Source organism: Rhinatrema bivittatum, chromosome 10 (genome assembly GCF_901001135.1).
Source record: "Rhinatrema bivittatum chromosome 10, aRhiBiv1.1, whole genome shotgun sequence".
NCBI lineage: Eukaryota > Metazoa > Chordata > Amphibia > Gymnophiona > Rhinatrematidae > Rhinatrema > Rhinatrema bivittatum.
In genome coordinates, this window is record NC_042624.1 from 56,060,350 (window position 1) to 56,132,438 (window position 72,089).

Genomic DNA, 72,089 nt, shown 5'->3' on the forward strand with positions numbered 1-72,089 from the left:
GCTGAAGTCAGGGCTTTAAATACTGAAGTTCTCACACGCAATTTGCCGGACTTCTAGGGATGACGCGTTTAAAGGGGGCGGGGCCTCAACCCGAGGCGCGTAGTGTGATGACGTTGCCTGCTGGTGATGCTGCACGCTGGAAACGGCGAGAGCCCGGCATAGCAGCCGGGCTGCTGATGATTGTGAGTGGTAACATATACTTGCATAGATACTGGGGTAGATTTTAAAACCTGCACGTGCAGCGTACATTTGTGCGTGCTACCCGGCACGCACAAATGTACGCCCAATTTTATAACATGCGCGCACAGCCGTGTGCATGTTATAAAATCCAGGGTCAGCGCATGCAAGGAGGTGCACACTAGTGCACCTTGTGCATGCCAAGCCCTAGAGGAGCCCCTATTAGGGATGTGCAGACCAAAAGTTTAAGTTCATAAGTCCATAAGTCGAAAGGGGGGGTCATTTGCGGTCAATATGGACATATGGAGAATTCCATAAGTTGAGTCTATGTCCATATGTGCAAATAAAAATTTAAACCCCTCACCCGCCTTAATCCCCCCCCCCCCCCCCAAGACTTACCAAAACTCCCTGGTGGTCCAGCGGGGTCAGGACGCCATTTCTGAACTCCTTTGCAAGGAGCACGTGACGCCGCGTCACTCCGACGTGGCGCCGACGTCACGTGCTCCTCGCAAAGGAGTTCAGGAATGGCATCCTGACTCCCCGCTGGATCACCAGGGAGTTGTGGTAAGTCTTTGGGGGGGGGGATTAAGGAAGGTGAGGGGTTTAAATTTTTATTTTGGATCAACAATCGCGATTTCCAACGTATTCAACATAGCTATGTTGAATAAGTTGGAAATCCAATCGTTTTCGCCTCATCACTTTTTTAAGTTAAAAAAAAAAAAGTAGCGTTTTACATTTAAGTTCAAAACGAATGCACACCCCTAGCCCCTATGGCTTTTCTCCTTTCCTCCACTCCCCTGCCCGATCTAAATCCTCCCCCACCTTTATTTTGTTATTTACTCCTGCGTAACTTGCACGCGATCCCCCGGCACGGCTGCTATGCTGGAGGCCCTGGGACATACGCGCGTCCTGGGACTTGCGCGCGTCACCGGGCCTATGCAAAATAGGCTCGGCATGCGCAGGAGCAGTTATGTGCATAAATCCTGAGGATTTATGCACGTAACTCTTTTAAAATCCACCCCTTTATGTGCAAAAAATTTAAAAAACTTGCTTTCCTAAAACACAGATTTATATACAAATCAGAATATTTTAAAATATGTGGTTGTCAATACTACCACCAGTTCACCTAGTCCTTCTCCAGATCATCTATAACTTCCTAGTTTTTCACATTGAGCTTTCCCCAGTTCACCCAGATCTCCCATCTAACCAATGGCAGACAAGTCTGATATCAAGTGTTCTAATTAGCTGTTATAAAACTGTGCAAGTTGCCAAATATACTCACTCATTTAAAATAGTAAACTAACATGCATATCTCTTGGCCCTGCCCTGGAATTCTTCTAGATCATGCCTTATTTGTGCATGTAAATGCACATGAAATCAAAATTAGATGCATACTTTTGATGTTAAAAATAAGATATACCCAATGAGGGAACTAAGATATACTAACAGCAAAATTCCAATAAATATTATGGATGTGCATTTGGTTTAATTGAAATACACAATTTCATTGCCATTGTCTATTTCATTTTGTTTAGGGAGCGCCATGAAACAAAAAATGATGACATTTTGTAAAAATTTATATTTTGTGTTAGTACTTTAACTGAAAATGTTACCAATACGTTACAAAGTATCAAGTATTAGGGATGTGAATCGTGTCCTCGATCGTCTTAACGATCGATTTTGGCTGGGAGGGGGAGGGAATCGTATTGTTGCCGTTTGGGGGGGGTAAAATATCGTGAAAAATCGTGAAAAATCTAAAAATCGCAAAACCGGCACATTAAAACCCACCCCCGACCCTTTAAATTAAATCCCCCACCCTCCCGAACCCCCCCCAAATGAGTTAAATAACCTGCGGGTCCAGCGGCGGTCCGGAACGGCAGCGGTCCGGAACGGGCTCCTGCTCCTGAATCTTGTTGTCTTCAGCTGGCGCCATTTTCCAAAATGGCGCCGAAAAATGGCGGCGGCCATAGACGAACACGATTGGACGGCAGGAGGTCCTTCCGGACCCCCGCTGGACTTTTGGCAAGTCTCGTGGGGGTCAGGAGGCCCCCCACAAGCTGGCCAAAAGTTCCTGGAGGTCCAGCGGGGGTCAGGGAGCGATTTCCCGCCGCGAATCGTTTTCGTACGGAAAATGGCGCCGGCAGGAGATCGACTGCAGGAGGTTGTTCAGCGAGGCGCCGGAACCCTCGCTGAACGACCTCCTGCAGTCGATCTCCTGCCGGCGCCATTTTCCGTACGAAAACGATTCGCGGCGGGAAATCGCTCCCTGACCCCCGCTGGACCTCCAGGAACTTTTGGCCAGCTTGTGGGGGGCCTCCTGACCCCCACGAGACTTGCCAAAAGTCCAGCGGGGGTCCGGAAGGACCTCCTGCCGTCCAATCGTGTTCGTCTATGGCCGCCGCCATTTTTCGGCGCCATTTTGGAAAATGGCGCCGGCTGAAGACAACAAGATTCAGGAGCAGGAGCCCGTTCCGGACCGCCGCTGGACCCGCAGGTTATTTAACTCATTTGGGGGGGGTTCGGGAGGGTGGGGGATTTAATTTAAAGGGTCGGGGGTGGGTTTTAGGGGGTTTTAGTGTGCCGGCTCACGATTCTAACGATTTATAACGATAAATCGTTAGAATCTCTATTGTATTGTGTTCCATAACGGTTTAAGACGATATTAAAATTATCGGACGATAATTTTAATCGTCCTAAAACGATTCACATCCCTATCAAGTATGAATGTGCCAAAATGCCAGGGCTCTTTTCCTAAAGTACAAAGGGATTGTCCTCGTTCTCCAGTGTCTTCTGTTCCAGTGGTCCTTGTCTTTATCTTCAATATCTTGGTTCTTCTTCAGTTCCTCACTTACCTTTTCTGCTCCTTTCCTTCCTGCCCTGCCTATCTGTCTCTCCTTCCCTATTGACGGATACTCAGAATTGATCTTGGCCTGACTCCTGGACATCTTTGCCTGTTACTGACCACTGGCCCCTTCTTGGATATTCTCGCTTGCTGCCTGTCACTGGACATTCCCAACCACCGCCTGGCTCCGATCACAGCCTGCCACTGGATATGCCTCATCTACTCCTGCTTTAAGTCAACTACTTCGATGGATCTCTCCATCCGCAGAGAACCCAAAGCTTCAACCTGAGAGGAATGTGGGTTGGTAAAGGCAAAGCTCCAGCAGGGCCTCTGCCTCATCTAGGTCTACCTGCTGATGTTGGGGACCTGCAGGGCTCCTCCCTGCAGGTTGCATCAATCCCACCTCAGTTTAACATTTTAGATCCTGCTCATTGAAGGAATTATTTCCTGATGCCCCTTTTTACATATCTTAGTTAACTAGACCCAAATATGGTATAAATATGATATAAAAAATGTGCAAGTAATTAAAAGTATATGAAAAAATGTTCCACTTGTGGAACGTTGGTACATAAAAGGTTAAGGGTCCATGTCTGCTAGAAATAGAAATACACAGTATTTCATTTGTAATACATTATTTATGATTTCACCATTTATAACATGGTTGGTGTATGAGACACTGTGTGTAGGTCTGGTATGGTACGTGGAAGAATTTAATTGTTAGATCCCTAGCTGGTCCAATATTGTGGAACACAATGCCACTCGAAATAAGATTAATGAAAGATTTAAAACTCTTCAAAAAACGTTTAAAAACATGGCTCTTCAAAAAAGCTTTTCACAGTGAGAGTGGGGGTAAGGAATACTAACGGACAAGAAAAAGAACTCCGACACACAGTTAAAAGTCACCAAATAGCAGTTATCCATCCTTTATTATTTTTTCTCATACCTAAATATTAATTTAAGAGAATACAGTATATCTCATATGGATATTCTATTAGTCATATAAATGGAATTTCCAAGCCATGATCCAGATAGCGTATATTATTTGAATCATGTAACCGAAAATTTATTGGCACCTACTAGCTAATTTATAATCCAAACCATACTTATTTATGTGCCTATCTGTAAACCGTTGATGGTATACCACTAAACGACGGAATAGAAAAGTTTTTAAATAAATAAATAAATCATTTGAGATAATGTTGATATCATGATATTGAGCACTAATAATGCAGTGAGGAACGAGGTGTCTGTGTGTGTAGAGAGAGGAAGCAGTGATTAATGTCCCCTGAAGAAGCCCGTTTGTGAGTGAAATGAGTGACCCTTGTGGATTTTTTGATAGAATTTTCTAATGGAACAAAATAAAGAGTGATGGATAAGTGGCAATGGCAGTGAATAGATGCTCATGGTCAGAGAAGACAAAAATAGAAGACTGGACGCAGAACATTGCACGATTATTATGTCTGATTTATTGTGGAGTGTAATTTATGTTATGGATATTAGGTATGGAAGGTGAAGCTATGTGTGGTTTTATATATCTATTTGTATATGGAGTGAATGAATGTGTGTTTTTAGTATATGATGTATAGATGTGAATAGAGGTATCTTGCTGCTATGTTATAAACCAGGGGTGGGCAATTCCAGTCCTCGAGGGCCACAAACCTGTCGGTTTTAGGATATCCTAATGAATATGCATGACATAGATTTGCATGCAAATCTCTCTCATGCATATTCATTAGGGATATCCTGAAAACAAAACTGGTTTGTGGCCCTCGAGGACCGGAAGTGCCCACCCCTGTTATAACGATGTCTTACAAATGTATTGTATTTATGTTAAGACAAATTGAAGAGTTGCAGTCAGCTACAATTCTTGATGTTACACATTTACACATTTTTTTGCAAATTTGCATATGTATTGGAATATTTTGCTGTTAATATAGCATGGTTCTACATTTGTGAATGTAGTTGATATATAATTGAAGGAAGATATTTGTACCTCCTTGTGTACATCTAAAATAGCATACACAAGTAAAAGCTACTTATGCACATAGGCACAGATTTTAAAAAGCATTTACATGTTTAAAGTTGGGTTTTACACATGTAAATACACTTGTAAGTGGGCTTTTGAAAATTGCTACAATATATGCCATTGAATACTCCATAGGATTTACTCACGTAAGTGCACTTTACTCAGTAAATGGCTTTTGAAAATTGCTATAATTGTATCTTTCAAAATGAAATCATTAAAGAACAGAAATACATGATGGAAATTTGGTTTTTTATTAAATATATAAAGACCAATGACCTTGTTACATACTTATGTTGTAATTTCAGGTGACCTAAACATAAATCTAAGATGGGTAAGGATAAGGACACCTATTGTAAAAACAAAAATAACCATGTATCTCTAAGCTGACATGAGGAACAAGGTAAATCATCAAAAGAAAAATGCAGAATAAAAAAAGAGAAAAAATGCAAAAAATTAAAGGCAAATTTTTTTAAAAGCCTGGCATGTGCCAAAACTGGGAGATACACACACACACAAGTTGGGCCAGTGCTCGCCAAGCAGATTTTAAAAGCAATCCAAGAATGTACGTATTTGCCACTACTTGCACAAATGAAAAGATCCCAAATAGGGGCTGCGTCTGGGCATTGTCTGGGTGGGGGCATGGGTGTTCTTGGATTTTAACTTGAAATTTGTGCATAAATACTTACATGCACAGGCGTGCACCAGCGTCCCCTGCTGCATAACTTTACTTCTGCTATGGATAAGAAGAGACAAAAAAATGGCAGAAATAAATAAACAAATACTTCAGTTCTGTGCTCACTAAAGAAGACCCTGGAGAAGGACCATTGCTAGTTAACAAGAAAATAGAGGGGATGTAACTCCATTTACAGTGGAGAATGTATGGGAAGAGCTGGGGAAACTGAAAGTGGACAAAGCCATGGGGCCTGATGAGGTTCATCCCAGGATACTGAGGGAGCTCAGAGATGTGCTGGCGGGTCCACTGTGTGACCTGTTCAATAGATCCCTAGAAACGGGAGTGGTGCTGAGTGATTGGAGAAGAGTGGTAGTGATCCCGCTTCACAAGAGTGGAAACAGAGAAGAGGCTGGTAACTACAGACCGGTTAGCCTCACCTCGGTGGTGGGAAAAGTAATGGAGTTGTTCTTAAAAGAAGGAATAGTGAACTATCTACAGTCCGGAGAATTGCTGGACCAGAGGCAGCATGGATTCACCAGGGGAAGATATATTTCTTCCCCTGTTTCTGTATTATTAATTTATTGTTTTATGTTAATTTATAGTTTGTAATTTTGTTAACTTATTGTTCAACTACTTAATTCTGTCCTATCTTCCGACATCCATGTTTTTACTCTCCCTGTTTTAATGTAACTTCTCTTTTCCACTTTACGTTAATTGGTTTTCCCCTTGTTCTAATGTAAACCGGTACGATAAGACCTGGTCTTGAGTGTCGGTATAGTAAAAGAAGTTAAATAAAATAAATAAATAAATAAGATCCTGTCAGACAAATCTGATAGACTTTTTTGACTGGGTAACCAAGGAATTGGATCAAGGAAGAGCACTCTGTCATCCACTTGGACTTCAGCAAAGCTTTTGATACGGTTCCGCGCAGGAGACTGGTGAATAAAATAAGAAGCTTAGGAGTGAGTGCCAAGGTGGTGGCCTGGTTTGCAAACTGGTTAATGGACAGAAGACAATGTGTGATGGTAAATGGAACTTACTCTGAAGAGAGCAGTGTTGAGCGGAGTGCCGCAAGGGTCGGTTTGGGACCGGTCCTATTCAATATCTTTGTGAGAGACATTGCGGTTGGGATAGAAGATAAGGTTTGTCTTTTTGTGGATGACACTAAGATCTGCAACAGAGTGGACATGCCGGGATTTAAGGAAGCTGGAAGAGTGGTCAAAGATATGGCAGCTGAGATTCAATGCCAAGAAGTGCAGAGTCATGCATATGGGGAGTGGAAATCCAAAAGAACTGTATTTGATGGGGGGGGGGGGGGGGGGCGGGGAGAAGGGCTGATGTGCACGGGGCAGGAGAGAGACCTTGGGGTGATAGTGTCTAATGATCTGAAGTCGGCGAAACAATGTGACAAGGCGATAGCTAAAGCCAGAATGCTGGGCTGCATAGAGAGAGGAATATCAAGTAAGAAAAGGGAAGTGATTATCCCCTTGTACAGGTCCTTGCTGAGGCCTCACCTGGAGTACCGTGTTCAGTTCTGGAGACCATATCTCTGAAGGGACAGAGACAGGATGGAGGCAGTTCAGAGAAGGGCGACCAAAAAGGTGGAGGGTCTTCATCAAATGACTTATGAGGAGAGATTGAAGAATCTAAATATGTACACCCTGGAGAAAAGGAGGAGCAGGGGTGATATGATACAGACTTTCAGATACTTGAAAGGTTTTAATGATCCAAAGACGACAAACCTTTTCCATTGCGCAAAAATCAGCAGAACCAGGGGTCACGATTTAAAACTACAGGGAGGAAGACTCAGAACCAATGTCTGGAAGTATTTCTTCACGGAGAGGGTGGTGGATGCCTAGAATCCCCTTCTGGTGGAAGTGGTGAAGACCAAAACTGTGAAGGATTTCAAAGGGGTGTGGGATAAATACTGTGGATCAATAAAGTCTAGAGGATGTGAATGAAGAGAAGAGGCATGGGGATGGCTTGCAGGAATGACTGCTACTACCTGGAGATGAATATCCTTATTCAATAAACATACACACGGTTAACGCGACTCCAACATTGCTTTATGCATCAACAGCAAGAGGAAATGTGGAAAAAAGGATTTGCATCCACATAAAAGCAGGGGAGTCGCTTGCTTGTTACGGCAGTTACTACACCAAACCAAAAATGCCTGATACTTCACTTTCAATGCATATCCAGCATAGCTCTCTGCTTCAACGGCAGGAGGAATGAAGAAAAGATGTTTTATATTCAGACATATACCAACAAGGACTGAATTACATAGTCTGGGTAAAACAAATAAGCATGGGTGTAGCTTGCTTGTTACGGTGGTTACTACCCCAAATCAAGCCTGATACATCACTTAGAATACATATCCAGCGCAGCCCACTGCTTCAACGGCAGGGGGAATGAAAGGAGGATTTATATTCAAACAACCAACAAACACTGAATTCACAGGCTGGATAAACAAGCGAGGGAGAAGCTGACTTATTAGAGTGGTTACTACCCCAAACCAACTAGCTGGATACTTCCCTCAGATGCAGCTCCATCACTGCTAACTACGATGGTGGGGGTGGAAGGGAAATAGAACCAAAAAAGTTATTTAAAGGGACAAGAGTAACAGAAAAGTATGAAAAAAAAAGTGTGAAAGCTTGCTGGGCAGACTGGATGGACAATTTGGTCTTCTTCTGTCGTCATTTCTATGTTTCTATAAGAAATTGCCATGCTAGGTCAGACCAAGGGTCCGTCAAGCCCAGCATCCTGCTTCCAACAGAGGCCAAACCAGGCCACAAGAACATGGCAATTACCCAAACACTAAGAAGATCCCATGCTACTGATGCAATTAATAGCAGTGCCTATTCCCTAAGTAAACTTGATTAATAGCCGTTAATGGACTTCTCCTCCAAGAACTTATCCAAACCTTTTTTAAACACAGCTATACTAACTGCACTAACCATATCCTCTGGCAACAAATTCCAGAGCTGTATTGTGCGTTGAATGAAATAATTTTCTCCGATTAGTCTTAAATGTGCTACTTGCTAACTTCATGGAATGCCCCCCTAGTCCTTCTATTATTCGAAAGTGTAAATAACCGATTCATCTAATCGTTCAAGATCTCTCATAATCTTAAAGACCTCTATCATATCCCTCCTCAGCCGTCTCTTCTCCAAGCTGAAAAGCCCTAACGTCTTCAGCCTTTCCTCATGGGGGAGCTCTTCCATCCCCTTTATCATTTTGGTTGCCCTTCTCTGAGCCTTCTCCATCACCACTATATCTTTTTTGAGATGTGGTGACCAGAACTGAACACAGTATTCAAGGTGCGGTCTCACCATGGAGGGATATAGAGGCATTATGACATTTTCCGTTTTATTAACCATTCCCTTTCTAATAATTCCTAACATTCTGTTTGCTTTTTTGGCTGCTGCAGCACACTGAGCCGATGATTTTAAAGTATTATCCACTATGATGCCTAGATCTTTTTCCTGGGTGGTAGCTCCTAATATGGAACCTAACATCGTGTAACTACAGCAAGGATTATTTTTCCCTATATGCAACACCTTGCACTTGTCTACATTAAATTTCATTTGCCATTTGGATGCCCAATTTTCCAGTCTTGCAAGATCCTCCTGCAGTATATCACAATCTGCTTGTGATTTAACTATTCTGAATAATTTTGTATCATCTGCAGATTTGATAACCTCACTCGTTCCTTTCCAAATCATTTATATATATATATATATATATATATATATATATATATATATATATATATATATATATATATATATTGAAAAGCACCTGTCCAAGTACAGATCCCTGATGCACTCCACTGTTTACCCTTTTCCACTGAGAAAATTGACCATTTAATCCTACTCTCTCTATTTCCTGTCTTTTAACCAGTTTATAATCCATGAAAGGACATCGCCTCCTATCCCATGACTTTTTAGTTTTCTTAGAAGCCTCTCATGAGGGACTTTGTCAAATGCCTTCTGAAAATCCAAATACACTATATCTACCGGTTCACCTTTATCCACATGTTTATTAACCCCTTTAAAAAAATGAGGATTTGTTAGGCAAGACTTCCCTTTGGTAAATCCATGTTGACTGTGTTCCATTAAACCATGTCTTTCTATATGCTCTACGATTTTGATCTTGAGAATAGTTTCCACTATTTTTCCCAGCACTGAAGTCAGGCTCACTGATCTATAGTTACCCAGATCGCCCCTGGAGCCTTTTTTAAATATTGGGGTTACATTGGCCACCCTCCAGTCTTCAGGTACAATGGATGATTTGAATGATAGGTTACAAATTTTAACTAATAGATCAGAAATTTCATTTTTAAGTTCTTTCACTATCCTAGGATGTATACCATCCAGTCTAGGTGATTTGCTACTATTTAGTTTTTCAATCTGGTCTACTATATCTTCCAGGTACACAGTGACATATAAATTGTAAAACAAAATATTCTAGATAGCTCTGACCTTTAAATCCCCACTGATCTAACAGGAGAGAAGAGAGGCTATTAAACTGGGGGGGGGGGGGGGGGGCGGTATTGGCTGTCTTATTCCTTACCTGGCATACTGGGAATGAATTGGAAAAACTGGTCATGATGGCGCTTGTCTATTAAAATTATCCCACTTTTATGCTGTAGAAGTAACAATTTATGCATAGGTACACATCCACTTAAAATATTCATACGTATGTATAAAATGGCTGCATCCCTGGGCATGGGCTGAAGAATGCGCCCAATGTGGACATCTGTGCAGCTGTGTAAAGGTTACCATCTAAGTTAATAAATAGAAAATTATAAAAAATACAATTATTAAAGTGGAGTGAAATAAAAATAAGAATTAACAATTGAAAATTAAAACCAAAATAAGAAATATTAAAATGATAAAGAATATGAAGAAGTATGGTATGTATCATAAAAAATGAAAATAGAAAATAATAAAACTGAAAAATTAATAAATAAGTAAATAAAAAAAAAAAGAGAATGGCAACTACCATACCTCAGAGATATCAGTTGCTATAAAGCAAAACAAAAATTCAAAAGTATCTCACATACTAATTCAGAATTTAAAAAAGCAAACAGCTTGAGTACCTGTTACAAATGTTGGTTCCAGTGGCTGCAGCCCATTACATGCCTATAGCTGTTATTTTCTAAATTAAAAAAGAACCAAACAAGGAGCAGTTCCAGAGGACTCCTATCTGAAAATGTTCCATTAAGATGTGCAATTAAACATGGGTTAATTAAAAGATAAATTTAAAAATACAAATAAATAAGAACAATTCTGGTAAGCTGGGGATCAGGACCCTAAAAAATGAAATGCACAAAAGTATGCATATAAATATAGTAAATAACTGGCCAAATTCTAAAAGGCCTGCATGCATAAAACCCAGGGTTTACCATGTGGCTGGACCTTGCATGGGCTGTGCGCATGGCCCGACGACACATGTAAACCCCAGTACACACACAAGTAGTAGGGCGAGCCGGAGGGAGAGGACTGGGCGGGGGTCCGGCCGGGACAGCGCTATTGTACACTGTCCCGATGACTTGCGTGCCAGCAACTGGCCAGTGCGCACAGCTTACTTCAGCTCTGGCCCTGAAGTAAGTTGAAGAACAACAACAACAAAAAAAGGATAGATAGGTAGGGTTTAGGAGGTGGAGATGAGAGGGGAAGAGGGAGGGAGTTTAGGGGGGTAAGGAAGTACACTCCCAGTTCACTCCTTAACTGGAGTAGACTGGGAGGGGACTGGGGAAGGCCCAATTGTGTCACCGTGTGTAATTTGCAAATGTTCGCCCGCACATGCGTGCGCAGATTGTAAAATCTGGCACACGTGTGTGGCCACCTGGTTTTATAACATGCACCAGCATGCGCATGTTATAAAATCAGCACGTCCATGTGTGCTTGCATGCACATCTTTTAAAATCTACCCCTAGAACCGGATTTTAAGAGGTACGCACGGGTGTACATTTGTGCGTGCAACCCAGTGCGCACAAATGTACACCCGCACGCGCATGTTATAAAATCCGGAGTCAGCACGCGCAAGGGGGTGCACACTTGTGCACCTTGCGCATGCTGAGCTCTAGGGGAGCCCCAATGGCTTTCCGAAATCGGAGCGGCCTCGGAGGGAACTTTACACCCGCCCCCCAGCCCTACCTAAAACCTCCCCTCACCTTTGTTTTACAAGTTGCGCGCGCTGGCCAAGTGGCCCTACGAAGGCCTCTGCCCATGCCCCGCCCCTCTTTTCAAGCCCTGGGATATACACGCGTCCCTAGGCTTGCGCGCGTCGCCGGGCCTATGCAAAATAGGCTCGGCGCGCATAAGGCTTTTAAAATCTGCGCCCTATATTTGTGCATTTCTGCTTTAAAGGTTTGTAATAAGAGTAAGGAACTTACCACTGAAAACTTCATACTACAGCTGAAACACCAAAACAAAAACAAAAAAATTCAATGAAATTAAACCATAAACAAAAGAAAAGGTATGAAAGCATAATTATCCTAAACGGAATCCTAAGGCAAAATCTGTTTGTGTAGTGAGTTTGTGACAATGCACCACAAACTCAGTAATGTTACAGAAGTATTTACAGGTGTCTGAAAGTTCAAATTTCAATCAAACTCCTCTAAACTAAGTAAGGGGAGGATATCTGGATAATAAACCAAGTGCCAAGTGCCACTATAGGTCAACAGCTGGCAGATCAAGCACTAGCAGTATGTACAGGTCAGGTAAATTCAAGAACAGACAGGAGACCTCCAGAGCAGCAGCACAGAGGAGGCTTGGCACCTTCCTCTGGTTCTTTTGATTGCAAGTTTTACACATAGGAGACCTCTGGAACTGCGTTTACAATACAAGCATTTCACTGAAACATGGCTATGTTGGGTATTTTGTATGTATTACTCTTATTTTATTATATTTATTTTGAAATCATGTTCTTTTGTTTACTGTTCATCTGTACAGCTGTATTTTCACAAGTGGCCTGTGATCCCTTGCAATCTGAGAAGTTTATATATGTATTAGGGATGTGCATTAAACAACTGAGTTTTCTAAACTGAACCAAGCCCGTTTTGGTTTATTTCATTAAATCTGAAATGAATTGATAATGGCCTGGAAACCCCCCAAATTTTGTTTTGTTTTTTTTTTCTTTCAGAAAATAGTCTGCACTATTTTCCAAACTGAATAAATTAAAACAAATGAAAAAGTAACCTCCCAAAACACAATTCAGCCAAAAAATGGGCAATGAATGTAATGAACCAAACTGAAAACTGTGCCCTGAGTACATCCCTTTAGAAATGACATCACTTTGGCATCTGTGTCAGGGATTGCCAGTGCCATTTTCTTGAATGGCTGTAAACAGATGGGGTAAGTGGGGGCTGGGAGATCCCCCAACCCCAGAAAATGTTTATGGGTGGAAGTGGAGCGGGGGTCATAGGAACCTGGGAAGGCCCTGGCTAAGCCTTGTTTAGCCTAACTGCATAGATTAAATAGGTGAGGGGGGTGGCAGGGCAGTCTACAGAGGCCCTAGCTCTGCCCAGTTCAGCCCAGCTGGGTAGGCCTAGACCCCAGAGTTGCTTTTCCTGGGTGGAAGGAGAGTTTGAAGCCTTTTGCTTTTTTTTTTTTTTTTTGTAAACAAAACCAAAAATACCCAAAACAATTTGGGTGTTTTCATGGAAGGTTGTTTTCATTTCTTTCCATTTGGAACCAAACAAAAATGACCTCATTCATCCCATTTAGAACATTAATTTCAAAAGAATGCACATCCCGATCTCATAATCTGTGGCCCTAAACTGTAGTTTAGGCAGCTTGTGCCTAAATCCAGTACTACGATGATCTTCCAGATTGACTGCCCTCATGCATGGGGCAAAGTGAAACCTTGGGTCACTCATCCCCATTAGGCATTTAGGGACTGGCAAGGCCGTGGTGATTGGCTCTCACTTCTGACCCATGCATCTGAGGCTGAACTCAGGTCTGGGAGGGTCTAGGGAGGCCCTTTTTTTGCAGGGAGGGTTTTGAGTTGGGGCTAGGACTAACAATATTATGAGGTGGTGGGAAATGTGGTGCTGAGGAAAGGGGGATAAGAACTTGGGGATAACTAACTATCCCTTTATGGACTGGGGAGGAAGGGAGGCCAGAATGCGTTGCAGATGCATTAGCCTGCCTATGCTCTCAGGGAGAGTTAACGACATCGCTTGAGATGTAGTTAATGTTCCTTGTCTTAACATGGATTGCGAGATTTATTGCAATCCATATTAATATTAATGAGATGAAATGCAACTCATTCGTACATACTTTAATTCTACCTCGAGTAGATTAATTTAATGTCTTGTACCATGGTTTAGCTTTGGCCCAGACAACATAGTTACAAAAATGTAATGGCTAACGTAATCTATGGGTTGAGAAAGTATGGCATTTCCCTGGTGCTGCAGAAGAATCATTGGCTCCTGGTTTTATGCAGAATTAAATTTAAAATTCTTTGGTTTTTCTCTGAATTCATAGGGGTTTGCTGTTATATTTATCCGATTTGTTAATTCCATATTGCCCTTCAAGATCAGGAGTTGTTGAGGATTCTTCTTCCTCCGACTGCAAAATTAGAAGTGACATGTTAGACTTCTTTTAGTCATCAAGAACCTACCTTACAGAATGCGTAATCTCATGGTATTCATTTGGAAGAAGTACCTGAAATTCAGGAAAGCAGTAAAGACTGACTTGGCTGTTTTTTTCCAGGCTTTTAACAGCTTGTGTTCTCTTGCCAGGTGCTATGGTTGAGATTGAGTGATTGTTTCCAATAATTCCCGCTGTATCTTGAACTATTTAAATTTTTTTTAGTTTTATTTCTATTTCTTTTCCCTATTGCACTGGAAGAGGGTTTGGTTATTGTGTTTTATGTTGTACTTAATCTCCTTACTTGGGGAGATTTATCCTTAAAGTTTTGGTGTATTTCGGGATGAATTATTTTAGTGGGGTTTTTTTTGTGTTTTCATTCCTTGTCCCTGTTGCTTTGGGGGAAGTATTTATTCTTTTCGTTGTATATAATGGAGAATTATTTTAGAAATGATGCTGTTTTTTGGTGTGAACTGTGTTCGGTATGTCGTTTATACTTCCTTTCCCTATTGCATTGCAGGGAAGGGTTCTGTTAGGACTTTTTTTTGTTCTGTGATGAGAATTGTAAAAGCCCAATGCACACATTAATTAGGGAATGCGCAATGAAGTGGGGCTCTAGCACACCGTGCAAATTTTAAAAGCCACTGAGATATGCGCATATTTCCCGCAGCGGGCACATAGAAGTTTTCAAAAAGGGGTGGGCCATGGGCGTGGTATGGGCAGGGCATGGGCATTTTGGGGTGTTAACCCTAAGATGTGACTCAGCAAGTGCCAAGGTCCCCTGATGCGTAACTTTACTTCTGCTATGGATGCCGTGTAAGTTACAATTTAAAGAAAACTAGGCAGATCTGCAGGGTTTTAAGGGTCAGGGCTAACTTGGGGGGAGTGAAGACTGTCAAATCAGGGAGGGCTGGAGGACATATCTCTTAACTGGGGATGAACTGGTAAAACTAGGAATGGCGTCGGCGCACACCTCTTAAAATTACCCAATTTACGCAGTAGAAGTGGGATCTGCTTGCACATGTGGGTACCAACTTAAAATGTGGTGCACTTGTGTGCGCGGCCAGACTATTTTATAATATGCATGCTTATGTTATAAAATGACCGCTTACCTTGGCGCAGGATGACATATAAATGCTAATGGGTGCTGAGCACGCACACTGGTTTGAAAATAGCCATCCCTGTTTTTATTTTCACCTTGTTTTGTTTGAAAATAATGTCTGTTTGTAATTTTAACTGCTTGGTTCGTAGAAACATAAAAACATGATGGCAGAAAAAGACTAATTGGCCTGTCTAGTCTGCCCATCCATCTCAGCTATTCAGCTCTAGAATCCTTTCCGTTCTCACAGTGATCTGCGTTTATCCCATGCTCTCGTGAATTCCATACTGTCCATGTCTCCACAATTTCCATGCATTGCCCCCATTACATGCAAATGGATTTCTTGCATATTCATTATGGATATCCTGAAAACCCAGCTGGCTTGCAGCACTCAAGGACTAGAGTTGCCTTAGTACATAGGCCCCCTTATAGTAGTGTAGACCTTAGCTTTTGCTGGACATAGAAATCCATTTATTTACTTTAGGTCTGATTGAAAAACTGCAAAACTGGAAGGACCAGAGTTGGGAAGGATGAAAAACATCACAGTAGCACTCCCTGGGTGCCAAAATAATGGATCCACCTATTAGCATCTTCACACCTGTTTAAAATTTCTTCTAGTTAAAAAAAAAAAAAATCAGCTAAAATCCTAATTTGAAAACATAACCAAACAAAATCTGTTTGGCAAGGAGTTTATTTTAGCACAATAGGAATCGGTAATGCTAGTTGCCAGAGCCATGCGGTTGGTTATCTAGTGACACATTACAGAAAATTTGTTTCCAATGCTTCCTGATGAAACTGCCTTGCCTTCATCCATTTGCTCATGAACGTAAACCACTGGTTACTGCAGGACTGACATCTAGTGGCTGTTTGCTAGCATTGCTGTTTATGCTAATGTTTGGGGTTTTTTGGTTTGTTTTTTTTTTTGGCATGCAGCACATAATAGGGATATTTTACAAACAAAATGCTGGATATTAAAAGTAAATCGGAATTATTTGCTTGTCATGAACACACACAGACTCGGGCACTTCACAGTCACATAACGACAGCACTAGAAAACGATGTAAAAAGACAACATTTATAAGTGATTGGTACATTGTGCATTAGGAATGAAATGAAGCACTTCAGATTAGAAAATTACAGCCTGTAATACTTTGCTGTAATTATCTCAGTAAAACAGAATTAAAAGGATGTCAAGTTCAGTTGAAGGTTTTATTGCACATCTGTCTCTATTCTTTTTTTGTATTTTAGAACCCTGCTATCCCCCTCTTAGGAGGGCAATTTTCAAAGTGATGGAAGTAGATAAAATGCATTTTACTCATGTAAAGCCGCACTCCTTCAATGTGGCTACATGTCTATGTGCTGTGAAACAACATGTGGACTTAGCTGCCTTGAGAGGATGTGATTTTAGGTGTGTGTGTGTGTGAAGGTCAGGGGAAGGAAATAAAGGGGTATATTTTCAAAGAAGCGCAGGGCTGTCCATGTGTGCACGGTGCCCAGCGCAGTCAGGCTATATTATAACGTGTGTATATACGCATAAATGTTGTAAAAGGGCCAACAAATGCGTGCACATGTGCGCCGCGCATTGGTTTAAATATTACCATCTTAGAATATGAGAAGATGCAGTTAGGACTGTGGTTTAGTGCATTGTTTTCAACGTCAATAAACACCTTGAAGGAAATACATGACTCTAACTTGCATTTTTATTTGGTCAATCTAAGAAAATTGGATAGATGAAAAAGTGTTCATGCTATTCCATCAAAACGTCAAGTTACTTAAAAGAGAAGCAATAGAATTGTTGGGTAGTTATTCAGACTGTGTAGACATCTGAAATGACATAAGATGGTAACTTTCAAACGGACACACACACACATGCATGTGTGTCAGTGCGAGCACAGAGGCGCAGCAATTTTATAGCATACGCACACGTGCATATATTATAAAATAGCCTAGGCACATGTATGTGTGCAGCCGTGTAAATTCAGACATGAGTTGTGCAAGTGGGGGAATTTTATAACAGGCATGTGTCCACGCCCTGACCAGTTTCACCAGTTTGTCCAGCAGTTCTCCCAGTCTAGAGCTAGGTCCTCCAAACCCCCCTGGTTCATTAGCCTGCACTCCCCCAGTTACCCCAGGCTCCTTAAAACCCCTCAGGGATGCCTGTATTTTGGATTTTCTTTTTACTTACACCTCCTCCATAGCAGAAGTTGGTGCGCACCCAGGCATGTGGGTACTTGCACGCGCATCTCTTGGCCATGCCCTGGAATGCCCATGCTCCACCCATACCACACCTGTATCACAGTCCAATGCGAGATGTGCGTGCATCAGCACATGCGCACACATCCCCCGACTTTATAAAATCGGGTGGAGATGCTTATGTGCTAGATGCATGTCCATCTCCCGATTTGGGTGCGTGCATCTCTTTTTTAAAATTCACTTCTTTGGTTTTGTTTCATTTCAATTTTTTTTTTTTTTGAAATATGCAAATAGTGCACACCGAATTGTTTTAATGCACACTTTTTGCAAATAGTTCATGCTATTTCCAAAAAAGATAAAGGTAGGCAAAGAAAAAAGCCCAAACAGAATGAAAAAGGGAGCATGCATTCCCCTAAGAGATATCATCTTTGGTTGGTTAATATCCGTTTGAAATACAAGCTTGTGGAATACTATGGTCCAAGAAGCTTTAAAGAGAAATTAAAAAACTGAACAAACCTGAAATATGTTCCAAGGGTATATGGTGCTAAAACGCAGCACTATCAACTGTCAATCTAATTAAACATCTTCTAAAAAAACTTCCTCTTTCCCAAAGATTTTGATACATTTGCGGGGATGTGTTGATTCGTTCCCCACAGAAAAGGTAGATTTTTGTCCGGTTCACTTTTGTCGTAAGCCATGGATCTGCCAGAATTCAGCAGTAGCAGACAGATGGAAATCTGTGGTAGGTGTTGCTGGCATAGCAGATTTTGCCACAGTAGTACCATTTGAAATTAAAAAAATGAGTAGCAGATAAATCCACAAATCTAATTTTTTTATACAAACTCTTGACCAAGCACTTTGAAGATAAGAAATCCATGACCGCTTGCATACTTTATTTCACAGATGACAATTTAAAAAAAATGCACTTTTGTTTTGTGACATTATTACTCTTATTAAAAAAAAAAAAGTAAAATCATAGATATTATGGTAATATTTAATGTTTTTTTTATCAGTTGTATATGTGCTGATGGTTCATTAGACAGTTTCAGTGCTGTTAACCACTTGAGCCGGCCCTTATCTTAATGACAAAAGATTGCTAGATGGGTTCTTATTTCTCAAGAGGAAAGTTTCACAGAGAAAAATTCTCCCTGATATTCTCCAATCGCTGGTTTACTGTATTAAAGGAGTTTTGATAATTTCTTTCAAATAAGAAAATGGTAGGATGATGCGGTTCTCCTTTAAGTTCCCAGTGTGCTCAGTCACTTGTCAAAACTTTGTCGTCCGATGACATCTGGTGAGCTCATAGACTCTTTATGCCCTAGATAGAAAAGTAAAACTGAGAACAAAAAGGGAGGGGAATAGAGACTCTATGAATAAACAAGTAAAGAGATCTATGCAATGAAATGTGTGCTATTAATGTGGAGGCAGTGTGTGTGTGTGTGCTTTCTACGTGCGTGGGCCATTAAAAATCGGGCCGTCAGTGCGTACTTAATCTCTGGAATTCATTTTCAAGGGATATGATTTCAGCAGTTAGTGGTGCTGGGTTCAAAAAATGTTTGGATAAGTTTCTAGAGGTTAATCCATAAACTGCTATTACAGTAATTAATAAGCAATAGTAGTTTGTGATCTATCTAATGTTTGGGTACTTGCCAGGTACTTGTGACTTAGATTGGCCACTGTTGGAAACAGGATATCGGGCTTGATGGACCCTTGGTCTGACCCAGTATGGCATTTCTTATGTTCTTATATATATATATGTGTGTGTGTGTGTGTGGGGGGGGGGGGGGGGGGCGCATTAAGTCCCAGGACCGCTGAAGATAAAATGGCTCCTGGGACTCTGAGGACCGAGTGAGCCTGGTAAGGTATTGGAGGAAGTGCAGGCCTAGAGGAAGAGGATGTCCTTCTCTCTTCCCATGATTTGAAAATATACAATTGCAGGTGGCCCTGTGGTTGGTTGTTGACAGTAGAAAGAGGAAAGGTTAGTTAGGCGGGGAGGAATAGTGTGTCGGATGTTGGGGTATCTGCAATCTGCGGGAGCTCGGCTTCCCTCCCACTCATCCATTTGGTGAATAATACAAAGGTTCATTATTATTTCAAAGGAGATCAATTAACTAGAACCAAATTGGAGTGTTATAATCAATATACAAGTTAATTTTTTGAAAAGAATTACATACATAAAATTAGCATATATGCACATAAGTAGCTTGTTCTTGTGTACATATTATTTCATAAACATTAAAAGTACATTTGTTTGGGTTTTTTGTTTCTCACACATTTTTTGGTTTCACACACACATTTATCTGTTCAGAAAAGGGGTGGTCTAAATGCATTCTGGGGCAGGGACAAAAGAAATGCACATACATTGCTATTTTATAAGAGATTTATCTGAATAGAAGAGAACTTAAATTCTCTAGCGCAATTGATATCAGACTCGTCTGTTGTCTGCTATTGCTGGGTAGGAGGTCTGGGTGAACTGGAGGGGGCGCTCAGGATGAAGTACTAGGAAGGTCTCCAATGGCCTGGAGATGGACTGGGCGAGCTGGTAGTGGCATCAGCAAACTGATTTCAATTATATGTGTATTTTTGAAAATATACCTACTTCTGTGTATCAGTCATGGTTTTAGAAAACAAGTTCTATTTTGTCTCCCATAAAATATAAGCATGTATGTTTGAAAACTTGCACTTTTTCTACCTGTTTTATAATGCATTGCTGATATTTGCACATATTGAAAGATACATACGTGTGTCAGGGACTGGATGTATGTATATTTTATAATCTGCGTGGAATAGATTTGCACAGGTTATAAATTACTATAGTAGATCTCCATATACCCATTTATATGCGTATATGTGGCCACATGGAGTTGTTTCAAAGCTATCCTTTTAGAGTTTGAGGCTTGTTTATGTGTAGCATTTGGTGAAAGTGCTGCATTAGCAGGATGAAGTCTGATGGACTCTGCTGTGGTGAAACCCTGGATACTGGGTTGTGGTTGCTTATCAGAGCGGGTAACCTCCAGAAGGTGCACGAAGCCCTGCTAGATTGTGGCTGAGGTCTGCCCAGAGGGAGTTATTTTAATTATGATGGCTCAGATTATATATTTGATGCCAACAAAGCTGCAGCCATTGTTAACCAAATAGGTGTTTATGGTATTTATTTATTTATTTATTTTAATTTTTTATATACCGGAATTCCTGTATGCAATACAAATCAATCCGGTTTACAAGTAACAAAAAGGTTGCCCTGGTCTGGGAGGTTAGACCGGGGTTTTTTACATAGAACACTGAACAATAACAATCAACCAATGAACATTATTACAAGTATTATTGTATTATTGCATTGGTGTTATTATGGGTGAGCGAGGGGAAAAGGGACTCCAGGATGTCAATGTTATATTTTAGCACATGAGTGGCTGAAATTTTCATGTGGAAGCTAAATGTTACAAGAAGATATGCAATAAATTTCAGTGTTTCTATGTAAAACATTTAGCATAACAGCATGTAGAATGTTTTCATGCACTAACCAATAGCATGGTAGCTTTAACAATGCACAACCACATCATAATATGTTTTAATTTGAAGGAATGGATCTTGCACTATCATCAGTTGTATATAATGTGAGTCCAGCTGGATTGTGAATTAACTATGAAAGATCATGTGTGTAAGCTGGTGAAAATCGGGTACTTCAAGTTATGTATATTGCATTGACTAAAGCCATATTTAGGGTTTGATTTTCAGTTATGTAAATGATGGTACTAAATATTGACTAGTGTAACTCACTTCTTCTAGGGTTACCAAAAAAATAATTAAATCGGTACAGTTGTTACAAAATTCCGTGGCCAGAGTACTTTATGGAGTGCAGAGGTATGAACATATCATGCCTGTACTTAAGGACCTTCATTGGTTGCCAGTAACTTTTAGAATCTGTTTTAAAGTGTTAGTAACAATACATAAGGTACTCTATAAATTGGAAAATGGATGGTTGAGATCCAGATTACAATGGTATTTGCTGCAGAGCGAGTTATGGTCTGAATAAATGTCTTTTAATGACCACCTCAGTGAAGGAAACTAACTTGAACATGGTGCATGAACGAGTGATTAGAGTGGCAGGACCAGTGCTCTGGAATTCAATGCTAGGAGTTACGGCTAATGAGAGAATATAAGCTATTTAAGGAAACATTAAAAAAATGGACTTTTTAAGGAGGCTTATAATATGTAAAGAGACAGGGCTGAAAAGTTAAGCAATAAGGGGGTTTAGAGGGGAAGGTCAGGAGTCACTTATTCATGTTTGTTTATACAATTTTGTATTGGTACTGAATTTTATTTATTTTAAAATTTTATGCATGTAAATTTTGTAAACTGCCTAGATTGACATAGAAACATAGAAATGATGGCAGAAAAGGACCAAATGGTCCATCCAGTCTGCCCAGCAAGCTTATGGTAGTAACTGCTGGCCATACAAGCCACCTTTATAATTATCAGTTTCCCAGACTGTCAAAGTCAGGGCCCTTGTTAGTTGTGGTTTGAGACCAATTCCCACCCTCTTGCCATTGAAGCAGAGAACAATGTTGGAGTTGCATCAACAGCATTAAGGCTTATTGGTTAAAGGTAGTAACTGCCATATCAGCAAATTACTCCCATGCTTATTTGTTTTCCCAGACTGTGCAATTCAATGTCCTTGTTTGGTTGCTGTCTGAATCTAATTCCCCTTTTCCACTTTTCCCCCTGCCATTGAAGCAGAGAGCAATGATGGAGTTGCATCAATAGCATAAAGGCTTACTGGTTAAGGGTAGTAACTGCCACACCAGCAAGTTATCCCATGAACTCTTTTCTTCATTCCCATCCTCTAGTCTTAAGGGATCCACAGTGTATATCCCATGGTCCTTTGAAATCTTTTACTGTTTTTGTCTTCACCACTTCCTCTAAAAGGGCATTCCAGGCATCCACCACCCTTTCTTTGAAGAAATATTTCCTGACATTGGTTCTGAGTCATGCTCCCTGCAGTTTCATTTCGTGACCCCTAGTTCTACTGATTTATTTCCAGTGGAAAAGGCTTGTCGATTGTGCATCATTCAAACTTTTCAGGTATCTGAAGGTTTGTTTCATATCCCCCTGCACCTCCTCTCCTCCAGGGTATACATATTTAGGACTTTCAACCTCCCCTTATAAGTTATTTGATGGAGACCCACCACCTTTTTGGTTGCCCTTCTCTGGACCACCTCCATCTTGTCTCTGTTCCTTTTGAGATACGGTCTCCAGAACTGAACTCAGTACTCCAGGTGAGGCATCACCAAGGTCCTGAACAAGGGGATTATCACCTCCTACTGGTTATTCATCTCTCAATGCAGCCCAGCATCCTTCTAGCTTTTGCTATCGCTTTGTCACATTGCTTCACTGTCTTCAGATCGCTAGACACTATCACCCCAAGTTCTCTCTCTTGTTCTGTGCACAACAGCCTTTCACCCTCCATCACATACAGCTCTTTTGGAATACCACACCCCAGGTGCATGATTCAGCACTTCTTGGCATTGAATCTCAGCTGCCACATCTTTGCCCACTGTTGAAGTTTCCTTAAATCACATCTCATTCTCTCTATTCCTTCTGGCGTGTCCACTCTGTTGCAGATCTTAGTATCATCTGCAAATAGACAAGCTTTACCTCCTATCCATTTCGCAATGTCGCTCACAAAGATATTGAACAGAACCAATCCCTGGCCACACTACATAACACCATTTTCTCTTCAGAACAGCTTCCATTTACCATCACACACTGTCTTCTATCCATCAGCCAGTTTGTAATCCACACCACCACTTTGGCGCTCACTCACAAGCTTCTCATTTTATTCACGAGTCTTCTATGTGGGAATGGAGTCGCTGTTGAAAGAAAGAATAGTGAACTATCTACAGTCGGGAGACTTGCTCAACCAGAGGCAGCATGGATTCACCAGGGGAAGATCCTGTCAGACAAATCTGACTTTTTCGACTGGGTAACCAAGGAATTGGATCGAGGAAGAGTGCTCGATGTTATCTACTTGGACTTCAGCAAAGCTTTCGACACGGTCCCGCACAGGAGACTGGTGAATAAAATGAGAAACTTAGGAGTGAGTGCCAAGGTGCTGGCCTGGATTACAAACTGGTTGACGGACAGCCTGATACTTCACTTTCAATGATATCCAGCATAGTTCTCTGCTTCAACGGCAGGGGAATGATGAAAAGATCTCTGCTTCAATGGCAGGGGGGATGTTGAAAAGATGATTTATATTCGGACAATAACCAACAAGGACTGAGTTGCACAGGCTGGATAAACATGCATAGGAGTAGCTTGCTATGACGGCAGTTACTACCCCTAAACAATTAGCTAGATACTTCACTTAGATGCAGCTCCAGCACTGATACCCCTAACCAATTAGCTAGATACTTCACTTAGATGCAGCTCCAGCACTGCTAACTACATTGATGGCGGGGGTGGAAGGGAAATAGAACAAAAAAAGTCACTTACAAGAGACAAGAGTAACAGATAAGTATGGGGGAAAAAAAAGTGAAAGCTTGCTGGGCAGACTGGATGGACCATTTGGTCTTCTGCCATCATTTCTGTTTCTATGTTTCTATCTTACCAAAGCTTTACTAAAATCAAAGTAAATCACATTGAGCACTCTTCCCTGATCCAATTCACTAGTCACCCAATCAAAAAAATCAATCATATTCATCTGACAGGACTTCCCCTAGTGAATCCATGCTGTCTTGGATCGAGCAACCCACTGGATTGTAGATAGTTCACTATCCTTTCCTTCAGCAGACTCTACATTAATTTTCCCACCACTGAGGTGAGGCTAACCGGCAGTAGTTTCCAGCCTCCTCTCTGCTCCCACTCTTGTGAAGCGGGACTACCATCACTCTTCTCCAATCACTTGGCACCACTCCCGTTTCCAAGGATCTATTGAATAGGTCACACAGCGGACCTGCCAGCACATCTTTGAGCTCCCTCAGTATCCTGGGATGAACCTGATCAGGCCCCATGCCTTTGTCCACTTTCAGCTTTCCTAGCTCTTCCCATACATTCTCTTCTATAAACAGAGTTTCGTCTACTCCACCCCCTTCCACAGTCCTGTTAACTAGCGACGGGCTTTCTCCAGGGTCGTTTTAGTGTCACTGAACTATTTGTTTAATATTTCTGACATTTCTTCATCTCTCCCCACACATTGATCCTGATCTCCTTTCAATTTCACTATACCTCTTTGGTCCTTTCTCCTTTCTCTGATGTATCTGAAGAATGTTTTGTCACCTTGCATTACCTCTTTGGCAATCCTTTCTTCTGCCAGACTTTTTGCTTTCTTGATTACTTTTTTCATCTCCCTCAGTTTTACCAGATATTCTTCCCTGTGTTCTTCTTTTTGGAATCCTTTATAATTCCTGAATGCTTTTTTTTTTGCTTTTATTATGTCAGCCACCTTCTTTGAGAACCAGATCAGTTTCTTATTTATTTTTCTTTCTTTTGTTTCCTTTTCTAACATATAGATTTGTTGTTGTGCTCCTTTTAGTTTGGCTCCCTGTTCTACCTCTCCCATTTTCTCCAAGACTTCTGCCTTTTGCCTGTCCCCCCCCCTCGTTGCATCCCCCCCCCCCCCCCGTCACTTGCTTTCCTGCAGTAGGGGCACTGGCCAGAAGTTTTTGCTGAGGGCTTGTTCGCCACAGCAGGGTTCATACATCTCCTGTGTTGCGCGCCCGGCCCGTGCTCGGGCCTGCTCACCTCGCTAGCTCCTCTGCAGGTCACGGGTCGGCCTCCCTAGTGGCAGCCGCGAGCTCCTCCAGGCCTCGGCGTCCCATGGTGGTGGTTGCTGGGCCTTCCACTGTGCACCAGGCCTCACTCCGGAGTTCGTTGTCCCCAGTGATGTTGGCCATGCCCCTATGCACACACGGAACACCCGGCCTCTTGTAGGGCCATGGGCGGGTCCTAGCTCCACGGCACGCCCTGATTGAACGTACGATATAAGGAAGTCCCTACCTGTACTTCCTTGCCTTGGCAATCGGGTCGGCACTGTAAGTGTACTAGTTTGCCTCCGCGTTCACAGTCTTGTTCCAGTCTTGTTCCAGCGTCCTTCTGTTCCAGCGTCTGTCTGTCCTGTCACCCGAGGTAGTACCCTTGGACTGTCTCTCTGGTACTGACCTCAGCTTGCTCCTTGGCCATTCTGTTCGCTGCCTGGATCCTGACCTCTGCCTGCCTTGTGACCTCGTCTGACCTCTGGAACCTGACCCCTGCTTTGTTGACTACTCCTCGGATTCTGACCCCGGCTGCCATTGACCACATCTCCTGATTCTGGCTTTGTCCCTTGCCTTGTCATCACCTACGCTATACTCGCCTTCCTTGTTCCTCCAGACCTACAGCCTAGAGTCCGACCATGCTCCCTTGCTGCTCGGGGGCACGTCTCTCTACTACCTCTCTGTGAGACCCTGTGAGGCCCACCTAAGTCCAAGTGGCCCGGGTCCCTACGGGCTCCACCCGGGGGGACTGCGGGCTTCTAGTAGTGAAGCTCATCCTAGCCTCTCCTGTGCTCCACCCCCTGGGAGGCAGGTGTTTCCTGGTCCCTACCAGGGAGCCGTTCTCCACTGCTCCAAGACAAGGGTCCACCTCCAAGTGCAATATCCTGGACTGCAGAGGTAGGAACTTACAGAAACACTCCCTGCCACTTATGTCATTTCTCATGCTCTGGCCTCTCCTACGTGCAGCAGCTTCAGTGACACTGTGACCCTGCTGAAACTGCCACCCAAGCTGTGGCCATGATGAGAGTTGATTGGAACTACTCCCTCTGCTGCTTGCTGCTTTTGCCCTACCTTGGGTTCTCTTCTTTGCTGTCGTGGTCTGCTTTCCTTGCTGTCTTTGTACCTCTGTTCATGGGGAAAAACCCCAGGAAAAAACCCCAACTTTTTCTCTGGCTGTATCCAGCAAAGAGAAAACAAAAAAGGCATGATTGACCAGAGAAATTAGTTCCATGGGCCATATTTGACCCTCAGGCCACAATTTGAGGATCAATGAATTAATATATCAGTGTCTGTCTATAGGGTTTGTAGTTACTAGTAGGCAGAGGAAATAGGGCAGACTGGTAGACCAAGAAATCCTTATCAGACAACTAATACTAGGTTACTATGTCTATTGAAATGTAGGGATGCGCAATCATTTGAGTTAGATTGGGAAAACACAATGAATGAGTTGTTTCAGTTTTGTTCACTGCAACCAAACCAAACTAACAAGGCACTTAACACATCTAAATCTTTTTCAGTTCATTTAGTTTAGTTCTATTAAAATCTTTGGCAGAAACAAAGCAATGCAGTTTTTTGGTTTTTTTTTTTTTTTTGCTTCCAGCCAGACTGAGTGGAACTGGTTGGGATGGGGCAAGAAAGACCAATCATGCTGAAGCATCTTTTCTAACCAATATAGCATGACTTCCTCAATACTCTTATTTTTTAGGTGAAACTAAAAGCAAAACTTAAGCTTAACACAAAGTATTTTCACTCAATCTGCCTGAGTTAAGTTTTGAGAGTCAGACATAGGTTGTCAAATTCTTTGCTTCAGTGTTGAGAGCTATTAAAAGTTTACAAAAACATTTGAGAAGTGTGCCGTCAGTCAGTATTTCAGTACCCTGTACTGATCAGCTCAGCTGTGCTGCTCTTTCTTCTAGGGTGTTACTGCTTGCACTTTAGCCGGAAGACAAGGAAACTCCATGCCAATGTGTTTGCTGCTTCACTCTGCACAGTGTGCCTTGGGGCGTTGATGCTACTGTCCTTGCTGCCTTACTCCTCATCCAGTTTCTCTGGGTGTTGATGTCTTTGTGCTTCCTGCATTGTTCTTCATTGTGGAAATAATATTCAGCCACTAGATGGCTTACAAACATCCAGGGTCCTTTATCAAATCGTGTTAGGGCCTTATCATACCCGCGATAACATCGTAATACATGCAATAACACAACGATATGCATATGCAAATTTTCAAAATGTAGTCAAAGGGGAGGAGTTTCTGCAGAGTTTATGAAAATGAGGGGTGTTAACATTGGGTGCGATAGCATAACACACATTATAATGCTGAAAATAACTACACCTTTTTTCCTGGCATTCTGCTGTACAATATGCCCAAACCGGGATTTGCGATAAATATTGCAAATCCTGATTCGGGCAGGAAAGGGGAGAGGGTAGGAGTAGAGAGAGAGAGCCTCTTAGGGAGGGGGGGGAGAGTGCACATATCAGTCATCTATAGCACTATAGGAGGGCCGGCTAGTAACTCGAGGTGAGGTTTTGGTGGTGGTATAGGGTTTGGGGGCAGTTTTGCATGCACAGTCAGAGGTTCGAACTGCACAGTACACATCAGTGAAGATTGATGTGATTTGGAGAGAGGAAAGGAACACAAAGATGAGATTTGTACAATGTACTCTCGCCCTCACCTCGAGTTACTAGTTGACTGTTCTGCAGTGATATAAATAGTTGACTAATATGAGAGCCTTATAAAGAGTCAATCTCTCGCTCTCTCAGCAGCCCAAAATATCACAGGTTCAAAAAATTTATCACACATTGCAGTAAAAATACCTATGCAAAGCAGTAAATTAGCACTATTCTGCAAAATGATGAATCTATAAGTGTGGTAGGATATTCAGCTGTGCAGTTACACCATTGGATATACATGTCTGTCTCAAAGTTATTCAGCTAACTGAATATTGAAATTGGTAGCTTATTTGACTAACCACACCACCCTGGGATTATCCAGCTAAATTTTAGCCAGATAATGAGTTATGCCTCTGATTATGGACCCTAAGTGTCTTGGTATGTTGATGCCACTCTTGTTTTCTTGCTATGGGATTTTAATGCCAATGCTCCTGCTACTTTGTCCCTCTCTTGGACCTTTACATTGTTTGTTCCTCCAGTCCTATTGCTTTAGCTTTTACGCAATGCCTGACCGTTAGGATTGGTTATACATGACACGGTCAATCTGCCATCCCGATCTGACCAACCGTACTGTCATTCTGAGGGGTAGATTGCATTGACCTTATTTACCTCTAATCTTTTTGTGATCTTTGAATCTTTCTTTAAAATTCATTTAAAATTGTCTTATGTTTCTTATTGATTATTGTTCACATCCAGTATATGGGTGCATCCAAATAAAGTCATTCTGAATCAAGCCTCTGAATGAATGCCTACAGTGTACTTTGGTTCTGTTCGACAACACAGTAAAGGTTCTGATAATCAATCATGCCGATACCACTACCAAGCTGATCCAATACTTTATACTCCTACTGCGTCTCTCACATCTTTTGGGATATTCATGGCACTGTGCGTTCTGTGTCTCTCCAAACTCTGAGGCCAGTATGCTGGTAGGTGGACAAATTATTAGGTTAAAATTCGCTGGATTACTGTTCCGAGATATTTATTGGGATAAATGGCCCGCTGAGTATACTCTCCTAAAATTATCCAGCTAAACCTAGTCAGATGGAAGGTCATTTTCAAAAGGATTTAAGCATGAAAAACTAGGTTTTATGCATATAAGTCAACTTTTCCCTCATAAATGGCCTTTTGAAAATTGCTACATTATGTGCTACTTTTACACCCATAACTCCTTTGAAAATTCAGTCCATAATGTTCAAATCTAATTGATTGTGCTTGAAAATGACCAGTTAGGTTTGAAAACTTTCTGGCTGTGTGTGGCCGGATAACTTGCCACTTAACTGACTGCATTAAAAATGCAAATGAAAAGTGAAAAAAAAACAAAAAAAACTTAGGGGCCTTCAGGCCCAATCCTCCAACCCCTAGGCATGGCACCCGACTGTCCCCGACACCTTCCAACACACCAGATTACAAAAAATAAAACAGTGCTAAAGACCCAAGGCCGGCCTCACCCCCCTTCCCTGATTTTAAGTAGAAAATCTTGATCCCCTCTTGCCCCTCCCCTCCCCTCCCCACCCACCTGCTACCTCCATTCCACGATCCCTGAAACCCCTGCCAGGAGCACAGTAGTCTCCTACCTGCTTCCATAATAATGTTTCAGTGTGTGAAATTTTGTGTCTGTCACTGCATGTGTCCATTTGCTGAATTTGAAAGGTGTCGGTTACAAATGTGATTAGGCCGTCCATTCCTCAGATCTGACACCAGCTTCAGATTAGAAACTGACAAGCTTCAGCTGCTCCTGGGTTCACGCACAGGTCATCTTCCTGCCGCTTCTGTTCTACTTCCATTACATGACATCTGTATTAATAAGGAGATGGAGGAGGCCTGCGAGTTGTTCGGATTGTTGAGGAAGAAGAATAAAGTGTCACCTTCCAGGGGCAAAGAGCTTTCCACTTTGGCCTTTCATGAGACTCTATGCCTGTGACACCTGACCAAGCCCCCAAGCATAAGAATAGAAAGGTCTGCCGGGAGGAGAGGGGAAGGAGCATTACCAGCTGTCCTTAATGTAAGCTGAGACTTACAGTAGTCAACAATTAATATTGTAAAGAGCATTTCCAAATGCCCATTATAAACAAACCAAAAAGTGCTTGTAAATTACTTTAAGTGAATGCATTATATTGGACAGAATCTATTGCTATGAGCCAGCACTGTATGCATTAATGCAGTACAGGAGGCTATTAAACAATAGGGACTACTAGTGATATATGCAAAGTTATCTCATATACTGATTGGGTAAGAAGATGTCAAAAAACTTTCTGATTCTGTCTGTCCCAATGAACACAAGCTGATTTTATTTTTCCTGTCTCATGGATAAATTAGTGTGCTTAGATACATGGTAATAAAGGTCAACAAACAAGCTGTAGATGAAACTTCAGTAAAAAGGTATCAGTTACAATTTGCATTATCCCACGAGCAATACTGTTCAACGCATGTGTTCCATTAAAGGAACATCACTAGCAAGACTTTTCAAAATAGGATCTTGGCTATTCTTGACTCTACTGCTTTTCCCTTTAGTCTTATTTCTAGATTTCCTTTCCTTTTAATCCAAATATATTTCATTTCTTACATGTTTGCAATATGCATCTTGTTGTTTTGTTAAAATTCTATTTTATTGCAGCAACACTGTGGTCTTAAAATGTACCTTTCCTGAGTTGAATCCATAGTTACTTATGATATATTTGTGTTACATGTTACTGCCTGATTCACGAAGGCTTTTCTCCCATTCTGTGTCTATGGGGAAAATAACTTGATAAAACAGGTTCTCGGTGTATGTATGTAATATATAAGGTTCTGCTACAGATCAGTATAGCACAACCCATACATTCCCAATGCTAGATATAAGGAGCTTTCAAAACCCTTCATTTCTCATCAGGAATGAAATAAAATTCAGAAAGCATTGTCAGTGAAAGATATGGTTAGTTTTAATTGCCAGCTGAAATATTTTATTCCTGTAACGCCTTTAACATTCATACTTATGACAACATTTTAAACAAAAGTCTACAAGGCCAATATTTGAACATCTGAAAAATAAGTATCTCCTCTGGCTGAAGTTAGCTGGAGAAGTCATCTGGGATATTTAGGGATAAACATCTCATTGAATATCAAAGGATAAAGTTATACGGCTATCTTTAGTCAGATAACTTTAAACCTAACCGGCTATGGTGTCATTTTCTAAGCATTTTTCCCATAGACACAGAATGAGAGAAAAGCTGGGATAGTAACATTCAAACTGCCGCGTGGGCGCACATGAACATGTGTATACTGGTTTGTGCTAATGGACATGGCCATTTTATAAAATACGTGCATATATAAATATGCACGTTATAAAATCGGCTGTGTGAACGCAAATGCTGGCTCTATCATGTAAATGAGGGGATTTTATTGGATATGTGTTCTGGTGCAACTACCAATTTCCCCAGTCCATTCCCAGTTCACCCAGGTAAAGGATGGGACTCCCTACTCCCCTAGTTAATATGCCTTCCTTTTAGCCCCACCCTTAAAACCCCAGTAGCCTCGTTTTGTTTTTTTTCATTATTTACACACCATCCATAGCAGTTAAAGGAGGACAGCTGAAGATAAACCTATCCAGCTAACTTTAAAATAGCCATGTATATTCAGCAACTAACTTTCCTAACCAACTAGCAACAGAATTTGAACCTTGTTGTTTCATTTTGTTTTTTGTTTGTTCTTTATGTTAGTGTTTCATTTTGCTTGATGTTTATTTCTGCTTAGTTTGTTTACTTGAAACAAAATAAACATCAAAGTGACAAAAACATTTAAAAAGAAAGCCAAAGGAAATTAAGGGGCTGGATTCCTCCCTCTTCTTGTCACCAACTTCCATTCCAGAGCCACCTAAATAAAAAATATCACTCCTAGGCCTTCCCCTATCCTCTAACCCTCTCTGGTCACTTCTTATCCTATCTGTGGACACAAGAAGTCAAAATGGGGCAGGAGTGATCTCCAGTCATTCTTGTCCCTCCAGATCCTGTTTTCAAAATGATGCCGGCTGGGCGGCTGGCCCTATTCTGTTGTATGGACATACAATTAAATAGCAGCAAACTCTGACATTTTGCTCTTAAGTTCAGAATAATATAGTACATGAGATACTCAGAAAATAAATATAATTAATTAATTATGATATTACTTTTGCCCAAAAAGAATAACAGCTAATGTGGATTTATGGAGTAAATTTATTTTTTTAATGATTTGAGTACTGAATAGTCATTTTTAATTTTCTGTTCAGAAAAATCAAGAGATCTATTGTAGCCTGAGCCAGTAATGGAACACAGGTCTGTTCTTTAATCTACCTCAATTCACTTGGACATATTTTATATCCCCTGGGATTTACTCGCAAAGTCCATTACTGCATCAGATGTAGTCAGGTCAAATCAATTGTCCATACAGCAGACAGGCTAAATATCACTTACTGTAATTCACCCCCATCACGGTAGAGGAGAAGAAAGGTTAAAAGCTGTATTACCATGAGAATGTTTCATCTATCTTTTAGTATATTGGTAATACCTAAACAGTGCTTAAAGTACAAGCTTTACAATCTTAAAACATATTATGTAGGAGTCAAAAATAAAACATAAATCAGCATATATAGGCAACCAGTTATAGATTTTTTCTTACTATATTTCAAAATACGCACAGGCTGATACCCTGTATCGATTGTGAATATTAGTGTTTCTGTACTTGGTAACACTGAATAGGTTAGGATCAGAAGTTAAGCAGGGTATTACCTGACTAGTACCTAGATGAGGGACCATCAAGGCAGGTAGGTGCTGTAGACTGCAGATGGCAACAGCAAACCTCTGCAGTATTTTACCAAGAAAAGGTCACAGGCATCGTGGTAGGGCCACAATCACCCAACCCTTGATGCCCAGAGACAAAAAAGAAGATAGGAAAAGCAAATGTTTCCGTAGGCTTCAGATAAAATCCTGGCCACAGTGATCATCCTATGTTTTAAGGGAAGATCAAAGCAAGGGTGGCAGGTAGGAGGTAGCTGGCTGTTAGATGTTTGTTTTTTGTAACTGAGTAAAGAGGAAGAATAAAGTACTGTGCTTGGAGTCAAAGTGCTGCCTGGGTGTGAGATCTGCATAATGCACCCTCAAAACAGGGATATAACAGTTGCATCATTATTTTTTAAATTCTTGAGCAACTTGTTTGCTATTCCCCTCAACCTCTGGGATAAGTCACATTTAAAATGGAATCATACATTTCCTCAAAGAAAGGGATCTGATTCTGTTCTTTCAGATAAAGTTATATAATCGTAAGGGCAGTTTCAGTATCTGTAAGGGGCCAAAGGATGTGGACAGCTCAATGTCCTGCATTCACCCCAGCCATCATCAGAACCTCACCCCCTTCATCTTACAATACAGAGTTGTACAACAGCACTCCCACTCTCTTGGATTTGGATCTTGATTTTTTATTTAAGTACTTATCTTTTTTTCAAATCTGAGTTCAAGGCAAGTTACAATTCAGGTGCTGTAGCTATTTTTCTATCTCCAGAGGGCTTATAGTTGTATCTATCTTGAAGCACCAGAGCTACTGTAGTTTAATCAAAAGGAGGCCCTGAATGGTAGATCTGCGGCCTCAAGAGCACAAGTTTGCTTTCTTTAGTCCTAGATGAGATTTTTTTCCATCAATAAGCAGGCCTTTATATGTGGGGTTGATGTCATCTGGCAACACCAAACAAACTTGCTTCTCCAAACTAGTAGAGCTTTGAGCTCTACTAAGCATGTATGGGAATTCCCAAGAGGATGCTGCCTTGAGAATCTCCTGTTATTTTTTATCTACAGACAGCATGGACATGAACTGTCTCCTATATTTTCTCTGAAAAAAATCTTTATAACATCTTTCTCCAAAGTCCTATAAAATCCTCTCCACTCTTGCTTGACTGGATGCTTGGGCAAAAAGGTACTGAATCCCAAACTTCAGGGAAGCAGAATGGCAACCCTTCCCATCAGACCAGAAAAATACAAACCATCTTCAATTGTAAAAATGTTCTCCTTCATTCTCCTGCATAAGATCCAGAGGGGATATTTAGCTATCCTATACTTATGCACAAAATCAGGGAGTGATCTCTCACTATTCTCCAACCTCTGAGATGCTGAGAGGGATCTGACTCCTTTCCAATCCACTAACCCTCTCAGTTGCTCTGAAATCTGGGAGGAATTCTTAGCTGCTTTCCAGTGGCTCCTTCAGCCACCCCTAACCTTCTAACTCACTGGAAATGCCCCCTGGGTTTATAAACCCCAGGTTGCCTCTCCCCCAAAAAGGTAGTGTTTAAGCTATGGGAGGAATTTAAAAAACTAACACTCTTCCCACTGCTCCCAGCTTAGAAAAATGTACTTTGGGAAAAAATATTAGTTTCGGACTGAGACCACATCACACAATTACTAGGCTTTGGTGTTATCCAACTGTCTCACCAGTGCATGGTAGTTGAATCTTCTATGGAAAAAGGGAAGAAGACATGATTTACTCAAACTCTCCTCCTGGAAAAGACCACAAACCTCTAGGTAACTTTGGCAAGACAATTTTTCAGAGTGTTATACTATCCTCCAATTCAACATGGTACAGTACTTACATGATTGCATCCAAATGTTGAAGCCTTTCCTACCTGCTATGAAACAAGGCAATTACTAATCACAACCACTCCTGGATGCAGAAGCAGGGTATCTGCCATTTATTCCATTCAGTATATGATTCTGTTTCATGTACCTCATCCTCCTCTATTAGGGATAGATGTATGGTGTAGGATCAGGCAAATAGCATCCATGAGGACATCCACAAAAAACTGGTGCACCTCTACTGCTTAGGGGATAAACTGTTTGGCAAAAAGCTCCATGAGTTTGTCGCTTGGATTAAGGACCAGAATGTGTTGGTGCAGTCACTCTCATTGGCTTCTGAACAGCCTGCCACAGCATGATGTCACTTCTACCCATACAAACAATCATACTTCCACAGGAGGCCCTTCTGATCTTTTCAACAGTACCAACCCTTCAGACCCAGAGTAAGCAGCCACTTCTGGCCAGGCCCTACAAAGAGAATGCTGTCAACAGAAACATGCACAAAAGGCCCAACCAAAACTAGGGCTAATTTTTGATACCTCAGAAAAATCTATTTCTGACTCTATGAAATGCTGGATTCATCCCCCTACTGTGAGAGTGGTGGTGTCAGGTCACAAAGGACCCTAGCATCGTCCAAATTGTGCAGTCTGGATACCATTTACATTTCTCCCAGCCTCCATCTCTTCCACATTGTTTGGTGCTACCTCAGGATCCCATATACTGCAGCTTCAACTGGAAGTCCAATCTCTTCTCCAATAACCAGCAATAGAGCCAATCCCAGTGTCCCTACATGCTCGAGGTTTCTATTCCCGATTCTTCCTTATGTCCAATAAAATGGGGGGATTGCGGCCCATTCATGATTTGACCGAGAAAGCAGGAGGGTAGGCTATCTAAAAAGACCGTGTTAGGCAAATATGTGGATTAGACGCCAAAGTAGTCCAAATTTGAGCGTTTATTAGGATGGAGACAAATATATTTCTTTGCCCGACTCAGGCCGAGTTTCGCCCCACCCGGGGCTGCCTCAGGGGCTAAAATCAATAAATAAACAGTGTAAACAAAACTGGACAATCATAAATGATTAAAAACATAACTAACTAAAAACATATAAATGTGTAAAACTAGGTACCACATGGTACAATGATCCTGTCTTACACACAGAAGGACGAATGGATATGTGCCTTGGATCTAAAGGATGCATATGCTCACATACCCATCTCACTTTGCACTGGCACTACTTCTGCTTTCAGGTGGATACTTCTCACTAATAGTTCAGAATACTCCCTTTTGGCTCTCGTGAGCCCCGAGGGTCTTTATAAAATACCTCATAGTAGTGGAAGCTTATCTCCATCATCAGGGAATACAAGTCTTCCAATACCTGTATGACTGGATATCATAGCAAACTCAAAGTATGAAGTGCTCCACTCTCTGAACTCGATCATAGCTCTTCTACATCGCTTAGTTTTTCTAATCAACTTCAAAAATTGAGCATGGAACCCAGACTCAAATTCATAGGGGCTTCAATAGACTCAATACAGGAAAGAGCATTCCTGCCTCCCAGCTGAGTGAACACCATGACATCGCTCATCCACAACCTCTTTTCTTCTTCATGCTCTCCTGCAAGATGGTGCCTGGTAGTCCTCGGTCATATGACAGCATCCATCCATGTGGTTCTGCTGATCCTTCTTTACTTCTGCTACTTCCAGTAAGGCCTATGTACTCAGTGGGATCAACAATTCAACCGTCATCTGCAGTGACACTCACAGAAACCATAAAACAGGAGTTAAGTTGGTGGCTACATCAGCAAGGTCTCAGGGAAGGAGCCCCACTTCACCCACTCCCTTATTAAGTGGCTCCAGCGATGGATTCCTCCACCAAAGGGTGGCGAGTACACATAGAAACCCTTTTGAACATAAGGCCTCTGGACTTTTCAAAATAGCTTCTATCAAATCAATCTTCTAAAGTTAAGAGCAATGAGATACACTCTATCAACCTTTGTGCACCTTCTTCAAGGAAAAGGCATCCTGATTCAAAGAGGCAATCAGGTTGCAAATTTTTATGATCTAATATATATGGTACTGTGTAGTACATTCATATTTTTCAGATGCTACACCATCTGCAGAAGAAGGGATCTATCAGAGATGCAACAAGTGCAGATTTTGTGATAATACAATTGAGGGTGATGTTTGGGAAGATCCAGTTACAGGATATTGAGTCAAAAGAAAATCACTGACAGATTGTATGTCGTCTGATATGGTGTATATATAATTATTTTCTCTTGCCCTAAATTGTATGTGGGAAGTACAAGTCGACCAGTGAAAGTGTGACTGACAGAACATCAATTGAGCTTGAATACTAAAACAAGAAGCACCCCAATGGTAGCACACTGCACTGAGTACCAGCATACATTTGAACAGTTGTGATGGACATGTATTGAACAAGTTCAGAACATGATCCGTGGAGGCAATAAAGGAGTGCAGTTAAATTACAATGAACAGTTTTGGATATTTATGTTAAGGACAGTTATCCCGTTGGGAATAAATGAAGAGCTGGATTGGCTGCATTGCTATGATGTTTTCATTGTTTGTATTCGGGTCACATGGTTAGAAGGATGTTTGAGTAAAAGTGTTTTTCTCTAATTTTGATGTTACCCGCTGAACAAGAAATAAGGAGCCAGTTGTTTTCATGAAAGAAGAAGGAAGTTGGATCCCCTAAGAAAGGACATGCTTTGAAATGCGGCCACATCAGGATGGGATTTTATAGCTAGGCTAAGTCCATTTTTCTGAGATTTTGAATTTAAAATCTGGCAAAGATTTTTGATAAGATATGACTCTGGCAATTTGACTAAAGGACAAGCAATGTTGGTGCAGAATTAACAAACATTTTTGGGATGGGACCAGGCTTTAATGATGAAGGTATAGTATGTTTTACAATGATAGTTTTGGGAGGGAAATAGCACTCATACGAATTGCTCTATAGTTCTTTTCTTACTTATTGATCTAATGCAGAAATAGGGAAGCTCTGGTCCTCAAGGGCCATAAAGTTGATGTTTTCAGGGTATTCCTAATGAATATGCATTTTGCTAGATTTGCAGACACACTGCTTCAAACTTATGAAAATATAGCTCATGCAAATTCATTAGAAATGTCCTGAAAACCTGGCTGGATTGTAGTCCTCAAGGACTGGAGGTTGCCTAACCTTGATCTAGTGGAATCACTTAGCACAAGAAAAAATCCTAAAGCAAAAATAGTTCTGTTATACCAGTACCAACATCTCGCCTGGCTCGTATTCCCCACTTCTATTCAATGTGTCATGTGCTGTCATGTGGTAACACATTTCAACCTGTGCATTTCTTGAAACTTGTCTAAAAATACCTATTGGTCTATAGGGACTTATGCTGAATCGTATTAATCTAAAATAGAACTTTCTTCTCCCTTTGTGCAGTTAATTAGTCTCCAGTTGATTGCTGCCTTGCTACTTTCAGGCTAGGGTCAATATTACTTGCAAAGATCAGCAATGGTGAATTATTTATGTGTACTTAGGACTTCTAGTCTCAAAAATTGAATAAATAGATACTGCAGTGTTACAATTGGCATTGTTTAAAATGATGAACTTCGAAGCAAACAAACATCATTTAGTATAAAACATCTTTGGAGGAAAGCAGAGTTAGATATAAGTAAATGATTAAGAACAGCAGGTCTGTGTCATCTCCTTATTTTCTGGAAAACATTTTAAGATATTTATTCTAACGCCCTGTTGCTGGTGGCAAGGCTTTGGTGGTTAAAGATGTGGCAAGTTAGGTGATTTTCTAAGTAAATTGACTTACCTCAACACACAAACAATTATTCGGGTTTTTTTGCAATTAAAGAGAGACTCAGTAGGGTCATTACAGGGTAAATGTGGTTGACAAACAGAAGGATATATGTGACTCCTCAAGCCAAAAGCAAAGTGCTTCATTTATAATGGAGATTACAGTAAGAACCAAATGAAGTTGTCTGAGGGAAAATTAAGTCTCAGGAGTCTTTATTCTGGTTTAGCCACAAGTTAATAACGTGGCCAGCACTTAACAGCAAAATACAGGCCTATATGATCTTTTAACAGATGCCAGTCATGTGCAATCCAAACAGGTCAATTACTAGCAAATCTCTACAGATCTCAAGAAACCTCAAAAGAGGCAAAGATGCCAAGAAAATGTCTAGACAGAGAGAGACTCAACAACAGAAAGAGATCACAAAACCAATTTGCAAAAATGGAACTTAACCCTTAGAGGGATGAAACCAGCTTGCTGCATATTTGTTTTCATTAATTAATAATTTACAGTCTCTAGGAAGTTTGTAATTTCTGCATGGAGCAAAACTATTTTTAAAGGAACATAATGAATCTATGATTCACTCTCATTTTGTTGTATTGTCTTGCTTTTGCACTTAGTATTGTGTAAAAGTTATATAATTTTCAAATCTTTCAATCCTGTGCCTAGTGGTTGCTTGGAAGATTAGTACAGCATATAGAGAAAAATACATGCACATATATTTGACGCATGGTAACATACACAAAAAAGGAGTTGAATAGGCACAAGTTTAAAACATTTGACACCATTAATCATCAGATCTTGCTTTAGAATGTGTTATCTCAGACTCCGTATGTTATGGCCGCTGGCTGCAGCGGTCCGCGACTGGGGCCGGCCACTCACCCACGGCGTCAGTTCGTCTCCGAGGCAACTGCAGGAGAAGGCAGCCATCCCAGACGCTCTTTTTGCTTCCGTTGCCACTGCTGAGGCCTGGCCGCATTGCTTCCTTCCTGCCGTGCTGACTCCTTCCCCTTCAGGTCTGCCTAGAACCGCGCACGCGGCTGAAGACTACATTTAAAGGGGCCATGACAGGAAGTTGTCGTGGCTCCTCCCTGGGACTCCTCCTTGAATTCTTGTATATAAGGTAAGGTCTGCTCCTCAGACCTTGCCTTGGTATCTTGGCTCTTAGTCAGGTGTGGTTCCTGAGCTCCGAGTTCCTATTCCTGTCTTGATCCTGGTCTCCGCTGTTGGTCTGCTTCGGTCTTGTTCCTGTCCTTCTGATCCCAGCTTCCTCTTCTCCTCTCGTTGGACTGATTCTCCTGGCTTGACCCTTGGACTGGCTTCCGACCATTCTCCTGGCTTCGACCACTGGACCAGCTTCTGACCATTCTTCGGCCTCAACTCCTGGACTGGCTTACGACCTGCTGGAGGTGCCAGCTGTCTGGATTCCACGACCTGCAGGAAGCGCCTGCATCCAGACCTATCTTCAGTGATTCACCTAAGTCCAAGCGGCCCTGGTCTCTTTGGGCTCCTACTGGGGGGACCGCGGGCTTCCAGTGGTGAAGTACCTGTTCAACTTCTGCTTTACCCGGCCTTGCCTTCCGACGGTAGGGACCTAAGAGGGTTTAATTTCTCCTAGGTAGCACTAACTCTACCTCAGACTAAGGGTTCACCTCCAGATCCATAACAGAATACCAAGGCCATAGACTCGGCAGAGGCCTTAGCTCTGCAGGCCATTCCTGGCCTGGCCCAGAAGATTATGGAGCAACAACAGGTATTAGAATCCTTGGTGTCCTCCCTGGATTGACTCAACGCCTGTCTCGATTCTGTAGTCGCAGCTCATGCAGTTCCTCCACCATTACCACCACTGTCCTTGATGCAGGGAAATACTTGTCCAGCAATTCCATTACCAATTCCTCCACGCTATTCCGGCGAACCTTGCCTGTGGCAGGGATTCTTCGATCAATGCAGCATGGACTTCCGTCTCCAGGCTTCATTCTTTCCGGATGATCTTACAAAAACTACATATATCTTATCCCTGTTAGCGGGTAAGGCCCTGGCTTGGGCTTCTCCCTTCTGGCAACGGTCAGATCCAGTCCTGCAAAACCTTCCTAACTTCTTTGAGCTGTTCCAAACAGTATTTGATGATCCAGGAAAACTAGTAGTCACTGGTCCCAGTCTTCTGCAACTTCGCCAAAGAGGACGTCCGCTGGCAGATTACACTATTGAATTCAGAACTCTAGCATCAGAACTCCATTAGGAGGAAAGCTGTCTCCGGACCATATTTTTGGAAGGATTGTCATCCAGAATTAAGGATGAAATGGCAGTCTGCAAGCTGCCTCGCTCATTGGACTCTCTTATTGAGCTAGTAACCAGGATTGACCGCCATCTACAGGAAAGGGCTCATGAAGGGCTGAGCACAAGAAGGCGCACGGCGGGCCCTACCTTTTCTCATCCTTTTTCTCCCGTCTCTCGAACTTCATCCACCACAGAGGGGACTGTCGAAGAACCGATGCAGTTAGGACGAGGTTCTCTCTCTCCGGAGGAATGGCAAAGGCTCCGTAAGGCAGGTCTCTGCCTATATTCTGGAGGATCGGGCCATCTCATTGCTCGTTGTCCAACACGTCTGGGAAACAACCAAGCCTAGGCTTCACTGGGGGAGTAACCCTAAGCATCACTTCACTGGCTCCCCCACTTACTCTGCATGCCACCCTGCTTCTCGAAGGCCACAGATTCTCCACACTGGCTCTAGTAGATTCTGGGGCTGGAGGAATCTTCATCCTGCAAGATGTTGTAGAACAACTGCACATCTCTACTCGTCCTTGCCCAAGGCCGTTGATTCTATCCTCCATCCTCGGAGACCCCCTGCTGGGGAGAATAACTCATCACACGGTTCCACTAGATTGCCACATTGCACTGAACCACACTGAACGTATCACCTTCTATGTCATCCAGAAAGCCATTCATCCAGTCGTTTTTGGTATTCCTTGGTTGCAACATCAGAATCCACAGTTCGACTGGACGTCTTTAAGATTTATTCACTGGGGTCCAGCATGCCATGAAACCTGCATTAAGGGAACTACTCCCTCCTGTAGTTTCATCTGTACATCTCTTCTTGAGGGTTTGCTTTCCCAGTACAGTCAGTTTGCTAACGTCTTCTCCAAAAAGGCCGCAGTTACATTGGCCCCGCACTGAGAATTTGATTGCGCCATTAATCTGGTTCCTGGAGCTACCCCACCTCATGATAGGATCTATCTGCTATCCGCCTTGGAGACCCGTGCTATGACTGAATATATTCAAGACAATCTGCAGAAGGGGTTTATTCGACGATCCAAATCTTCAGCCAAGGCTGGCTTCTTCTTTGGGAAAAAAGATGGGACTCTGTGTTCATGTATCGATTTCCATGGGCTGAATGCTATCACCATCAAGGACCGATACCCATTGCTGCTAATAGCTGACTGCCTACAGGGAGCCAGGGTGTTCTCAAAATTGGATCTTCGAGGAGCATATAATATCAGGATTTGTGAAGGTGATGAGTGGAAGACGACCTTTAACACCAGAGATGGCCATTATGAATATCTTGTCATGCCATTCGGATTGACCAACGCTCCTGCAGTATTTCAGCACCTCATTAATGAAATATTTTGAGACCTGCTTTGTCTGCGTAGTAGTCTACTTAGACGACATTTTGATTTTTTCCTCTGATTTACAGACGCATCGGCGACATGTTGTTCAGGTTTTGCAATGCCTATGAGAGAACTGTCTCTATTAGGGATGTGAATCGTTTTTTGACTATTTAAAATATCGTCCGATATATTTTAAATCGTCAAAAATTGTTAGAGGCGATATACAATAGGAATTTCCCCGATTTATCATCAAAAATCATAAATCAGGGGGAGGGCGGGAAAACCGGCACACTAAAACAACCCTAAAACCCACCCCGACCCTTTAAAATAAATCCCCCACCCTCCCGAACCCCCCCAAATGTCTTAAATTACCTGGGGTCCAGTGGGGGGGGGGGGGGTCCCGCTGTGATCTTCCACTCTCGAGCCATGGGTGCGTTAATAGAAATGGCGCCGGCGCTACCTTTGCCCTGTCATATGACAGGGCAAAGGTAGCACCGGCGCCATTTTGGTACCTGTCCCCCAATGTCACGAGCGCAGGAGATCGCTCCCGGACCCCCGCTGGACCCCCAGGGACTTTTGGCCAGCTTGGGGGGGGGCCTCCTGACCCCCACAAGACTTGCCAAAAGTCCAGCGGGGGTCCAGAAGCGACCTCCTGCACTCGAATCGTATTTGCTGTATTGCAAAATATTTCATTAATGAGGTGCTGAATTGCGCCGGCCATATTGCCGTTTTGCAAAATGGCGCTGGCCGTATAGCCGGCGCCATTTTGCAATACGGCAAATACGATTCGAGTGCAGGAGGTCACTTCCAGACCCCTGCTGGACTTTTGGCAAGTCTTGTGGGGGTCAGGAGGCCCCCCCAAGCTGGCCAAAAGTCCCTGGGGGTTCAGCGGGGGTCCGGGAGCGATCTCCTGCGTTTGTGACGTCGGGGGACAGGAACCAAAATGGCGCCGGCACTACCTTTGCCCTGTGACAGGGCAAAGGTAGCGCTGGCGCCATTTCTATTAACGCATCCGTGGCCCGAGAGTGGAAGATCACTGGACCCCAGGTAATTTAAGACATTTGGGGGGGGGGGGTTCGGGAGGGTGGGGGATTTATTTTAAAGGGTCGGGGTGGGTTTTAGGGTTGTTTTAGTGTGCTGGTTTTCCCGCCCTCCCCCGATTTACACGATTTAAAAAAAAAAAAAACAAAACCGCGACGATCCGATTCCCTCCCCCCCCCCCCCCCCAGCCAAAATCGATCGTTAAGATGATCAATCACACGATTCACATCTCTAGTCTCTATGCAAAAATTGAGAAATCCATCTTTGAACAGGAATCACTACCCTTTCTGGGGTTTATTATCTCCAAACAAAGTTGAACAAAGACTTGTTATCAAATTCAAGTTTTCACTAATTCAACTCTAGGGGGAGACCTAAAGGAGGTGGTACTGTTATGGCCACTGGCTGCGGCGGTCCTCGACTGGGGCCGGCCACTCACTTGCGGCATCGGTCCATCTCTGAGGCACCTGCAGAGGCAGGCAGCTGTCCCCGACGCTCTATTCGCATCGGGGACAGCTGCCTGCTGTTTTTTGGGCTATTCAAAAATGTAAATAATTTGAAGATAGTGTGAAACTCTGAGTTCTTTGAACACCATTGCCACTGTGTGAATATTCACATCTAACCAGGCTTAAAAGGTCTGAATCAGGTTGAAAGTAAATATGGATGTTTGGTCAGAATTCATCTAGCATGATTTGAGACTTAGCCCAGATCGGACCCCAAGGTTCAGATGGTGTAATTTTAATCCAAACCTATCTGCCTATCCTCATTTTGTTCTAATTAGTAGTTTGTTTTGTTTAATTGAAAAGATAAAATGTTAGAAACATAAACTGGGAACCATTATTTTTATCAGTTCGGTACTTAATTCCGAAATGTATTTCATTCCCATTTCAAACATTCTTTTATTGAATTCTTTTCAAAATTTTGTAGACAGCAAGGTGCATAAAGACAGTTACTGAATTTAAGGATGTTTGGAAGCTGAATTTCTAACATTTCTTCAGCCTGGTTACCAATCTTGCCCTGGTTTTTCCAGATCCTCTCAAATGATCCATTCCAGGTCAATGCTGGCTCTTCAGCTCAAATGTTGGTAATCTGATGGTATACCAGGAGAAAGAACTACCAACATTTGAACTTCAAAATTGAAAAAAATTCAACCCCCCCCCCCCCCCCCCCCCGAAGATATAAACATTTTGAAATGTAAAGAGTGATGATCAAGGCCTGGAAGGTTGTTGTTGTTTTTTTGTAATAGATTAAGGGGTAGATTTTCAAAGCAGTGCTTGAGCGTCCATGTGCACGCAGTTCCCAGCAAGCAGACATGGATGCGCCGATTTTATAACATGCGGGCAGTATGTGCTAGGGATGTACAGAAGAACGCCATACGTTGCATTAGGGATTCATATTCATTGGGGGGCAGATACGTTGCATTCGGCAAGGGGGCCCCCCGATACGTTTATACGTTAATTCCTATTCATTTCCCCGCTAAAATTAAATTAACTACAACCCCCCACCCTCCTGACCCCCCAAGACTTACCCAAACTCCCTGGTGGTCCAGTGGGGGGACCTGGAGCCATCCCCTGCACTCACACCCTCAGCTGCCGGTTTCAAAATGACGCCGATAGCCTTTGATCTACTATGTCCCAGGGGCTACCGGTGCCATTGGTTAGCCCCTGTCACATGGCCATCAGCGCCATCTTGTGATCCTACCATGTGACAGAGTCTGACCAATGGCACTGGTAGCCCCTGTGACATAGTAAGGGCAAAGGCTATCTGCGCCATTTTGATTTCTGGCAGCCAAAGGCCCGAGTGCAGAAGATTGCTCCCGGACCCCCGCTGGACCACCAGGGACTTTTGGCAAGTCTTGGGGGACCCTCCTGACCTTCACAAGACTTGCCAAAAGTCCAGCGGGGGGTTTGTTTAAATTGGCTCCTTTAGGTGGCTGAATAATTCGGCGAAGATTCGTTGTATTCGTGGGGAATCACGATACGTTTCACTTCCCCATGAATACAACGAATAGGGCCATATACGTTGCAGATTCCCAATTCATAGGGAACGAATGCACACCCCTAGTATGTGCAGGGATGGCAAATGTTCGTAAAACATGCGCGGCGACACAATCAGGCCTTCCCTAGTTCTCACCCAGTCAGCTCCAATTAAGGAGTGGACTGGGAGGGAACTTTCCTTTCCCCCTAACTACACTTCCTCTCTCTTCCTCTCTCCTTCCCACCCCCTAAACTTAACCTACCTTTCCCTAAACTTTTTATTTTATTACTTACTGCTCCTCTGGAGCAGAAACAAATTACGTGCACCGGCTGGCTGTGATTCCCGCTGACCTGGCCATTCTTCATCCTACCACGCCCCTCTGGCCTGCTACTTTTTCAGAGGGCGGCACTTGTGTGTGTACTGGGGTTTATGCATGTGGCTGGCCCCATTATAAAATGCACACTGCGTGCTCAATGCCCAGCCACACTAGTAGGCCTTTGAAAATGTGGCCTTATATCAATCAAGACCACCACATAGGCATTCTTCTTTAGATGGAACTAAAGTCTGTTGTAAGACAGGGGAGTAGTGAGGTGAATTTTAAAAGCGCTGCTCATGTTAAGAGGCCCCTATTCACGAGTATCACGTTAAGAGGTCCCTATTACACATGGCTTTAAGATCTATGCTGACAATATTCAGTTTTCATTAAAATTCAAACACCATGGCAAAAAACTATGGATCACCTTCAACTTTGCATGACCACCATTAAGAAATGGTTGCACCAAAATAAATTATCCCTTAACACCAATAAAACTGAATTTCTGTTAATTCATCATCCTCATTCTGCTCCTTCAAATAATACTTTGTCTATTGATAATCTCTCCTTTTCTCTAAATAAAGCCATTAGGAGTCATGGAGTTTTTCTGGATGAAACTCTTTCATTTAAAAATAAAGCAATTGTTAAAGCTGGATTCTTTAAACTTTGCTTAATTTCAAATCTTCGGCATTTATTGTTTCCAAATGATTTTCACTCGGTGATACATGCGATACTGTTCCCTCATTTAGACTACTGTAACAGTCTTCTAATAGGTATACCAAAAGTCCAACTTTATCCGATTCAATTACTTCTTAAAGTAGCTGCTTGCTTGGTGTCAAATACCAAATGGTATGATCACATTTCTCCTGTTCTATCAAGACTAAATTGGCTTCCTGTCTCTGAATGAATTAATTACAAGATAGCAATGACTATCTTTAAACTCCTCAGCCCAGATTTTCCAACCTGGGCATTTATAAGCCCACGCGAGGTTTAAGATCTTCCCAACTTTCGGGCCGATACAGTAAAAATTGCGGGAGAGCACCTGCTCTCCCGCCGCTCGCACAGGACACTCTCCTGTGCGCGCGATACAGTAAATTAATTTATTTAAATTAGGGTCCGCGGCAAAAAGAGGCGCTAGGGACACTAGCGCATCCCTAGCACCTCTTTTTGGACAGGAGCGGCGGCTGTCAGCGGGTTTGACAGCCGACGCTCAATTTTGCCGGCGTCGGTTCCCGAGCCCACTGACCACCACGGGTTTGGAAACCAGACGCCGGCAAAATTGAGCATCCGGTTTTCAATCCGCGAGCTGCGGGCCCATTTTAAATTTTTTATTTTTATTTTTTTTACTTTTGGGGCCTCCGACTTAATATGGCCATGATATTAAGTCGGAGGGTGCACAGAAAAGCAGTTTTTACTGCTTTTCTGTGCACTTCCCTGGCGCCGGCAGAAATTAACGCCTACCTTTGGGTAGGCGTTAATTTCTTAAAGTAAAATGTGTGGCTTGGCTGCACATTTTACTTACTGTAACGAGCGGGAATACCTAATAGGGCCATCAACATGCATTTGCATGTTGTGGGCGATATTAGGTTCGGGGGGGTTGGACACGCATTTTCGACGTGCTATTACCCCTTACTGAATAAGGGGTAAAGGTAGCGTGTCAAACGCGCGTCCAATCGCGGGTTAACAGTGAACTTCGAACTCTTGATAACTTGAAAAAATTTAGGCTAACTTTGAAAGAATTTTTGCTCCATCGTGCTTTTGATGCGTGTTAAAACACTGTGTGGATTCATCTTAAAGACATTAGACTTCAACATTCAGTGGCCCCCTTTTTGACAGAATCAAATAGGATAAAAACTACTATGACCCCCTTAATTTGCGATTTTTATTGTGGGGTCAGGATTTTTGCTGTTATTTTTGTTGTCTCTAGCATTGCTCTTATTTAGTATTTTTGCTGCAATATTTGTTTACTTTAGGATATGTTTATTTCTGTATATGCTCAATCTGCTATAATGTTTCAACACTGTTAAGAAAAAATGTTCACTTTGTAAACAGTTATGATGGCTCTACCGAATAACGGTATATAAAACTCATCAAATAAATACATAAATAAATAAATCTATGCATTCTGAATCAAATACTTCTTTTTTTTTTACAAGTCAGTAATCATTGTTTAAAGAATAAGTTTGATTACTGTGATATTGAATATGAGTAATATTTGCAGATATTGATAGATGTTTTCAATTATTATTTACATGAAATACTAAATGTGAGTAATGTTTGCAGATATTGGTCAGTGTTTGTTTATATGAAATTCATGTTATGGTTTTAATGTGGTATGTTCTACAATTATTTTACGTATGTTTTTACTGTGAATCGCCTTGACCTTTTGTGAAAGGCGATCAAGAAATTAATAAAAATGAAAAAATTGAAATGAAAAATGAGTATATGTGCCACACGTGAGCAATGTATATTTTAAAAGCCACAAATTATGCATGTGTATACACGTATGCAAGTAAAAAATAAGGGGCAGAGTTTGAGCCTGACAGGGGCTTTCCGTGGTGAGGCCAAATTTTACACACATAAATCTGTATTTTAAATCTGGTGACCACAGTGCGCAGCGAGCTGTTACTCATATTTACTTCTGCTTTGAGGTATATGGCTGCATAAATCTCTGTTTAGGTCTAAAACCACTGGGTGAAGGGTCAGGGTTTTTAGGGGGTAGTGCAGGCTGAAGGTCCAGAGGGGTATGATGACTTAGAAATGGACTGGGCAAACTGGTGGACTACTTGGTAAAACTGGGAATGGCCTTTAGATGAACATGTGTTAAAATCCGCCTATTTGCAAGTGTTAAAGCCAACAAAGTCCTAAGGAAGGTATGCGAAATACATTTGCTGGAGTAACCACTTAAAATTAGGAGCACACATAGCATGGTAGGCATATATTAAATCATGTGTGTGCAATTGCTTATACGTGCATGTATGGGCATTTGCACACTTGTGTTAAAGTTACTGTCAGCATGAGCTTTAAAAAATAAATATGAAAACAATTCCTTTTATGAAGCATTGCACAATGGGAGAATTTTATTCTCGCATTGCCGCACTAGTGATGACTCCTAAAATATCTTTTGGAATGGGTTATCTCATTTACTACTGTATGCATGTTTTAGATTGGTGAAAATTAGGGAAGACTTCTAATTCAGGGAGAGCTTCAGAAAGTAGGACCGTACTTGTGGATTTTAAATACTGTGAGTAGGTTGGAAACTGAAATCATGCATTAGGTTAGTTTCTTTGGAAGGCTGAAAATGCCAGGAAGATTCCCCCCACACATGGTTAACTCTGGAAGGATTCATTTTTTTAGTTATATATTTTCCTGGAACTTAATTTTCTTAACATTTTTATATAATGCAGATGTGCATAACATCAACTCTTATTATTTTGTTTATTTTCTCAAATGTCAAAACACTATTCATCTGTCCTAATAACTTAAGTTAACCAATGTTCATCACGAACAAGGAGAAATTGAGAGCACAGAAAATCTCATTTATATTCATGTACCTTCCTTTTATAACCATAATCAATAAGGAAGTCCTCTAGGTTCTGTAAATCTGCAGATATATAATTTGCTCACTATCACAGGCCCTCATTTGATTTTACTATTAAAAGTATCCTTTTCAAATAAAATTATTTTGCTGAAACAAACTCCATATTCTATCTAGACTGCTATATCAATATCAAACTTGACTAAAAATGCATTGAGCTGACAAATGAATCATAATCTTCTTAAGAAGATACCAAATCTTTTGTTTTCAATAAAAAAAAGAATAGATCTGAAGAAAATTAGTTTACAAATAGAGGAAAATCTTGTTGCCAGTTGAATTAGTGAAAACTTGAATTAGATAACAAGCCTTTGTTCAATAAATCCAACCTGCTATGCATTAACCTTCCCCTTTTTCCCTTTCTCTAGATGCCACAGTAATTTTAGCATTGACTTATTAGTACATGAAGACCCCAACACAAATAAGATGTCTAATTGTAGCAACTAGGGTACTACATGGTATTAATGTTTTGATTGTGATACTGCACTTTTATTTGTATGTTTGATTTAATTAGCATATGATATTATAGTACAGTAACATTGAGGGTGTTACATCTATATCTAAAGATATCTCTATATATTTATCTATATCTCTAGAGATATATAGATATTTAGATATGTATAGCTAGAAAGACAACCTTCAGTATTATTGATGTGAAAATCATTTATCAATCCAGAGAAAAATGTCATAATCCAGTCTACCCCTTGGTAATATTTTAAATGTATTTGAACAGTAGAGGGAGCAAGAAGACCCTTAGACAGTACGAAGACAACATTCAGAAAAGCAGAGAATGGATAATTTATCCTGCTAAAGTTAGCTGGATAAGTTATCAGGGGTATTCAGCGAGATAAGCATCCGGCTGAATATATACATGAATAAAGTTATCCAGGTAAAGTTTCCTGGATAACTTTTAAACTTATCCAGCTATGCTTGAATATAGCAAGTTAATTATCTGGGAATGTGTAACCTGTATAACCTTACCTTAACTGGCAATATTCAAACATGTCAATATCAAAAATACACCATCTGTACAGCGAGCTGCTAAACTAGACAAACACCATCAAGAGCGATGCTCTGTCGCTGACGCTAATTAAACTTTTTAACAATGTATTTATGTTTTCTATTCATTTTAAATAAAGTGAATACCTACACAATAAATGGAATCAAATATAAAAAATTTTTGTGTGAGTCAATTTACCAAAAATAATGAATGGAGTAGGAGAAAGGTTTCATACATGGTGTAGGTACCCAGCACCTCTCTAAGGTTATAAAATCACCTTAGAGAGGTGCTGGGTACCTACACCATGTATGAAACCTTTCTCCTACTCCATTCATTATTTTTGGTAAATTGACTCACACAAAAATTTTTTATATTTGATTCCATTTATTGTGTAGGTATTCACTTTATTTAAAATGAATAGAAAACATAAATACATTGTTAAAAAGTTTAATTAGCGTCAGCGACAGAGCATCGCTCTTGATAATATTCAAACATGGCCAGCTAGGTTTGAAAGTTATCCAGGAACTGGCAGCACCGCGGGAAATAGCTGCACCTTTTCCTGTGGCGCTAAGGGTTCGAAACTGTGCGGCCCGTCCTCAACTGCAGAGGGTGAAAATGCAGCGCCTCAATGTACCTCCCCTGCCTCGTATTTTCATGCAGCTCCTCATTCTGCTATAAATGTAAGGCAGAATGATGAATCTAGGCCTAGGTCATTTACCAGATAAAATATATCTGGATAAATGAAATTCATTCTAGGGGCATTCAGAGATGGAGTTAATTTAATCAAATAACTTAGGCCTGGATTTATCAAAATGCGATAAGTACTGCATGCGATAGCAAAATGGGTGTGTTTTATGCTAATATAGCATTTATCGCAATTTGCACTAATTACCTGTGTGAAGAGCTAAGTTAGTGCAAATTGTGATACCATTTCAGAATCTGTGATAAGTGCCAGACCTATTGTATTTCCTGCATTCAACCACTGGGGGACCATTAATATCATGGCCCATAGGTAGGTATTTGTATCCCTATGGTAGGGCCAGGTAGAGAGTCCATCAAGCTAGGTTGAGAGTACCTTGCCCAAATCTCATCTTGGAGTGAGTTTCCTCACTCCGAAGGCCAGCAAATCTTCACAAGAGACCACTGTTCTGTTCGTAGGTATCACGTAGAATGTCAAAGTGGCCCCTAACCCCCTACACTCTTACCTAATCCCCACCTCGAGTTACTAGGTGGCCCTACCATAGGGATACAAATACCTACCTATGGGCCATGATATTATGGCCAGGCTAACCCAGCCCACTCTCCGCCCCTAACTCCTCCTATTTTTGGAATTTGCATCGCACCATACGATATGGTGCGATCACATGCGGTAAACACGTTTTCACATGTGTTAAGGGCTTATCGCATGCGTTAAAGGCCTATCGCATGCGTTAATGGGGCTTTTCGCATGCGATAAGCCCTTAACACATGCGAAAACGCCTTATCGCATTTTGATAAATGACCCCCTTAGCTGGCTAAATTCTGTATTCAGAGTTAGCCAAATACATTTTCAGCTTAGCCTGGAGATGCCCCAGAGTAGGATTAAAGCTTTCCAGGTCTGTGTACCTAGATAATTTTACCTTAACTGGAGTATTATTCTGATAGCAATGTTGGTAGCTTACTCTTGTGGGTGTGAAGTCTAAACTCACCCTCTCCCAGTGCTCCAGTGCTGCTTATGTCAAAGTGGAAACTGCCAGGTGTGGTACAAGCATACGGTGATCCTGGTGGCCCTGCAGGTTTTGGGGGAACTGGGTGGGTCAGATGGCTCAGGCTGCAGATGAAGGGGAAGGGTGGGGTTGAGGAGGGGCATCGTATATTGTTACACATTTGGGTTGTTCTTCCCTTCCTGCCCCTGAAGCCATGGGTTCAGCAGCAGTGTGTAAAAAAGGAAGGTTCATGCAGGAAGTGTCTAAAATGCTTTATTTTCTATAATAACAGTAGTGCAGCAGGCAGTCTGCTTACACTGCTCTCCAGACAAGAGGTGCTTTAGATCCATGTGCTACACTGCTGCAACCCTGGAGTGGCTGCTCCATAGCGCACTGGCTGAAGCAGAGCAGTGCTCAGGAGCAAGCACTGGCAGGCACAGCTGGGCACAGCTGCCCTTTCTGATGCTGTTACTGGCTGGGCCTCCCAGCCTCTTCACCAGAGTGTCTTAACACAGGTTTCCCTATCTAGATGCAGGGAACTCTTCTCTAAAGGGTCCCAACCACCTTCCCATAGAGCTTCAAGTTCTCCTGCCCTTAACTGTCTCTAAATACACAATAACTAACACTGCAGCAACTTTAATGAACACACTCAGTTTCATATCTTTCTCTCTTGGCTTCTTGGGTTTCTCCCTGTGTTCTGTGAAATTCCCTGCTGTCCACATCCTCCCAGCAGGCCCTCCTCTCCTCATATTGGCTGTCTCCCCTGTCTAGTATCTGTCTGTATTCATCCACAGGCAGGGAGCTGAAGGGCAGACTATAGGAGACAGAGGCCTGGCTCTGTGCTTACAGCATGGGAAACAACAGGAAGTGTCCAGCAGGGGGAGGGGTGGAACAGCACAGCAGCAGTGGCTGCACATGTGCTGCTGTCCAGGTTTACAATGTTTTGTATGTAACCCTTAGTGAGGGTTTTAATTCAAGAACAAACAAATGTATTTATTCTTCGGGACTGCTCTGGCTAGCACTCCTCCCATACATGGCTCTCTTTCTCCCAACGGTGGATTCTTTTCGTGGGGGAAGCTCTCGTTTATGGCCCAAATGACAGTATATTTCTTCCTGTGTTTTGTTAGTTGTTCTACCCCAGGGTGTGAGATGCTGGGCCATAAGAACATAAGAAATTGACGTGCTGGATCAGACCAAGGGTCCATCAAGCCCAGCATCCTGTTTCCAACAGAGGCCAAATCAGTCAAGACAAGGCACTGGGTGTTAAATTAAAGTTTACTGATTCTGTAAGAATTAAATAAAAGTCCATTTTTCAATAAAGGTGAAATTACAGCTGACTGATGTACAAACTACAAAGGTGTTTCTTCTCTTTTGGGTAGGTGTCCTATATCTCTCAGATATCTGGGCATAGCTTCCCGTGGTGATTTTTAATGTGCACAAAGCTTTCCCAGTGGCCAAATGGGAATCCTACTGGAGGGGCTCCCCTCAAACGTGGAAAAGTCCTACCTGAGCCCAGTTTATTCATGATCACCCAGTCTGTCCTGGTCCCATGGGGTGGAGACCTGAGTGAGAACTCTCAGAATCTTGGTCCTTCTCCTTGATCTTAACTTCTCTAGCAAGAAAATTCTTTACTATGTGCCTTGGTGCCTGTGGAAGAGGGTGAGCCAAAACCCTCCCCACAAAACATGATCTGAATAATTGCTCTTTGAAAACCTCTATGAGTAGACAATAGAGAATTGATGGTCCCAGTTGTAAAATTTAAACTAGATTTGCCAGCTGTTGAGGGGAGACAGCCTCCTGGCTATTAGTACTCCAAAAATGTTTGCTATTTTTCTGAGTTTAATCAACTAAAGGTTGTATTAGGATCTATTTGGCTTCGCCCTTCTAGAATTCTGGAATGGCCATGCTTATAAAAAGAGCAGTGAGTAAACTGAAACATAGCTATTATGAATCTATGCTTCTAAGATATGGAGTGAAGAGGAAGTGTGTGTGCTGACTGGAATGCTGTGGGAGCTCTTTGGAGTGACAAAAGGTTCCTGGTATTTGTCAAGTAGAAGATGCCCTTGTCTCTTATTAACATTTAATTGCACTCCCAGAACATACCAGAGACATGTCTGAAGATTTAGAAAACACATCCAGGATCCACATCCAATGTAATAAGACCCACGCTGAAATCCACGTTGATTGTCATGCACAAATGTTTTTGGCATGTGCATCAAAAAACAGTGGCAGCACTCAGTGTAATAAGGGTCACGTATGCTAATTAGATAAGTGCATAAAATCCACATACACCAAACACATGTAATGCCCCCTTGACAGTTTACCTTGCGCGGCATTTCTGGGTCCGGGACTGACTTGGCAGAAGACCCTCCCAGAGCAGACTCCATTGGTCCTCATGTTTTTGGTGCCTGGTGCTTCCAGCTGGGGAAGAAGGTGTTAATGGGTAAGATTTTTCTCCCTTCACCCCAGGAAAACAAATGGTATTGTGAACAAGGCTAGAAGTATGTAGAAATATATACAGGTTTATTAGACTATATAAGTTTATACATTTCTACATGACTATGTACACCACTAATAGGATGTTAAGCAGAACATTTATCTACTCATGGTTAATAGGCTACACAAATATATTCTTTTCTACAAGGTAGTAAGAACCTTTAATATTTTGGCAATTTTGAGCTGTTGGACCCCACAGTATACCATCATATAGAATAGAAGGGACCTCTTGGGTTTCCACTTAAACAAGTTTTATTATTATCCTCCCCCTTTTTTCCCCAAGTCTCACCCATGTAAAAAATGAAACTGGGCTGGTGGGCAGTGTTGGCCTGGAGGGTCCATTGTATCTATCTAAACTGCTGCCATTTCTTCAGTACTGCTTCTGTTCCCCTGAAAGGTCCATGCCAACACTGGGGTACATACCATCCTGGGGACCCAATTCTGCCTCCCTGTTTATTGCTGGGGTCCACACCCTCCTGGGGTATCCAATTTCACCTCCTGGAATGCTGCTGGGGTCTACACTCTCCTGGGGAACCCAACTGTACATCTGGATCTGCTGCTGGGGTCTACACCCTCCTGAGGGACTGCTAATTAGCCTCTAGGGTCCACTCCCTCCTGGGGACCATTTGATCTGCTGGGGTCCACACCCTCCTGGGGGACCACTTGATCTGCTGATGGGGTCCTGCTGCTTGATTTGTTTCTGGGGTCCATACCATCCTGGGGTACTGCTTGATCTGCCACTGGGGTTCCTTGGGTAGGTGACCCTGAGTCCCCCTTGAGCAATCAGCTGCTGGGGTCATCTTTCTCCTCAGGGACTTCTTGATCTGCCACTGGGGTTCACACCCTCCTGGGGGACAGCTTGATCCTCTGCTAGGGTCTCCTCCCAAACTATTACTGGGGGTCCCCTTCCTCCAGTTCTTCTCCCTTAATAGGAGGGTTTTTCCTGGCTTGGGTTTACAACTCCACTAGGCTCTTGGCTAGTTTAGCATTCAATGTTTCAGGCCCTCCACAGTCTCAGCTTTCAGTGATTTTTAGCTCCACTAAGCTCATGGCCAGTCATTAACTGTTACCCAGCCTGGATAGGTCACTTTCTCTCAGCCAAAAAGCCAAGACCCCAGCAGGACTATAGAAATAGAATGTATGAACACCCTTCCATCTTGCCTGGCCTTTTTTTCTGTTGTCTGAGAACTGGGTACTCAAGGGTCTGACCCCCCCTCCCCCCCCCTTTGTTAGTTAGGGTGAGAATCTGTTTGCTTCCTAGGACTGTTTTGCAGTACATATTTCCTACAAATCCCTCTCTCATTCAGAATTCTCCAATGTAGGACTTTTCCAGTCATATTTCAGTAATTTAGGATTTTGCTATTCTTTGATTTAAAGTGATATTTCATTGTCTTACCAACAGTAATCCAGGGATCTGCATGCAAATCCCCTACCTGAGTCTCTGACTCATCTATTCAATGGTTATTTATGCACCTTCACAGTAAGGGGTCTGGCAACCTTTTCAATCTCATTCTGGCAGCTCATATTGCATAGCTGCATTGACCTCTTCTTTTTTTCTCTGCTGTAGTTCACTTAAATGGTAGCATGCTCTTTAACCTCCGTATCACTTAGGAGGTGGGTTTCACACATGCACTATAATGCATGCAGTAATGAGCACTCATGGCTGTATGTAGTAAATCACACACAGAAACCCACATGGACACCCATCGGCATGTGAACACCCACAATTGATACCAGGGACAAAGGCCTTTCCTTTTTTGAAAAAAATGATTAGTGATCCAGAAGTTGATGTGAAGAGCTGGGTAAAGTAATATCTAATCCCTTCATGATTGGACTTTGACTGCCAGTGACAGTGGAAAATGCAGATCAGCAATTCTGCCTCAACGAGACGCTGCCTTCTCTCTACCAGTTCCGTCTGCTGCTTGGCTGTCCTGCAAACCATAAAAAAAACCTGGTCTCTGCACAACACTTTCACTTAACTCCTGCCCAGACTCAAGCACTAAAAATCTGCATTAAAAAGCCCGCACTAATCCCAGCTCCTTGCATTGCCCAAGATTAGTTAATCACCTCCTTTGCATGCCATTAGCATGCACTCACGCAGAACAAAATGTGGGTTGGTAAGCAGGTTTATAAGTGCATTTTTTCCCTGCACACAAACCCTTATTACAAACCCGCCTAGGATTTACACGGGAAACTGCATGTATAAACGTGCACACAGTATGTGCTGAAACCTACGGTAGCATTACTGCTGCTTATTACATTTGCCCCATGAATACATGCCTGTGATGTAATGATGGTCAATGAGTCTCCTAGAATTAAAGTATGAGCTTGAAAATTACTGAGTTAAACTTCAGTAAATAAGAGTCATCTGTTGATTGGAATTAATTACAAGAGAGTAGCTAATGTTATGGTCCTCACATCCAACCTACAATTGCTGCTCATGTAATGTAAGAAGTTATCAATTCTGAGAATATTGTGCAACTTCTGAGCATGAATATTATTTGATTAATGTAAGAGTCCTTGGAACAGCTGAATAGTGTGCAAACTGTGACAGCCATGGGCAATCTGGGTAAGGTATCTGGATAAACTTATCTGCATAATTTGAACTGCATATTCAGTGGTATGGCTGTGCTGCTTAATATACCTAGATAAAGTTATCTGGATATAATTTTTCAAATAGTTTTAGGAATGCTCCTAGGCACAACAAAACTTAGCAGATAATGCTAAATATTGGTGTTATTTGGCCAAGTTATCTGGTTAAATCAGCACCACCACAGAATGCCCCTGGACCACCCCCAATTTATCTGGCTACTAAGTTAACCAGATAAGTTAAAGCCGTTGATCATGGTGGAAAATACAAAAACTGTGGTTTGTCTGAATTTAGCTGGTTAAAGCATCTGAATATGGATCTGTATATATTTATGTAGTTAAGAACAAATGTAATACTTTGTTATGATAGAGGTTTGCATAATAAAAACATAATTTGTAACGAACCCACAAGGTCAAATAGAAGGCACAATTACACACACACACACACACATATATGTATATAAATGTGGTGTGTGTGTGTGTATGTATGTATATGTGTATATGTGTGTGTGTGTGTGTGTATATATATATATATATATATATATATATATATATATATTCACAAAAATATGCTCTATTTTTAACTGTTTATATTTATTGAAGTGCATTATTTACAGCATTGGGACATTAAACTCATATGTAAACTTTTTCAATGTGGCTTCCAAAACCATTTGTAGACATTGACCAAAGTTTTCCATAACTGCAGATAGTTTGTTCACTGATACTATTCATGGTTGCTGTAATTTCTTCCTTCAACTGATGAATGATATGTGGGTTTTTCCTGTATACAAGAAGCCAGATATTCAAAGTGAGTTTAGCACTAGAAAACCAGATAAAAAGGACTTATCCATCTATCTAGCAGCCGCTGAACATCCGGTTCTGTTTAGTGACTGCTAATTAGCCAGATAAAGTTGTGGGTGGATCAGAACAATGCTACTTATCTAGTTAACTTCAATGGATAAGTAGTGATACACACTTTTATTTGGTTAAGTTAACTGAATAATAGACCTACCATACAGCAGGTCTAATTTAGCTGGATATAACTTATCTGGTTAAGTAGCAATGTATATTCAGTGGCATAGCCATGCAGGTGAATATCCCTTGTAACTTACTGGGATAAGTTATATCCAGCTAAGGCCTAGATTTATCATTTTGCTACAAATTTTGCATGAATAGTGCTTGTGATAAAGTAACTTTTGAAATACTGCAGAACATGCTGTTTTAGTGTTTTGCATGGGTATTTTGCACCTGTGATATTTTTCACATTGTGAACTGCTCAGACAGGCATTTCCTTGTCAGGGTTGTGGTGGGCGAGAGAGAGACACTAACTCTCTTTATAAGGCTCTCATGTAAGTCAACTATTTATACCACTGTAGGAGGGTCAACTAGTAACTCAAGGTGAGGTTTTGGTGGTGGTCTAGGGTTTGGTACGCAGTTTTACATGCAAAATCAGAGGTATGAACTGCACAGTACACATCAGTGAAGATTTGATGTCATTTGGGTGAAGAAAGGTACACAAAGATGAGATTTGTACATTGTACTCTAAACCAAGTTTGATGCACTCTCTACCTAGCTGCTATCAAGCTAGAGTGAGAGCACATTGTACAAATCTCATCTTTGTGTATCTTTCTTCACTCCAAATCATATCAAATCTTCACTGATATGATTGTGCTGCTCATACCTCTGATTGTGCATGTAAACCTGCCTCCCAAACCCTAGACCATCACCAAAACCTCATCTTGAGTTACTAGTTGACCCTCCTACAGTGGTATAAATGGCATGCCACTCCAGAGTTGTGTTCTTTCACTCTCTCTCTCCCTCCCCCTCCGTCCTTGAAGCAGGATTTCCATAAATTCCATTTCAGGCATATCACACAGCATAATGCCAGGAAAAGGTGGTTATTTCTGGTGTGATAATGTGCATTATGCTATAGCATGCAATATTAAACACCCCTCATTTTCATAAACTCCTCTCTTTTGACTAAATTTTAAAAATTTGCATACACATCTAGTTATGCTTTTTTTTTGCTGGCATTATGGCGCAACCACAGGTGTTACTGCCCTAATGCCCATGATAATACCCTAAAGCGATTTGATGAATGACCCTGTCAGTTACTTATCCGGGCAGCTTTAAATATTGACCCCAGTATCTTTAACGAATCCTCAGTAAAAGACATCCTAAGTAATCAGGTCGATATTAAAAGCCATTTAGCACGATAACTCACAAGTTTTGAATATTGAGCCACTTATCCAGCTAGGTTTAAACCAGATAAGTCATTCTCCACCTAAAATCTAGCCAGATAAAGAGGTATTCATCGCGGGCAGGTTCACAACATCAACCACATTCAACATAAGTTAAACACGGGTTCAAGCAATTTCAAGAATTACTGTATGTTTGTTAGAGATGTGAATCAGAACCGGAATCGGTTCGGATTCCGGTTCCGATTCACATGTGGGTTTTTTTCAATCGGGCCCGATCGCAGTTTTGTTTATCGACTGCGCCCGAGCCGATAAACAAAAAACCCACCCCGACCCTTTAAAAGTAATCCCTTAGCTTCCCCCACCCTCCCGACCCCCCCCCCCCCCAAAAAAACTTTTTACAGGTACCTGGTGGTCCAGTGGGGGTCCCGGGAGCGATCTCCTGCGATCTTACACTCCGGGCCGTCCTCACGCTCCTGGGCCGTCGGCTGCCACTAATCAAAATGGCGCAGATGGCCCTTTGCCCTTACCATGTGACAGGGTATCCGTGCCATTGGCCGGATCCTGTCACATGATAGGAGCACTGGATGGCCGGCGCCATCTTGTGCTCCTACCATGTGACAGGGGCTGACCAATGGCACCGGTAGCCCCTGTGACATAATAAGGGCAAAGGCTATCGGCGCCATTTTGAATACTGGCAGCCGACTGTCCGAGTGCAGGAGGTCACTCCCGGACCCCCGCTGGATTTTTGGCAAGTCTTGTGGGGGTCAGGAGGGTCCCCCAAGCCAAAAGCCCTGGTGGTCCAGTGGGGGACCAGGAGTGATCTCCTGCACTCGGGCCATCGGCTGCCAGTAATCAAAATGGTGCTGATAGTCTTTGCACTTACTATGTCACAGGGGCTACTGGTGCCATTGGTCAGCCCCTGTCACATGGTAGGAGCACAAGATGGTGCCAGCCATCCAGTGCTCCTACCATGTGACAGGATCCGGCCAATGGCACGGATACCCTGTCACAAGGTAAGGGCAAAGGCCATCGGCGCCATTTTGATTACTGGCAGCCGATGGCCTGAGTGCAGGAGATCGCTCCCGGAGCCCCGCTGGACCTCCAGAGCTTTTGGCAAGTCTTGGGGGACCCTTCTGACCCCCACAAGACTTGCCAAAAGTCCAACGGGGGTCCGGGAGCGACCTCCTGCACTTGGACCATCAGCTGCCAGTATTCAAAATGGCGCCGATAGCCTTTGCCCTTACTATGTCACAGGGGCTACCGGTGCCATTGGTCAGCCCCTGTCACATGGTAGGAGCAAAAGATGGCGCCGGCCATCCAGTGCTCCTACCATGTGACAGGATCCGGCCAATGGCACGGATACCCTGTCACATGGTAAAGACAAAGGGCCATCGGCGCAATTTTGATTAGTGGCAGCCGATGGGAGCGGGAGGATGGCCCGGAGCGGGAGATTGTGGGAGATCGCTCCCGGGACCCCCACTGGATCTCCAGGTACCTGTAAAATGTTTTTGGGGGGGTCAGGAGGGTGGGGGAAGCTAAGGGGTTACTTTTAAAGGGTCGGGGTGGGTTTAGGAGTTATCTTTGTGTGCCGTTTTTCCCGCCCTCCCCCAAAACTATAAGGGAAACCCCACGATCAATATCGTGGGATTTTCCTATCGTTTTGGGGGAGCCCCCGATTTCTGACGATTTTGAAAATATCGACGATATTTTCAATCATCCGAAGCCCGATTCACATCCCTAATGTTTGTTAAAATTGGGTAATGTGTAGTAATAGCAGGAAAAGATGGAAATGACTGAATGAAATCACGGCGTCATGGTGGGAGCAATCTCATAACTAGGCAATACATATAGCAAATTACATAACACACCATGGATAAGTGCAAGGTGTTGCATATAGGGAAAAATAACTCTTGCTGTAGTTACACGATGTTAGGTTCCAAATTAGGAGCTACCACCCAGGAAAGAGATCTAGGCATCATACTGGATAATACATTTAAATCGTTGGTTCAGTGTGCTGCGGCAGTCAAAAAAGCAAGCAAAGTTGGGAATTATTAGGAAGGGAATGGTGAATAAAACGGAAAAACAGGTATCTCATACATTGCACTATACCAAAACCAAGTACAAGTCCTGTTCCCCCCCCCCCCCCCACGTTTGTAACATTACAAAAGCAATAAAGAAATCTTAAAAAAAACCAAAACGGAAAATGTCATAATGGCTCTGTATCGCTCCATGGTGAGACCACATCTTGAATACTGTGTACAATTCTGGTCACCACATCTCAAAAAAGATATAGTTGCGATGGAGAAGGTACAGAGAAGGGCAACGAAAATGATAGCAGTGCTGGAACAGCTCCCCTATGAGGAAAGGCTGAAGAGGTTTCAGCTGTTCAGCTTGGAGAAGAGATGGCTGAGGGGGATATGATAGAGGTCTTTGAAATCATGAGAGGTCTAGAATGGGTAAATGTGAATCAGTTATTTACTCTTTTGGATAAAAGGACTAGGGGCACTCCATAAAATTAACCTGTAGCACATTTAAAACTAATCGGAGAAAATTCTTTTTGTTACGGCCCCGGGCCGTGCCCCGGGTCCCTCACTCACCTCGAGGCCAGCCCGGGCCGCTGTAGTGCTGATTCGGCCTGCCCAGGCCTCAGCCGTGGTGCTCCCTCCTCGAGGGAGATGCCGCCGTCCTGTCACATCTGGCCCCGCCCCCTAGGCGCGCGCACGCGCAGGGGCTCGGAATTTAAAGGGACCAACGCGGGAAAAGTCAGCGTGGGAAAAGCCCTCGGATGATGTCAGACGCTGCAGGGTATTTAAGCCTTGCAGCTTGGCCTAAACCTCACCTTGCAATGAGGTTCACTCTTTATTGAGTCTCTAGTTGTGGATCCTGGTTCCTGATTCCTCATTGTCTTCGGCTTCTGACTTTTGGCTTCTGACCCTGCTTCACTCTTTGACTTCGGCTTCAGCTTCCGTCCTTGGTTTGTCTTCAGCATCTGACTTCTGGCTCCTGACCTTGCTTCGTTCATCGACTCCTTCAGCCTCTGTTCCTGGTTTTGGCTTTCGACTTCTGAATTCTGGTTTCTGACCCTGCTTCATTCTTTGACTTCGGCTTCAGCTTCCGTCCTTGGTTTGCCTTCAGCATCTGACTTCTGGCTCCCTAACTTATCCCAGGGACAAGCTCCCTGGCTTGTCCCTGGACTCTGGCTACAGCTCTTTCCGCTTCCGCAGGTATCCGGTTCTTCACTTGCCCAGAAGTTTTCACCTAAGTCCCAGCGCTCGGGTCCTCACTGTCTCCTCCCGGGGGGGCTGCGGGCTTCCAAGGGTGAAGTTTCTTCTGACCTCCTGGGCTCCGCCTCATCGTTGGACTTCCTCGTCGAGCTGCTCTTCTGGTCCTTGGTTACAGAGGATCACACCTAAGACCAAGAGGCCCGGGTCCCTACGGGTTCCTCCTGGGGGGACCTCGGGCTTCCAGTGGTGAAGCCTTCTCCGGAGTACCTCTCCAGTGACTTCTCTCAGCTGCGATTTCCACTGTGGGTCCTCCACGGTGCAACATCATCAGTCTCAGCTGGCCCAAGGGTCCACGTCCATAACACTTTTTTTTTCAATGCACGATTAAATTCTGAAATTTGTTGCCAGGGGATATGGTTAGTAAAGTTAGTGTACCTGGGTTTAAAAAAGGTTTGGATAAGTTCTTGGAGGAGAAGTCTATTACCTGCTATTAATCGAGTTGACTTAGAAAATAGCCACTGCTATTACTAGTAACAGTAGCATGGAATAGACTTAGTTTTTGGGTACTTGCCAGGTATTACCTGGATTGGCCACTGTTGGAAATAGGATGCTGGGCTTGATGGACCCTTGGTCTGACCCATTATGGCAATTTCCTATGTTCTTTTGTTCTTACATGTTCAGAAAAGTATGCATGCCTGAAAAGGGGGCAGTGTCTGCTTGTATATGAGACTTGAATTACATCCTGTCCTTAAGGACAGGAGGAGAAATGGATAAGGAGGGAGAAGCTTTATAAGTCAAAATTAGGTGCAACAAGCATAAAACCTCTCATGGTTAATATATGTGCAGTAAACAAAATAAGAACAATCTAAATTTATTTGACCAAATAAAGAGAGCAGCCAAGCTGGGTGACTTAAAATCCCCAAACTGAGAATAGAAATGATGTTGTATTCAGTTAACAATCAGAAGGAGACTATTAAATAATATAGGATTCATTAACATAGTTAAGTAGCCAAAGGTCAAAAAGCAATGGTAATTCCATTCTTCTTACAGTATGGGATGCTAATGTAGAGTCTCTCAAGCAGATTTGGCTTTTCTCTACGTTTTCTGCATGATATCATTAACGTTTTACTAACCCATGCAGCCATTTTAATAATAAACCGTTTACTCTACTATTGCAGTTGGTTCAGTCACATTTAATAGGCATTTTATATTCAGTGTACACTTTTAGTGAATTAGCTATTGAATGCAACAATTTGTTTTTATAATGGAGCCTGCCTACATGGATCATGTTTTGCTAGAGTGATGGAAATGAGTGACAATTTAGCTTTGGCTGTACCATAAGCACTTAGTTATTACTGGCACTTGTTCACCTAGACAGCCAAATACTTGCAGGGAAGTACTGTGGAACCAATGATGAATGAAGCATGCATGAAATTACTGCCACAAAATGCCTTCAAAGAGTTGACTGTCTGCAAACACACAGTCTTCACCACAATGATTTCATCCACGCTGAGATTTCCTTTCTTAGTCCATCACATGAGGAGTAACGTGGATACTTGCCAAAGCATTTCAGAGTTTTTTTCTGCCTTTTACTGGTTGAATGTGATAGAAAATTATAAGCTACGACTGAGTACGAGCCAATACCACTCCTTCAATACTGATAGTCCTTGAATACCGAGCTGACAACTTAAGAACACCTTTGGAATTCTTTATGGTTCTGTTTCATCTATTTTAGCTCATATATTCCTATAAAAATAGCGCAACAAATTTATCTTGGATCTATAAGATTTAAAAGTTCTCTGGAAACCTGTTTTCATTACTTGATGCTAGGCAAAGCCTGTATAGTTATTTTTTGGCTGGTTTTCAATGCTACTGAGTTTGTGTTATTCACTTACTTGCAGGATCATTGCTTTTTCAGGATTTTGGAATAGATCATTTGATGATAAAGATACAATATTATTACGCAGTTTGGTGAAGGAGCAATAAAGTGTGCAACTTGTAGTTCTTTGATTGCTAACTTTACTGTGAATCTTTGTGGTGAGTAGTTCAGTAAAATCAGTAAGACATATTTATTTATTTAATTTATTTATTTAAATCTTTTCTATACCGTCGTTAAGAAGGATCCGTCACAACGGTTTACAATAGGGCACATAAAATAAGGATGCTGAGATATATTAATTTACACAGGTGCCGTAATGATTCGGTACATAGTTTTCTAAATGATATAATTGGTTTGTGATACAATACTGTCCAGGATTTATCAGTTTAAAAATAATTCTAACTTTATAAGTGTCAATTTCTCTTCTGGTGAAGAACGAGAAGGTAGAGATATAGCTACACACTTTATTTGTTCATACCTCTCACTTCGCCTGCCTCACTGTTTCCCCTTCTCTGTTTGGTAGGCTTGCTTGAATAGCCAAGTTTCTAAGCCTTTTCTGAAGGTTTTGTTGTCTTTTTGCAACCTTAACTCTAGTGGCATGGTGTTCCACAGTGTGGGTCCTGCCAAGGATAGTGCTCTCTCTCTCTTACTTGAGTTAGTCTTGCTGTCTTAATTGATGGCATACGGCTAGAGTAATAAAATGTAGAGAAGAGAGAGTGGAAAACATTGATATGTTGGTGCAGCAGAGGCAGTTGTCACTCCCATGTTGACTTCTTCTATGTCAGGTAAGAGGACAGAAGAGGTAAATCTGGCACCAAACTCAGTGCTGGTAGAGTTGAACTTGCAGCTGGAGAAACATTACAGAAATTCAAGCCTGCCCCGCTGCAGTAAAAGTGGTGATCCTCCCACTGCAGTGGCTAAGGTCGAAAATGGCTAAGGGGTTTCAGGTGGTTCTAGAGGAGTCACAAGGTGTAAATACCAAAAAAAGGGGTAGGTTGGAAAAGGAATTCTTCTTCCTGTCGGGTCTCCTAGGAATAGGAAAGGGGTCCAGAACCCACCCAGCAAATCTCTCAAGGGAGAGGAGGAAAAGCAGAACCCAAATAAAACAAACTTCAAATGGAAGCAGATAGTCTTTATATGGACACTGTGAATTTTTCACCAATAACACAATTTCTGTTTTGTTTTTCTTTGTACAGATAACTATCCCAAAGAGAACTGGTTCTCCCAACTGTTATATAAACAATCAGATAAGTATTATTTTCTAATACCCTGTTATGTTTCCCTTAAAACTAAAAACACCATTATTTCTTTCTAAGAAAGGTAAGTCTTGTTGTTCAAAGTTTTTATTTTTCAGTTGCTGCAGGATCAGACTGCTGATCAAAATTGCAAAAGTATGCAAAATTGTAACCAAAAGTCTGTGTATTCTCTGGTCTCTATATTTCTGTATGTTACTGTCTTTCTTTATTTTTTTTTTCTTTCACAAAGGCTCTTTTTCTGTATGTTTTCCCATCTCTGTGAGATCTGCATTTTCCTGAAATGTATATTTTATTCTAGTACTTTAACTCATTTACTTTTGTCTGTCCTTTTATATGTGTCACTCTCTTTTCCTTTTCTCTCTCTTTCTCTGTGAATTGGAGAATGTTGCAGTCTGTCTAGATTTTGTACTGCATGTGGACTTAGCTGAGTCCAGTCTCCCTCTGCCATGGCAAGTGAGCATGGCTTGCTGAATCATTGTTGGTGGGCATAGTTTGAGGGGCCAGAGGGACTTGGGTGTCATTCCCTGTAGTTTATCTAAGACATTCAATGGATCCAGAAATAACCTCTCTATTCTTTAAGTAAGAAAATAGCATGTTTCTCTAATATGCTAACCACGCTTATCTTCCAGAAGTGTACTATAAATGTTCACCACATCTAATTGTGAAAAAGAAATAATTAAGCTTCCCTACCCACCCTAGCATGGAGGAATCTGTAGTAGTAATGGGAGTGAATGAAAAAAACAAACCTCTCACACACTCTTTTAGGGCCTCATTTTCCAAGCTGCTCGCAAGCGATAAGGGACCTTTTGCACGCGAAAAGTCCCTTATCGCGTGCGATACCAGGATGGGGGCGGAGTCGGCCCCGGAAGAGGAGGAGTCGGTGCGTCACTGGGGCCGACTCTGCGCCGACGCCACGGACAGCGAAAAGGTAGGTGCCTTTTCGCTGCCTATTTTGCTCCCAATAGCTACACCTCCTATGATGGCGCTATTGGGTGCGAAACCGGCAGCGATCGCACTGCGATGGTGCGATCGCTGCCGGCTAGCGCAGGCCCGCCCCCCCCCCTGTTTTGGCCCCCCACCCCTCATCTTCTAAAGTATCGCAGGCCTGCAATACTTTAGAAAATGAGGCCCTTAGTCTGGTCACACTATTGTCACAAGCACTCTTTTCTCAGTGATATTATCCTATTACACAGTTCTCAGTAATCAAACAATGACTAAGGGGTCAATTTTCAAAAACACGCATGGACGTCCATGCACATGTGGATGTGGCTATTTTATAACATGCGCGAGTAGACCTTTCCCAGTCCACACCAATTAAGGTGCGGACTGTAAGGGAACTTCCCTATACCCCTTCCTACTCTTCCTCCCTTTTCCCCTCCTCTTCCCGACCCCTAAAACTCTTTTCCCTACCAATTTTTTTTGTTATTTTGGAACTTACTTGATCTGAATAGATGAAGTAAGTTCTGTGCGCCAGCCAGCTGCCGGCATGTACTTTCCCGGGACAGGGGGAAATCCATGCTGGCATGTTCCATTAAATCATGTCTAGCTCTGTGTTCTTTATGTTCTGTGATTTTATTCTTTATAATAGTTTCCACAATTTTCCTGTTTCTAAAGTCAGGCTCACTGGTCTATACTTTCTTGGATCACCTTTGGAACCCTTTCATAGATTGGGGTTACATTGGCCACTTTCCGGGTTTCAGGTACAGTGGATGATTTTAATGATAGATTACAAATTGTAATAGGTCTGAAATTTCATTTTTGAATTCTTTCAGAACTCTGAGATGTATGCCATCCAGTCCTGGTGATTTGTTAATCTTCAGTTTGTCAATCTGGCCTACTACATCTTCCAGGTTCACTGTGATTTGGGTCAGTTAATCTCAATCTTCACTCTTGAAAACTGTCTCTGGATCGGGTAACTCCCCAACATCTTCCCCTTAAACACCGAAGCAAAGAATTAATTTAGTCTTTCTGCGATAGCCTTATCTTCCCCCTTTAACCCCTCGATCATCTAACAATGCAACTAGCTCCTTCACAGGCTTCCTGCTTCAGATATATTTTAAAAGGTTGTTATTATGAGTTTTTGCTTCTATGGCCAACTTTTTTTCAAATTCTCATTTAGCCTGTCTTATCAATGTTTTGCATTTAACTTGCCAATTCTTATGCTTTTTCCTATTTTCATCAGCTGGATCCTTCTTCCATTTTTTGAAGGAAGATCTTTTGGCTAAAATAGCCTCTTTCACCTTACCTTTTCACCATACCGGTAATCATTAGGCCTTCTTTCCCTTTTCTTAATGCATGGAATATATCTGGACTGCACTTCTAAAATGGTATGGTTTAACAATGTTAAAAATGAGTGTTGCACACTCTTAACCTTTGTAGCTGCACCTTTCAGTTTTTTCTAACAATTTTTCTCATTTTATCACTTTCCCTTTTGAAGGTTTAGTGCTAGAGCCTTGGGTTTGCTTATTGCCCCCTTCTAGTCATCTAGCGTCCCCACCACCATTACCTCTCTCACCAAATCCTGTGCTTCACTAAGAACTAGATCTAGCTAGCATATACAGTAGCTGCCATCTGGATTAAGTGACACTCACCCACTCCCACTGTAAACTGAGCATGTACAAGAAGCTTGGTATTTCCTCTCTAACAGTTTCATTTGAAACTAATAAAACAAATGGAAGTGGCCTTTGAAAACAAATAAACAAACTAAAATTAACATTTTTCCCCTGCACAGACTATTATGTGCTGGTGAGGATGTGGTAAACTTGGACATGCTCTAAATCAGTGGCTCCCAAACCTGTCCTGGAGGACCCTCAGCCAGTCAAGTTTTCAGGATACCCACAATGAATATGCATTGATATGCATTGATGCATTGATATCCTGAAAACCTGACTGCCCGGGAGTTCCCAAGGACAGGTTTGATAATCTCTGCTCTAAATTACATGATTTTTTTTTTTTCATCTTGGGTGCAGACATGACACAAGGCATGTTTGAAAACTGCAATAAAATGCCGCCCCCTTATTAGCACTATTTGGGTTGGAAACACAAAACACCCACTTATTCAAAAAGCAGAGAGAGCACTGCTCTATTGCCTGGTGCTTTCACCATGCAGATCTATTGTGGTGCACTGGAAACATGCCATTCCACCTAAAGGCCAGGCGTAGCTTGAAAGTGTGGTGAGCCTAAAACATACAGTGCTGCCTGCAGGGGATCAGAAGGAACTTATAAAGTTTAGTACAATTTTATTTTTTATGGGGGAGGGATGCAGGGGAACCCTGGGGGGATGGCTCCATGGGCTGAGATCTTTAGAATAGTAAAAACAAATATATAACAGGTTGAGATCAAAATACAGATGTTCCAATCCATTGTAAAAGTGTCGATCTGAGATGATCTGTTCTCAGGGGTAATTTGTAACATCATGCATAAATGATATCAATTTTCAAAGCAGACTGCCATGAATAATCTCACTTTGAAAATTATCCCACCAGATCTACCTGCACATGCACCTTCAGTGTGCACAAATTTTGGGGGGAAACTTTCTGTGTATATATTTGAATTTTCAAACATATCCATGTAAATACAAAACCTTCTCTAGCTCCACCCTTGGGAGCATCTCTGTTCAGTTTGGGTAAACTTAATACATCATGAACAGAATACTGTGCATAATTTTACCCACAGATTGGCATGCAATTTTTACAAAGCCCCTAACAATGTTTTATCCATGGAAATGCTTTTGAAAATTACCCTCCATGTATCAATGCAGTCTTTTCATATATCACCAGACTGTAATGGTGATCAACTCTGTATAACTTGTTACTAATTTGAGGTTTTATGAATGATAAAATGTGCAAGCTAAAATATTAAGAGGTTAAACAGTTAAACATAAACTAAGAACTATCAATACAACAGAAATGCTTTATCAAATATTATAAAATGCCTTAGATTCCCATAAAATACTTTATTTTATAACATAGAGACATTTTATCATTTTTAATATACAGGACAGTAGAGAATCATTTATCTGGCATGGTCAAGATGAGACTATTCTGGTTAGTGGGGAAGTTCTGGATAATGGCAGTTTTCATATAAAAGAATTTCAGATTATTGGAGTTTTTCCATATAATGGACCGTATGAAGTCAAGTAAATTTTGGATAACACAAGTTTTTATGGATTACAGATCATGTGAAGCCAAACAGATTTTGGCCCAGGGACAATGATTTTTTTTTCTGGAGAATGAGAGTTCCTGGTTAATTGAAATGCAAATAAATGGTGCTCTGCTGTTTTATAATTAAATAATAAACAGATTATTACTTTATTGATAATATGTGGTAACATTACAAAAAACAGTCCCTTTTAGTCTTTAGATACATGCTGTAGAATTGTAACTGGAAAGAATTATAATGTTATATCTGTAAAGTTGATTTTAGAAGCAATATTTTGTGAGCTATCCAATGACCAGTCAACATTTTTCCAGAGTCACTGCACAGAGCTGTTTGTTGGAGCAGTAGAGTTATAAAGTCAGTATTCTTTGCATGACTGAGGAAAGGAGGTGTCTCATGAAAAGTGTATTCAACTTCTGTTTTGTTGCTTGACTGCTCTTTGATTTGTTTCAGTATGAAAAAGGTTATTGCTGCTAGATACCATATAAGCAAATAATAAGCTAGATTGTTTTTATTTTTCATGGTTTCCATTAATTGGCTTCCGCTTCATTGTCCCTAATAGCCTATTTAATTTTACTTCTCTTTCCGTTTTAAGGTTATGTCCTCTTGCCTATTCCCTAAACACACACATAACCCACCAGAGTCAGAACAAGGGACAAAAGCACTAATGGTGCTCCTAGCATGCCATTCCCAGCATCTCCCAGGTTGGGCTGATGCCACTGCAGGCTCCTTTCATATGGGGTCCCACCATGAGCCCTGCACACTGCATTGGCTACACCAGTTAATGTTTCAGAACCTAAAACATGCAGTACAACATATTGTACACTCCCAAAAAGTGCAGTTCTCATAATACTTGTGTCCTATACTGAAGGTTACTAAAATAAGAAACAGGAATAGGATAAACTAATTTCAGCTCTGCGAGTTCTTTAATTTTTTTTTTTATTTGCTGTGCTGATTCACTCTAAGGCAGGGATGGCGAACTCCAGTCTTCGAGTGTCGCAAACCGGCCAGGTTTTCAGGAGATCTGCAATGAGCACGCTTGAGAAAGATTTGCATCCAGTGGAGGCAGTGCATGCAAATCTTTCTCATGCATATTCATTGTGGATATCCTGAAAACCTGGCCTGTTTGCAGCACTCGAGGACTGGAGTTCGCCATCCCTGCTCTGGTATTCAGGCACTGAATAAACCTGGATCAGGAAATGCATTCAGTTTGAGAATAACTATTAACTACTGACAAAAGTAGAATATGTAGTTCATGGCTTTCTGCCTCTGGGTGGCAGTAACTGCAGCCTAAATGTTCATAATCCCAGATAACAGGGATTGTCTCTTCAGTGCATTCACAAAGAGAACCAATTATTTCACTTAATCATTTTAATTTAAATCCTCACATAAAACATATGGGCAAACACACTAAGAACTACATTTTTTCTTAGTGTTAAAAACTAATTCTCAAATAAAAGAATGCAGATTAAGTCACAAATAGCAAATTTTGCAAATAATCTGTCACATGGGTCTGTTTATAGAGGGTCATTTTCAAAGGCATTTCCATGGGTAAAACAGTGCTTTACCCATAGCAATGGCTTCTTATAAAATTGTCCACCCAATATGCCTTTAAACTTATCCATATATGTCCTGCATGTGTAAATTTACCGGGGCTGGAATTGGAGGGGGGGGATTTACATGCATACTTCTAGATTTTCAAAAGCATGCACACAAATTTCCTGTAAAAATCTCTGTGTCAAATTAGCAGCTGGAATTGTGAGTGGGTAGATTTGGTTGGGTAATTTTCAAAGTGAACATACACATGTAAGTTCCTGTTGAAAATTGGTCGCTCTGTGCATATTTGCTGACTTTCTTATGTGCGTTTTGTGTGTTGGGGAAGAGGGGTAGATTCCTCTTTTGTTTCTAGCTCAGTTGGAACAAGGGCTGGCATCTAGTGCCTTGTAATTTCATTTCAAACTACACAGGTATTTTTCTTCTATTTTATATCCTCTTCCAGCTCACATAGCCTGGTCATCGCAGTGATGATCTATGGCAGAGGGGACATGCACACAAGCTACCGCTGAAACCCTTCAATCCTTAATCCAGCCACTGGATGCTACTGATGAGCAGGGGTGTGCAGAGGAAAACTTTTGCTCTGGTTCATTTATTCATTTTGTAGGCTACCTCCATGGGGCAGATTTTCAAAGGGGTACACGAGTAAGATACGCGCGTACCCCCCGAAAACCTGCCCCAATTTCCCCCTGCGCGTGCCGAGCCTATGTTGAATAGGCTCGGTGGCGCACCCAAGCCCTGGGACGCACGTAAGTCCCAGGGCTTTCCTGGGGCGCGTGTCGGGGGCGTGACGCAGTGGCATGGTGTTCGGGGGGGGGGGGGGGGGGCACGGGCGTGGTTCCGGCCTGAGGGTGTTTCGGGGGCGTGGCCGAGGACTCCGAAACAGCTCCCGGGCCGGGGAATCGCATGCTGGCCGGCTGGCGTAACTTTTAAAACAAAGGTAGGGGGTTTAGATAGGGCTGAGAGGGTGGGTTAGGTAGGGGAAGGGAGGGGAAGGTGCAGGGGGGTGGAAGGAAAGTTCCCTCCGAGGCCGCTCCGATTTTGGAGCGGCCTCGGAGGGAACGGAGGCAGGCTGTGCAGCTCGGCGCGCACAGGCTGCCGATTTTGG

At 42.1% G+C, this 72,089-nt stretch overlaps 1 long non-coding RNA gene across 1 annotated transcript; it reads right to left on the reverse strand.

Moving 5' to 3' along the window:
• Window positions 1–18,569: 18,569 nt before the first annotated feature.
• Window positions 18,570–29,850, reverse strand: LOC115099758. The gene is made up of 2 exons (XR_003858879.1): window positions 29,612–29,850; window positions 18,570–18,949 (listed from the first exon to the last, which is right to left on the reverse strand). It is a non-coding gene; the product is annotated as an uncharacterized LOC115099758 (long non-coding RNA).
• Between the last annotated feature and the right edge of the window lie 42,239 nt (window positions 29,851–72,089).